General features: G+C 44.5%; 1 protein-coding gene across 1 annotated transcript; it reads left to right on the top strand.

Annotated features, from left to right (window-relative positions):
- The first annotated feature begins 23925 nt into the window (after nt 1-23925).
- Nucleotides 23926-53778, top strand: t (C45 family peptidase tan). Its single transcript, XM_053779005.2, has 7 exons — nt 23926-25311; nt 39660-39857; nt 41254-41358; nt 41807-42041; nt 48648-48885; nt 50415-50611; nt 51464-53778. Exons 1-7 carry the CDS (start codon nt 25225-25227, stop codon nt 51565-51567), a joined length of 1164 nt encoding a protein of 387 aa, XP_053634980.1. The 5' UTR covers nt 23926-25224; the 3' UTR covers nt 51568-53778.
- Nucleotides 53779-65000: the final 11222 nt, after the last annotated feature.

Below are 65000 nucleotides of genomic sequence, written 5' to 3'. Positions count from 1 at the left end.
CTGAAGCTGTTTGAGAATTTTCTCCTACCACCTCCTATATTTAAAGTATGTTTTATTTAAAGACAAAATACATTGGCCAAACATTCACAAAAAATCAACAGAAAGTAAAACAACATAGGTAACTCAGAGCTACATCTCGAATACTTCGTCCAGCTCCCCGGCAGTGGGCCGCGTGCCCAGAATGCTGCAGGCATTTCCTCGCTGGATCGCAACACTGAGTCTCTGAAAGAGGAAGCTGCTCGCCCTGTGGTCCTTGGTTTCTATGATGAGCTTTTCACCCAGCTCTTTAAGGAACTTTAGAGCACACTTGCCCCATGCTCCAAGGGTCTCTGACCCTATTGGAATGAAGTTATAGCAAGGGGGAAGATCTTCATATTTTCGGATCTTCTGGGTCTCCCTGTGGCTGGCAGCTCCACCCCCTTCCACTACGGAGTTTGGCAAGTAGGTGTCTGCCAATGTGGCAGCACAGGTGTAGTCCCAGGCAATCTGCTTTCCATCCTTCCAGGGTAGCATAGTGGCTCTATCAGGATGCTTTTGACTTCCATCAGACCTCTGTACTTGGAGTTCCCATTGAGCTGAGCAACGGGCTGTGGCGAGGCTTCTCTTTATGATGTCATTGACCTCCTTCATGTCTGGCATACTTCCCTTCTGCTGTGTGACACACGATACCATGAAGTCTGAATTGATCAGCTGTCGCCCTGCCGCAAATACACCTATGTTCGGTGAAGATGGGGGCGGCTAGGCGAAGAGCAACACCAATCCGAATGGCCTGTGGGTCGAGACGGGTACCCAGGGAGGAATTGGGAATAGCTAACAGGAAATCTTCCGAGTGTGGTGCCTTCACTGCCAGGAGACGAGCTTTGTCCTTTCCTGAAGCATTGGAGAGCATTGTGTTGGCGATTTTTTCCATGATCGGTTTGTCCCAGTGGGACTGTTTGTGCTCTTTGGGAGGAACTGGTCTACTGGAGGAGTCTGTAAGGGTGTCCCACCGAATCGCTGCTTCAGTAAACCTGGGGTCTTGAGCTCCTACCACGTCTCTCAAGCGTCCAGGAACTATCTTCTTGACTAATGCACTGGAAGCTAAACACGAAGACAGAAAAACAGGTAAAGCAACATGCGTTGCTTTACGCACCCATATACCTCCCAGTCGCACTGGGAGGGTTGCCTGATCCAATTGCTCATCCTCTAGTGACAGGTTCTGTGCCTTCTTAAAAGTTGATCTCAGGTGTGCGTCATATTCATCGAGTGTTGGGTTGTCAAAAGAGGGTGCACACCTCAAGAAGTAAGCGAGTCTTGGCATAGTAAGACACCTTGTGAGGAGATACAGAGCATCATGGGCATCAAGATTGCTTATTCTCTCCTCCATTCTCATCAGGTCATTCAATTTGTCCCTGAGGACAGTGTCGATGGCGTGGTGACCCAGCGGTGCCCCCAAGAGGGTACTGTTGGACGGAGTGGTAGTTGAGACTTCCTGGAAGATTCATTGCACAGCATTGATTATTTCCTGGTTCGCTGTGATGATTTCACACTTGGAGGGATTGAAGATGAGTCCCAAGTCTTTTCCCAGTGTTTTCACCAGTTGTAGGTCCCTCACCAGGGACTCTTCAGTACCTGCCAGAGTGCCATCATCCAGGTACCAGATATTGAGCTCACTGCGTAGGCTGGAAGTTAGTTCTCTTACTGCCAAGCAGAAGAGAAGTGGAGCGAGTGGGTCACCCTGCTGAACACCCTCTAATGATTGAATTTCATGTTCTCCAAACAAGAATTGAGGGTTTGCTGTAGCCAGCTGAAATGAAGGGAAAAAGACTGGGGAACCGATCCCGAACAGCTGGCAAAACAGCATCTCTCTTCACCATATTAATGGCAATTCTAAAATCAAGTTTGACTATGGCCTTGTCTTCCGGTAGGTCCCTGATGTAGGCCCTTGTGGCATGAGCTGCAGCTTCACTGCCTTGAGAGACCCCAAAGCCCAGTTGGTGTGGCTGGAGTAAAGTGGCAGCTTCTAGGCAAATGTTTCCCACTGGTGCTTTGGCAACGAGACGGCGAAGAGTGTTTCCAACTGCAATGGGTCTGATTCCCCCATCCCTCTTCTTCAAAGCACATAGTGAGGCTCCAAAAAAGAAAGGTTTAATTTCTTCTGGGATTCTCCCAGCCACGCAATTGTTGACAAAAGTTGTTAACTCTGTGAGAAGATTCACCGAGTACTGGATTTACCATCTCTTTGAGGTGCTGAGGTCGATTTCCAGTGTAACCTCCTGCAGATCCTGCTGGAAATGACACGATCGCCTTATAGACTTCCGATTCTGGCAAAATTAATTGTTCAGTGATGGGGTCTTCCTCAGGGTTGTCGTTGATGGCTATGGTGTCCCTGGTTAGATGCTTGTTCTTTAGTGATTGGGCCATGGTCTCATCCTTGGGGGCTACAGTGTCGTCACTTGTAATTATTCTTATTGCTCCCACTGTGTTACCTTCTTCGATTTTTTTGCTAACCTGTGCGCAAATTTTCTCGTTTTCAGTGGGACTTTTCTGGGGTATACCTCTTTGATTCCTGCGATGATGGGGCAGAGGGACACAGTTATTCATTCTTGGGTAGTTGCGCACTGCCTTGATAACTGACGTGGTTAGCAGCTTGCCTCATCTTTCAGGAACTGCAAGACAAGCATTGCCGAACAAGAGTAGGTTGCGGCATGCTTGGATGGTGCCTCGGGTTCTAAGTTGGTGGAACCTCCATTCACCCACTTAAAAAGGTCTGTGAATTTCCCTGCTACATATGGGCGAGCCGCTTTAGGGATGTGGGATAGTGTACTGCTAGCAGTGGATTTGAATGCCAACAGAAGGTTATCGCAAGTGACGAGGTTGCCATTGGAATTGCCGTCTGCCTGTGGAGGCTGTGGGCTGCTCTCTGCTGGGAACATATGTGATCCTGCACACCCATTGTGTGCACGAATCTGGCCATCCCTGCTGCGTGCTCCAAACTCTCCACTCTCCTCACATGTGCCTCTTCTTTCATTGTTGGGTGCATTGTTTCCCTGGCTTAGTGGCTGGCTGGCTTCATCATCTGCCATACCTCAAACTGTGTGGTAAGCCCAGGCTGAAGGGAAAATAGTTAGTTAGTTTAATATGTTTATTATGCACCCATTACCCATCCTGTGGGCGGTAGTCAAAAGATTACAGAGGTACATAATTGGTCCAGGGCCTGGACTCCAAAGTTTTGATAGCTGAGCAAGTTACAGAGGTAATGAACTCACAATTTACAAAGGTAATGAACTCACAATTTACAAAGGTAATGAACTCCAGGTAGGTCTAGTCACAATCATGACAAGTTACAAAGGTATTTACAGATTACAGAGGTATGTAATGGGTCCAGGGACTGGGCCCCCAAAGTTTTGATAGCTGAACTAGGTACAAATGTAATGAACTCACAAGTTACAAAGGTAATGAATCCTGTAAGAATGGTTACTTACGTTTATACATGGGTACTGTGGAAAATATTTTAATTTTCCGAAGCTATAGTGCCTAATAGGTGTTTAATGTGTCGATATGAGTCAAAAATGTATTTGACAATAGGATAGAACCAAGAGTTCCCTTGGCGCATGCGCGGATGTGCGGGAGAGAGGTCGACTCGGGGCATGGGGAAGGCGGGAGTGTTTTAAATGTAGTGAGGAGGCTGGGAAAGCATGGAACCAAGAAATTGGCGTTCACGGCGGCCTAAGGATTAATATAGACCTCATTTCATAATAGGAAGTGTCGTAACTGTTCCTGGTGGAGAGTGAGGGAACGTGATTTATGGGACCACCGTAATAGAGTGGTAAAATGAGTGAAGAAGGGTAGGGCCGGGTGACTGGCGTGTCGCCATGGACTGTGTCCCGGGGAAAATTACCCTTGGTTTAATCATCACTCATCGGTCTCAGATCTTAATGGAGTGATCTCTAATGTGTATAATAATTATGAGACATTAAATCGTCTTGTGAATTGTAATGTAATTAATGATAATAATGCTAAGTTAAGAGAATGCGTGAAGTGAAATAAGCCGCCTTGCTCCGAGTGAACACGCTAGACCACGTTGTTCCCGTCACGAGGAAAGTGAAGTTCATTGAGTCACGACTTCTAAACCGGGACAAACCGACGGATACCTCGTCCTGCTGGAATGAGAACCGTGTTGGTGTAGCAGGACATCGAAATGAGATGGTGAATGGAGGAAATAAGGAGTATCAATCACCCACGGTTAAGTAACCCTTCTAGTTATAGCAGACTGATACTGGCCAGTTAGGTATGTTGTAATTGGATAGGTTATGAGTGATCCAGCTACATCAAGTGACCCCCAGAGAATATCTGGTAAGTGGTGGGATTATATACAAATGTTTTTCTTTGATGGATATATCCATGTGTAACCTACCCCCCCCCTTCATTCAGTTACACTAATATAATCTATACAGTCCACAATTAATTAGTAGTGCCGTACTTGTGGGTGCTATCCAATCTATACTGGTCTCGTATAGGTATGGATAAGATTGTGAGGACGAAGGCCCACCTCCAGCGACCAGAGGTGGTGAAGTTTTCTCACATATCTACACGGGGTGACTATGGTAAACGATATATGGTTGTCTCCCAATGAGATTATTTGTATGTATATAATGTTGAGGTACATAAAGGTAATCACCCCTATAAAATTTTCCACATCTGCCCGCTGGTCCTTCCTGAACCGGATGCAATCAGTGAAAAATTAATTGAATTAATTACTTGATAATTAAGTGACTGATTGAAGGAAGTGGGCATAGGGTACACAAGTTTAATCGATCGTGTGGTGGATGATAATTAGCCCAATTAATTGCTAGCACATGTGTGGCTAGGATTTATACAAGAGCAAAGTACAAGAATTACTCTTATAAGGCGCCTACTTAAGTTGTATAATCAGTGATTAATAATTCTCTAACCATGACTGGATCTGATGGAGTTAATGCGGCTGACAAGTCCGTGAATTTTAGAGTAATGAAAGCATCATTACAGGCTATTAAAAGCCATGTGACGAAGGCATTTGATTTAATGAATCAAAGAACCGTGAACCCTAATGAATTAAAGTTATATTTAGATGCTTTAGAGAGTAGATTTGATTGGTTCAAATTGTGGTTTAAAGACTGTGAAAGAGATCTGCTGGAGAATTGTGCAGATGGAATGGAAATGAATGTTTTAATTAATCAACATTACGAATTGGAAGAAAAACTGTCTTGTAAAAGTAAGGCTTTGAATAAATTAAAGGGTGTAAGCCAGGCAGTTGATCAACCTATTGATGCAAAGGGTGGGTTTGCCAAAACCTCCAGAGTACGGTCTGGAGGAAATCAGACTAGGTCGGCAAGAATTAATTGTTCAATTGCAGACCAGTCAGCCAAACAGTTCTAAGGATATAACACATAATGACTCTGAAGTATCTGTCAAGTCTCAAAAGGGAAAAATAATCCCAGTGGTAATAATCATAGTTAAGAGTTAAATAGGCACATATCAAGTCAGGAATCAGTAATAGTGGTTCCTCACATCAAGGTAAGAGGAATAAGTACCTCAGTAAGGGTAACCCAGTTAATAAGAGGTCAGGCAAGGAAAAGAGAGACTGCCTCTTCTGCCAGGGTACTCATTTCACTAAAAATTGTAATTCCTATAATTCATGGGATATTAAAGTGGAGAGGATGAAAGAACTTGACAGATTTATCAGATGTCTAGACAATCATAATGTAAAGGATTGTCATACCAAATTGAACATTTGCTATCAATGCAACAAGGGAAGGCACCATACAGTTATGTGCAGGGTTGTATGCGATTCTTATAATAATGGTGACAATAATGATAATGTTAATAACCCTGACACTACAGTGACTGATGTAAAGGTTGCAGCTAATGGCAATAATGATGGCCTAGCTGAGGTAGCCTTGCCGGTGTTGGATGTAATAATTCAGGATAAAAGGAATAAATCCAAAACCATGCGGTGTCTCCTCAACACTGGTACGGGCCATGTAATATATGGCAGACTACCGCCTAGTAATAATGACTAGAGGAAGTAGTGAATACAGTCACGGTGTCTTACTCATAAAAGGTCAACCCAGTACAAGTATTCTTCTATCGAGAATGATGTTGAACCAGTCTAATTTGTGGGAGCTGGACAGCATAGGGATTAATATAAATGAGAAAAGTCCAAATGATTCCATTACTCAGGAACAATACCTGAAAGATGTTAAATTTGAATCTGGACATTACTGGGTGCGACTTCCGTGGAAGCTCAACCGTCCAGAATTACCTACTAATTATAGGATGGCGTATGGACAGTTAAACGGCCCAGCTCTGCGAACTGAGCAAGACACCAAAATTGTTGACTGCTTATAATGATATAATTAGTAAACAGCTAAATAATAAATTGTTCTTACTTCAGGCGACCATAAATGCACACCTTAAGTGCACAGGTGGTCCACTGAGCGAAGTAATTGGGTAAATAATCTTATGTGGACAATTTCCGGGTGTGACGTCAACTGAAGAGGAACTAATGAGGATATGTGAGGGGGTTAATGAAATAATGCAGTAATGTGCTGGGGCTGACTTGGGATACTGAGAAAGACTTGTTATTGTTAAAGTCTCATAATTCCAGTATGCCCAATAAATTAATCCAGGGAGCATAGGCTTATGCCCCTGAGAGAATGGAACAGTAATTCGTCCATTTTGAGGAATCAATAAATATGGATGGCCATGGAGTTGAAGTGCCTATATGCAGTAATGTGCTGGGGCTGACTTGGGATACTGAGAGAGACTTGTTATTGTTAAAGTCTCATAATTCCAGTATGCCCAACAAATTAACCCCGAGAGAATAGACTTAGTGTCACACCTTACAATAAGAGGGAAATTGTTAATACCAGAAGCATGGAGGCTTGAGTGTGCTTTGGATGGAGCCCTACCTGAGGAGTTAACAGGTGGAAAGGTTAATGGGTGATTATGTAAATACCAATGTTGGAGTTCCCAAGCCAGGTGGCCAGTGAAGATGGGAAAATTGTACTCCACATTATGTAAGTCGTCTAGCAACGACCTCCGCCCGGCCGCAGTGTGGAAAATATTTTAATTTTCCGAAGCTATAGTGCCTAATAGGTGTTTAATGTGTCGATATGAGTCAAAAATGTATTTGACAATAGGATAGAACCAAGAGTTCCCTTGGCGCATGCGCGGATGTGCGGGAGAGAGGTCGACTCGGGGCATGGGGGAGGCGGGAGTGTTTTGAATGTAGTGAGGAAGCTGGGAAAGCATGGAACCGGGAAATTGGCGTTCACGGCGGCCTAAGGATTAATATAGGCCTCATTTCATAATAGGAAGTGTAACTGTTCCTGGTGGAGAGTGAGGGATCGTGATTTACGGGACCACCGTAATAGAGTGGTAAAATGAGTGAATAAGGGTAGGACTGGGTGACTGGCGCGTCGCCATGGACTGTGTCCCGGGGAAAATTACCCTTGGTTTAATCATCACTCATCGGTCTCAGATCTTAATGGAGTGATCTCTAATGTGTATAATAATTATGAGACATTAAATCGTCTTGTGAATTGTAATGTAATTAATGATAATAACACTAAGTTAAGAGAATGCGTGAAGTGAAATAAGCTGCCTTGCTCCGAGTGAACACGCTAGACCACGTTGTTTCCGTCACGAGGAAAGTGAAGTTCATTGAGTCACGACTTCTAAACCGGGACAAACCGACGGATACCTCCTCCTGCTGGAATGAGAACCGTGTTGGTGTAGCAGGACATCGAAATGAGATGGTGAATGGAGGAAATAAGGAGCATCAATCACCCACAGTTAAGTAACCCTTCTAGTTATAGCAGACTGATACTGGCCAGTTAGGTATGTTGTAATTGGATAGGTTATGAGTGATCCAGCTACATCAAGTGACCCCCAGAGAATATCTGGTAAGTGGTGGGATTATATACAAATGTTTTTCTTTGATAAGATAAGATAAGATAAGATAAGATTTCGTTCGGATTTTTAACCCCGGAGGGTTAGCCACCCAGGATAACCCAAGAAAGTCAGTGCGTCATCGAGGACTGTCTAACTTATTTCCATTGGGGTCCTTAATCTTGTCCCCCAGGATGCGACCCACACCAGTCGACTAACACCCAGGTACCTATTTGCTGCTAGGTGAACAGGACAACAGGTGTAAGGAAACGTGTCGAAATGTTTCCTACCCCTCCCCCTTCATTCAGTTCCACTAATATAATCTATACAGTCCACAATTAATTAGTAGTGCCGTACTTGAGGGTGCTATCCAATCTATACTGGTCTCGTATAGATATGGATAAGATTGTGAGGTCGAAGGCCCACCTCCAGCGACCAGAGGTGGTGAAGTTTTCTCACATATCTACACGGGGTGACTACGGTAAACAATATATGGTTGTCTCCCAATGAGATTACTTGTATGTATATAATGTTGAGGTACATAAAGGTAATCACCCCTATAAAATTTTCCACAGGTACAATAATGAACAAATTATAGAGTAATGAGCAATTCACACTTCCACACACGGTCACAACTGTAATGAGTTATTGGTGCAAATATTGATTGAGTCACACACACACACACACACACACACACACACACACACACACACACACACACACACACACACACACACACACACACACACACACACACACACACACACACACAAACTCATATGCACACACCCACACACACACACACACACACACACACACACACACACACACACACACACACACACACACACACACACTCATACACACACACACACAAACACACACACACACAAACACACACACACACAAACACACACATGGTGCATGGCACATACCGCGTGTAGTTCATGGTGGTGGTGGGGAGGGAGGAGAGGGATCTCCCGTCCTTGTTGTGGGCGGTGGAAGAAAGGGAGTTAGTTGTTAGTTTAATATGTTTATTATGCACCCCATACCCATCCTGTGGGCGGTAGTCAAAAGATTACAGAGGTACATAATTGGTCCTGGAGTTTACCTGGAGAGAGTTCCGGGGGTCAACGCCCCCGCGGCCCGGTCTGTGACCAGGCCTCCTGGTGGATCAGAGCCTGATCAACCAGGCTGTTGCTGCTGGCTGCACGCAAACCAACGTACGAGCCACAGCCCGGCTGGTCAGAAACCGACTTTAGGTGCTTGTCCAGTGCCAGCTTGAAGACTGCCAGGGGTCTGTTGGTAATCCCCCTTATGTATGCTGGGAGGCAGTTGAACAGTCTCGGGCCCCTGACATTTATTGTATGGTCTCTTAACGTGCTAGTGACACCCCTGCTTTTCATTGGGGGGATGTTGCATCGTCTGCCAAGTCTTTTGTTTTCGTAGTGAGTGATTTTCGTGTGCAAGTTCGGTACTAGTCCCTCTAGGATTTTCCAGGTGTATATAATCATGTATCTCTCCCGCCTGCGTTCCAGGGAATACAGGTTCAGGAACCTCAAGCGCTCCCAGTAATTGCGGTGTTTTATCTCCGTTATGCGTGCCGTGAAGGTTCTCTGTACATTTTCTAGGTCAGCAATTTCACCTGCCTTGAAAGGTGCTGTTAGTGTGCAGCAATATTCCAGCCTAGATAGAACAAGTGACCTGAAGAGTGTCATCATGGGCTTGGCCTCCCTAGTTTTGAAGGTTCTCATTATCCATCCTGTCATTTTTCTAGCAGATGCGATTGATACAATGTTATGGTCCTTGAAGGTGAGATCCTCCGACATGATCACTCCCAGGTCTTTGACGTTGGTGTTTCGCTCTATTTTGTGGCCAGAATTTGTTTTGTACTCTGATGAAGATTTAATTTCCTCGTGTTTACCATATCTGAGTAATTGAAATTTCTCATCGTTGAACTTCATATTGTTTTCTGCAGCCCACTGAAAGATTCGGTTGATGTCCGCCTGGAGCCTTGCAATGTCTGCAATGGAAGACACTGTCATGCAGATTCGGGTGTCATCTGCAAAGGAAGACACGGTGCTGTGGCTGACATCCCTGTCTATGTCGGATATGAGGATGAGGAACAAGATGGGAGCGAGTACTGTGCCTTGTGGAACAGAGCTTTTCACCATAGCTGCCTCGGACTTTACTCTGTTGACGACTACTCTCTGTGTTCTGTTAGTGAGGAAATTATAGATCCATCGACCGAGTTTTCCTGTTATTCCTTTAGCACGCATTTTGTGCGCTATTACGCCATGGTCACACTTGTCGAAGGCTTTTGCAAAGTCTGTATATATTACATCTGCATTCTTTTTATCTTCAAGTGCATTTAGGACCTTGTTGTAGTGATCCAATAGTTGAGACAGACAGGAGCGACCTGTTCTAAACCCATGTTGCCCTGGGTTGTGTAACTGATGGGTTTCTAGATGGGTGGTGATCTTGCTTCTTAGGACCCTTTCAAAGATTTTTATGATATGGGATGTTAGTGCTATCGGTCTGTAGTTCTTTGCTGTTGCTTTACTGCCCCCTTTGTGGAGTGGGGCTATGTCTGTTGCTTTTAGTAACTGTGGGACGACCCCCGTGTCCATGCTCCCTCTCCATAGGATGGAAAAGGCTCGTGATAGGGGCTTCTTGCAGTTCTTGATGAACACAGAGTTCCATGAGTCTGGCCCTGGGGCAGAGTGCATGGGCATGTCATTTATCGCTTGTTCGAAGTCATTTGGCATCAGGATAACATCGGATAGGCTTGTGTTAACCAAATTTTGTGGCTCTCTCTTAAAAAATTCATTTTGATCTTCGACTCTCAGCCTGGTTAGCGGCTTGCTAAAAACTTAGTCATATTGGGACTTGAGTAGCTCACTCATTTCCTTGCTGTCATCTGTGTAGGACCCATCTTGTTTAAGTAGGGGCCCAATACTGGATGTTGTTCTCGACTTTGATTTGGCATAGGAGAAGAAATACTTTGGGTTTCTTTCGATTTCATTTATGGCTTTTAGTTCTTCCCGCGATTCCTGACTCCTATAAGATTCCTTTAGCTTGAGTTCAATGCTTGCTATTTCTCTGACCAGTGTCTCCCTACGCATTTCAGATATATTGACCTCTTTTAGCCGCTCTGTTATTCTTTTCCGTCGCCTGTAAAGGGAGCGCCTGTCTCTTTCTATTTTACATCTACTCCTTTTTCTTAGAGGAATAAGCCTTGTGCATACATCGGGTGCCACCAAGTTAATCTGTTCTAGGCATACGTTGGGGTCTGTGTTGCTTAGTATATCTTCCCAGCTTATATCGGTTAGGACTTGGTTTACTTGGTCCCACTTTGTGTTTTTGTTATTGAAGTTGAATTTGGTGAATGCTCCCTCGTGACAAGTCTCATTATGTCGGTCTGGGGCTCCACGCATACATGTCCGAACCTCAATTATGTTGTGATCTGAGTATATTGCTTTTGATATGGTGACATTTCTTATCAGATCATCATTGTTAGTGAAGATGAGGTCTAGTGTATTCTCCAGTCTAGTAGGCTCAATTATTTGAAGTCCAGGAGCTGGACTCCAAAGTTTAGATAGCTGAGCAAGTTACAGAGGTAATGAACTCACAATTTACAAAGGTAATGAACTCACAATTTACAAAGGTAATGAACTCACAATTTACAAAGGTAATGAACTCACAATTTACAAAGGTAATGAACTCCAGGTAGGTCTAGTCACAATCATGACAAGTTACAAAAGTATTTACAGATTACAGAGGTACGTAAAGGGTCCAGGGACTGGGCCCCCGAAGTTTTGATAGCTGAACTAGGTACAAAGGTAATGAACTCACAAGTTACAAAGATAATGAACTCACAAGTTGCAAAGGTAATGAATCCTGTAAGAATGGTTACTTACGTTTATACATGGGTACAATCATGAACAAATTATAGAGTAATGAGCAATTCACACTTCCACACCCGGTCACAACTGTAATGAGTTATGGGTGCAAATATTGATTGTTGAGTCACACACACACACACACACACACACACACACACACACACACACACACACACACACACACACACACACACACACACACACACACACACACACACACACACACACACACACACACACACACACACATAGTATGCAAAATCATGGAGAAGATTATCAGGAGAAGAGTGGTGGAACACCTAGAAAGGAACGATCTCATCAACAGCAGCCAACATGGTTTCAGGGACGGGAAATCCTGTGTCACAAACCTACTGGAGTTCTATGACATGGTGACAGCAGTAAGACAAGAGAGAGAGGGGTGGGTGGATTGCATTTTCTTGGACTGTAAGAAGGCGTTTGACACAGTTCCACACAAGAGATTGGTGCAAAAACTGGAGGACCAAGCAGGGATAACAGGGAAGGCACTACAATGGATCAGGGAATACTTGTCAGGAAGACAGCAGCGAGTCATGGTACGTGGCGAGGTGTCAGAGTGGGCACCTGTGACCAGCGGGGTCCCGCAGGGGTCAGTCCTAGGACCAGTGCTGTTTCTGGTATTTGTGAACGACATGACGGAAGGAATAGACTCTGAGGTGTCCCTGTTTGCAGATGACGTGAAGTTGATGAGAAGAATTCACTCGATCGAAGACCAGGCAGAACTACAAAGGGATCTGGACAGGCTGCAGACCTGGTCCAGCAATTGGCTCCTGGAGTTCAATCCCACCAAGTGCAAAGTCATGAAGATTGGGGAAGGGCAAAGAAGACCGCAGACGGAGTACAGTCTAGGGGGCCAGAGACTACAAACCTCACTCAAGGAAAAAGATCTTGGGGTTAGTATAACACCATGCACATCTCCTGAAGAGCACATCAACCAAATAACTGCTGCAGCATATGGGCGCCTGGCAAACCTCAGAACAGCATTCCGACATCTTAATAAGGAATCATTCAGGACCCTGTACACCGTGTACGTTAGGCCCATATTGGAGTATGCGGCACCAGTTTGGAACCCACACCTAGCCAAGCACGTGAAGAAACTAGAGAAAGTGCAAAGGTTTTCAACAAGACTAGTCCCAGAGCTAAGAGGTATGTCCTACGAGGAGAGGTTAAGGGAAATCAACCTGACGACACTGGAGGACAGGAGAGATAGGGGGACATGATAACGACATACAAAATACTGAGAGGAATTGACAAGGTGGACAAAGACAGGATGTTCCAGAGATTGGACACAGTAACAAGGGGACACAGTTGGAAGCTGAAGACACAGATGAATCACAGCGATGTTAGGAAGTATTTCTTCAGCCACAGAGTAGTCAGTAAGTGGAATAGTTTGGGAAGCGATGTAGTGGAGGCAGGATCCATACATAGCTTTAAGCAGAGGTATGATAAAGCTCACGGCTCAGGGAGAGTGACCTAGTAGCGATCAGTGAAGAGGCGGGGCCAGGAGCTCGGACTCGACCCCCGCAACCTCAACTAGGTGAGTACAACTAGGTGAGTACACACACACACACACACACACACACACACACACACATACACACACACACACACACACACACACACACACACACACACACACACACGGTGGAAGAAAGGAAGGAGTGGAAGATGTGTGATGAGGCGGAGTAGGGCACTCACACCCAGGACATGTCACTATACACCACAATGCTCTGTGCACATGTTACTATACACCACTATGCTCTGTGCACCTGTTACTATACACCACTATGCTCTGTGCACAGCCCCCACTATCAACAACACACCGCTATACTCTACACATGCTATGCGCATACCATGCACATATTATACACTGTACACTATAGACTATATACACTACACACACGGTAAACAAACACTCCATTGTTGTAACACGAGCACACGGTGTATGCGCTCCTGTTTGGGGAAGGGGGGCGGCAGTTTTACCCCTCAACCTCCGCCTCCTCCTCCTCCATGAGGCCTCCCCTCACCGACCACTCCTACCCATGGTGACCGTTATGTTCCCTCACTGAACTCACATACACAGAACTTTTCTTGATTCTGAAGGAAGGTGTATATATATATATATATATATATATATATATATATATATATATATATATATATATATATATATATATATATATATATATATATATATATATATATATATATATATATATATATATATATATATATATATATATATATATATATATATATATATATATATATATATATGCAATAAGATCACAGTAAACAGGTGATTTCAGAATATGCAAAACAACCACTCTGAAAGAATAGAGAAATTCCAAGCGCTTTCGTGACTACTCACATTATCAAGGAACTATGAAAGTGTAATAAAGTTGGTAGAATTACCGACAATATGTAAAGTAAAAGGACACAAGTGCAACTAATGTGACATTTATTGTGGCAACGTTTCGCTCTCCAGGAGCTTTATCAAGCCATTACAAACAATACATGGACACAGAGGGTATATAAAGGCTCAGAGTGAGGTGAATACTAGTGAGGTACCATTTCGAAATGGTACCTCACTAGTATTCACCTCACTCTGAGCCTTTATATACCCTCTGTGTCCATGTATTGTTTGTAATGGCTTGATAAAGCTCCTGGAGAGCGAAACGTTGCCACAATAAATGTCACATTAGTTGCACTTGTGTCCTTTTACTTTACAACTATGAAAGTAAAGCATCCAAGGAAGCTATATAAGGGGTCTGGCCAGCACCTCACTATCAGATCCCACAACGGTTAAACACCTGACGCGCGCCGACCCAACTTGGATAGGTCCTTTGCACAACTCACCCCACAAACTATTCTACCCAAGAAAATTTAAAAATTATTTGTCAAGTGTATTATTAAATTCTTCCCAAATTCTATTAATTATAAATGGATCTAATTTATATAAACCAAAGGAAATATTCATATTATTGTCAAAACTGCTTTTTATGAAACAAGATTCAATTATATTCCTGTCGACCATGGACTTGCTTGATACTACTTTCTCATCTTCTTGAAAATCAATTGGATGGTTAAAATCTCTTACATGAATAAATAGAGCATTGGAATCTTGTCCAGTTCTAATGCTATATTTATGTTGTTTTAATCTTAGTTCGAGATTTTTACCAGTTTGACCGTAATAAACTTTATCGCAAATTTTACAAGGAATCTTATAGACACATCCATCAGCATTTTGGGGGGAATTCTTTATCAAAAGTTTTTTTACTGTATCAAGATTTTTGAATACAACTTTAATATTAAAAGTCTTAAGAAGAGAAGGCATATCAACCAAGTTTTCATGGTAAGGGAGAACCAACATATTTTTAGTTGAATAAGGCTGGTTGTCCCTTTTTGGATTGTAAAAAGTATTTCTAGCAACTTTAAAAGCTTTATAAATTACATTTCTTGGGTATTTTAAATCATTACCTATTTCATAAATTTTGGATATTTCCTCATCTATGAACTCAGGACTACAAATTCGTAAAGCTCTCAGAAACATTGATGAGAAAACAGAAAACAGAGTCAAACTGTCTGTTTTCTCATCAATGTTTCTGAGAGCTTTACGAATTTGTAGTCCTGAGTTCATAGATGAGGAAATATCCAAAATTTATGAAATAGGTAATGATTTAAAATACCCAAGAAATGTAATTGATAAATCTTTTAAAGTTGCTAGAAATACTTTTTACAATCCAAAAAGGGACAACAAGCCTTATTCAACTAAAAATATGTTGGTTCTCCCTTACCATGAAAACTTGGTTGATATGCCTTCTCTTCTTAAGACTTTTAATATTAAAGTTGTATTCAAAAATCTTGATACAGTAAAAAAACTTTTGATAAAGAATTCCCCCCAAAATGCTGATGGATGTGTCTATAAGATTCCTTGTAAAATTTGCGATAAAGTTTATTACGGTCAAACTGGTAAAAATCTCGAACTAAGATTAAAACAACATAAATATAGCATTAGAACTGGACAAGATTCCAATGCTCTATTTATTCATGTAAGAGATTTTAACCATCCAATTGATTTTCAAGAAGTTGAGCAAGTAGTATCAAGCAAGTCCATGGTCGACAGGAATATAATTGAATCTTGTTTCATAAAAAGCAGTTTTGACAATAATATGAATATTTCCTTTGGTTTATATAAATTAGATCCATTTATAATTAGTAGAATTTGGGAAGAATTTAATAATACACTGGACAAATAATTTTTAAATTTTCTTGGGTAGAATAGTTTGTGGGGTGAGTTGTGCAAAGGACCTATCCAAGTTGGGTCGGCGCGCGTCAGGTGTTTAACCGTTGTGGGATCTGATAGTGAGGTGCTGGCCAGATCCCTTATATAGCTTCCTTGGATGCTTTACTTTCATAGTTCCTTGATAATGTGAGTAGTCACGAAAGCGCTTGGAATTTCTCTATTCTTTCAGAGTGGTTGTTTTGCATATATGTATATATATATATATATATATATATATATATATATATATATATATATATATATATGTATGTATATATATATATATATATATATATATATATATATATATATATATATATATATATATATATATATATATATATATATATATATATATATATATATATACATACATATATATATATATATATATATATATATATATATATATATATATATATATATATATATATATATATATATATATATATATATATATATATATATATGTCGTGCCGAATAGGCAGAACTTGCCTTCTTGGCTTAAATAGCAACGCTCATCTTGCCATATAGGACAAGTGAAAATTTGTGTATGCAATAATTTCGTCAAAATCATTCTGAACTTAACGAAAAAAATTATATTTGATTGTGTTTGTTTAGTACTAAATTATTGTAAACGTATTTAAAATATATTTAGTTGGGTTAGGCTAAAATAAATTGCTCTTGTTATAATAAGGTTAGGCAAGTTTTATAAGATTCTTTTGGTGCAAAATTAAAAATTTTTACATTAACATTAATGAAAAAAATATATCTTTAAAAGCATAAGAGAAAATTTTAGAAAGGACTTAATTTTAAATGAGTTATCGCTAATTGACGAGTTTTACATATTCGGCACGACATATATATATATATATATATATATATATATATATATATATATATATATATATATATATATATATATATATATAATATATATATATATACATATAACCTTGAGTTTTCTCTGAGGTACGTTTATTGTCTTCTCTGAGGATGAGGGTCCCCATTCCAGCTATAGAGGTGGTACTTCCCTATATAATATATAATATATATATATATATATATATATATATATATATATATATATATATATATATATATATAATATATATATATATATATATATATATATATATATATATATATATATATATATATGATGAAGATAGGGAAGCTGTGATTTTCGTGTATAGGGCAAGGAGGAATAACATCTTGTAGGAGTGAGGAAGAGCCAGTTGTGAGTGTGGGGGAAGTTCGTGAGGCAGTAGGTAAAATGAAAGGGGATAAGGCAGCCGGGATTGATGGGATAAAGATAGAAATGTTAAAAGCAGGTGGGAATATAGTTTTGGAGTGGTTGGTGCAATTATTTAATAAATGTATGGAAGAGGGTAAGGTACCTAGGGATTGGCAGAGAGCATACATAGTTCCTTTGTATAAAGGCAAAGGGGACAAAAGAGAGTGCAAATATTATAGGGGGATAAGTCTGTTGAGTATACCTGGTAAAGTGTATGGTAGAGTTATTATTGAAAGAATTAAGAGTAAGACGGAGAATAAGATAGCAGATGAACTAGGAGGCTTTAGGAAAGGTAGGGGGTGTGTGGACCAGGTGTTTACAGTGAAACATATAAGTGAACAGTATTTAGATAAGGCTAAAGAGGTTTTTGTGGCATTTATGGATTTGGAAAAGGCGTATGACAGAGTGGATAGGGGGCCAATGTGGCAGATGTTGCAGGTGTATGGTGTAGGAGGTAGGTTACTGAAAGCAGTGAAGAGTTTTTACGAGGATAGTGAGGCTCAAGTTAGAGTATGTAGGAAAGGGAAATTATTTCCCAGTAAAAGTAGGCCTTAGACAAGGATGTGTGATGTCACCGTGGTTGTTTAATATATTTATAGATGGGGTTGTATGAGAAGTAAATGCGAGGGTCTTGGCAAGAGGCATGGAGTTAAAAGATAAAGAATCACACATAAAGTGGGAGTTGTCACAGTTACTCTTTGCTGATGACACTGTGCTCTTGGGAGATTCTGAAGAGAAGTTGCAGAGATTGGTGGATGAATTTGGTAGGGTGTGCAAAAGAAGAAAATTAAAAGTGAATACAGGAAAGAGTAAGGTTATGAGGATAACAAAAAGATTAGGTGATGAAAGATTGGATATCAGATTGGAAGGAGAGAGTATGGAGGAGGTGAATGTGTTCACATATTTGGGAGTGGACGTGTCAGCGGATGGGTCTATGAAAGATGAGGTGAAACATAGAATTGATGAGGGGAAAAGGGTGAGTGGTGCACTTAGGAGTCTGTGGAGACAAAGAACTTTGTCCTTGGAGGCAAAGAGGGGAATGTATGAGAGAATAGTTTTACCAACGCTCTTATATGGGTGTGAAGCATGGGTGATGAATGTTGCAGCGAGGAGAAGGCTAGAGGTAGTGGAGATGTCATGTCTGAGGGCAATGTGTGGTGTGAATATAATGCAGAGAATTCGTAGTTTGGAAGTTAGGAGGAGGTGCGGGATTACCAAAACTGTTGTCCAGAGGGCTGAGGAAGGGTTGTTGAGGTGGTTCGGACATGTAGAGAGAATGGAGCGAAACAGAGTGACTTCAAGAGTGTATCAGTCTGTAGTGGAAGGAAGGCGGGGTAGGGGTCGGCCTAGGAAAGGTTGGAGGGTGGGGGTAAAGGAGGTTTTGTGTGCGAGGGGCTTGGACTTCCAGCAGGCATGCGTGAGCGTGTTTGATAGGAGTGAATGGAGACAAATGGTTTTTAATACTTGATGTGCTGTTGGAGTGTGAACAAAGTAACATTTATGAAGGGGTTCAGGGAAACCGGCAGACCGGACTTGAGTCCTGGAGATGGGAAGTACAGTGCCTGCACTCTGAAGGAGGGGTGTTAATGTTGCAGTTTAAACTGTAGTGTAAAGCACCCTTCTGGCAAGACAGTGATGGAGTGAATGATGGTGAAAGTTTTTCTTTTTCGGGCCACCCTGCCTTGGTGGGAATCGGCCAGTGTGATAATAAAAAATAATAAAATAATATGTATATATATATATATATATATATATATATATATGTCGTGCCGAATAGGCAGAACTTGCGATCTTGGCTTAAATAGCAACGCTCATCTTGCCATATAGGACAAGCGAAAATTTGTTTATGGAATAATTTCGCCAAAATCATTCTTAACCTAACGAAAAAAATATATTTCACTGTGTTTGTTTAGTATTAAATTATTGTGAACAAATCTAAAATATATTTAGTTGGGTTAGGCTAAAATAAATTACTCTTGTTATAATAATGTTAGGTAAGTTTTCAAAGATTCTTTTGGTGCAAAATTATAAATTTTTACATTAACATTAAGGAAAAAACATATCTTTAAACGTATAAGAGAAAATTTTAGAAAGGACTTAATTTTAAATGAGTTCTTGCTAATTGACCAGTTTTACATATTCGGCACGACACACACACACACACACACACACACACACACACACACACATATATATATATATATATATATATATATATATATATATATATATATATATATATATATATATATATATATATATATATATATGTATATATATACGCAAACAACGCAGACGGGCGATTTTAACTATGCAAGACAAGCCATGGGGGGTGGAAATCTGTAGCTCAAGTACTTTCACACTTCTCAGTGCATCACCAGGAGCTGTGTAACATTGCAAGAGAGCAATTAAAGCAGGGAGAGTTCTCAGGGTAGCGTAGTGCGGATGTGTCCCCGTCCACGGTTTCCCTTAGAATGTGGTCAGTAGTCAGTGCCAACCTCACCCTACTTCCATCCCCCTATTGCCCCATATGGGGTAAGAGGTTTCTGAGATGTCAAGTATGAAATTATAAGAATTAATAGCCAGCCCCTAGCTTTTTCTAGTCGTTTATAACAGGTCATATGGTTTGAGAAAATGCATTTCTCGTTGGATACTATACACATGGATTGCTACATTCTGTGTAACCTTTTTAAATAACAAAAAGGAATGGAATGTGCTCTTTGTCTGTTTAAATTTCTTCCTTTGGGGTACTCGAATGTTCTACTGAGGTACTCAGAAGTATCTCTTCCTAAGTATTGTCTACTATTCTTCTCAGTGTCGGTTAATATGCCTTACTTGGGAATCTTCTCTGCTTTTCTGATAATATTTCTGTGATCTAAATTTCTAATTTCTACTAATACACTTTAACCTCTCCTTATGTTATCTCGTAATCTTGTGCGCGCTTGTCACTGTATGGTACTCTAACAGCTAAACAGGTTATATAACCATTCACAACTGACGTGGTATGAAGTTTTGGTGCGTAGACACTGGTCGGGCATCGCCAATCCATCAAGCCACCTGGCATAATGAGCAATCCTGTGATTTTGTATAGCATTGTTGTTTAAGATTGCGTACAATGGACTCTACGAAATAGCTATCGAGCTTGTATAACCCATAATTTGAGTTATATACTGTATTCCTTTCATTATTTCAAGAGGGAAGATTCAATTATGTTTCTTTCCATGACAGAACTATTTGGTACTTTAATATGGGCAGCATCCCAGTCCGGTGGGTGATTACATGAACTAACGTGGTTAAAGATAGCATTCGACTCCTACCCTGTCCTGACTGAGTATTTATTTTAGCCTATTCTGGTTTCCAGAAATTTACCTGTTTGACCAATATATGAGAAAGGACACTAAGTACATGGGACCTTGTAAACCCCACCAACAGGTAAAGGTCCCATGTACTCAGTGTCCTTTTTCATATATTGGTCAAACAGATAAATTTCTGGAAACAGAATAGGCTAACATAAATAGTCAGGACAAGGCAGGAGTCATGTAATCATCCAACGGAATGGGATGCTGCCCCATTATAGTACCAAACAGTTCTGCCATGGAAAGAAACATAATTCAAATCAATTCAAGTTTATTCTCTATAAAAATTACAGTGTTGGGTTTACATATTATAGGATACTGTGTGGTTTACATAATATATAAAACTAATTATAGAGAGGGCCACTATCACACCTAACATGACTAGGCATTTCGGGCAGACTAAGATTAATTCAATACAGATTAAGGAGCATATTGGTATTAATGCTAAATAACTGCATTACAGTTCATAAATTTAGCAATGTGAATGGTTTTGTTTCGGTACAATATATAGTTTCTATTGAAGCTCCTATATTGGAGAATCACAGGCAGACTTATGACTAGTTAAAATTCGTTAGGTTATAGTTGTATTATGTATTTCTATGTTTATAGTCAATTGGGTGAGTGTAGGTGCGAATTGTGGGGAATCACAGATATCGAGGGAAGGTCTAGGTTGTTTTGTGTGTGCGTGTGATATAAGAGAACAAGCGGTTTTCATGTAGTTAGCTGACGGTGGGGTGTGTCAGGGAGATAAGATGTTTTCTAATGGTAGTTTTGAAAGTGCTGAATGTGTCTGCACTTCTAGAGTTTTCAGAAAAGGTGTTCCAGATTTTAGGCCCTTTTATGTACATTGAATTTTTGTATAGGTTTAGCCGGACACAGGGAATGTCATAGAGATGTTTTTGTCTGGTGTTATGCCTGTAGATCCTGTCACAACTATCAAGAAAGTGTTTTAGGTCAGGGTTAATGTTGGAATTTAAGGTTCTGTAAATGTAGGTTGCACAGTAGTAAGTGTGGATGTTCTGAACAGTGAGTAGGCTTAGATCTATGAAGAGTGGAGGGGGGGTGTTGCCTGGGATTAGATTGCATGATTATTCTTACTGCGGCTTTTTGTTGGGTTATTATTGGCTTTAGGTGTGTTGCTGCAGTTGATCCCCATGCACAAATAGCATAGATGAGGTAGGGATAAATGAGTGAATGGTATAGTGTGAAAAGGGCAGATTGTGGCACATATTAACGTATCTTGGAGAGGATCCCAACTGTTTTGGATACTTTTTTTGGTATGTGTTGAATATAGGTGCTGAAATTCAGGTTGCTGTCGAGGTGCAGGACTAGGAATTTGCCCTCATTATGTCTGGCAATAAGAGTGTTGTCAATCTTAATGTAAAGTTGTGCAACACCTGCTCTGTTACCAAACATATTATAAAAGGTTTTGTCGGTGTTAAGTGTAAGTTTATTGGCTGTGATCCAAGTAGATAGTTTGAGTAGCTCATCGTTAACAACGGTGTTGAGGGTGGCAAGATTTCGGTGGGAGATGACATAAGTCGTGTCGTCAGCAAAGATAATGGGTTTCAGGTGTTATGATATGTTGGGAAGATCATCGATGTACCAAGGGGACCAATGACACTTCCCTGTGGTACTCCAGCATCAAGTGGCCGTGTTGATGAGGTTGTGTCTTTAATGGTGACATACTAATATCTATTAGTAAGGTAGGATTTGAAATATGCAAGTGCATAATGGTCAAGTTTGTGGAGTAGGATGCCGTGGTCGACTGTGTCAAAAGCTTTTCAGAGGCCAATAAAAAGTACTAATGGATATTCCTTATTTTCCAGTGCTGTGTAAAGGAGATCTAGCATTTTTACAATTGCATCATTAGTCCTTTTATTTTTTTCTGAAGCCGAAGTGGCAGGGGTTGAAATTCCCTCTTGAAACATGAAAGGAATACTGTATATAGCTCAAATTTTGGGATATACAAGCTTGATAGCTATTTAGTAGTGTCCATTGTACACAATCTTAAACAACAATGATACACACACACACACACACACACACACACACACACACACACACACACACACACACACACACACACACAAACACACATATATATATATATATATATATATATATATATATATATATATATATATATATATATATATATATGACATTATGATATGTTATGTGATAAGTAAATGGTATATTCAACTCTTGGTTTTCCTGGAACAGGTCATCTAGGGTTAACGTTAAGTGAGCTGACAGCAGGATCCACCTCCAGTACCACCGCAGCTATCACCACCACCGCAGCTATCACCACCACCGCAGCTATCACCGCCACCGCAGCTACCACGATTACCACAGCTACCACCACTACTGCAGCTATCACCACCACCACAACTATCACCACTACCACAGCTACCACCACTACTGCAGCTGTCACCGCCAGCTCAGCTATCACCACCACAGCAGCTATCACCACCACCGCAGCTATCACCACCACCGCAGCTGTCACTACCACGGCAGCTCTCACCACCACAGCTGTCACCATCACTGCTATCACCACCTTCACTACACATTTACAGTTCTCCCTCCCACCCTCCCACTACCAGAACAGCTGTGTGCTTGGCTCTGTTTCCTCTCTCACTGCCACAGGCTCCTGTGTCTTCGTTTCTCTTGATTCATCTCTTATTTTCTGTCCCAAACTGGTTTAGTCTGCCTCCAGCTGGTTTAGTCTGCCTCCAGCTGGTTTAGTCTGCCTCCAGCTAGTTTAGTCTGCCTCCAGCTGGTTTAGTCTGCCTCCAGCTAGTTTAGTCTGCCTCCAGCTGGTTTAGTCTGCCTCCAGCTAGTTTAGTCTGCCTCCAGCTGGTTTAGTCTGCCTCCAGCTGGTTTAGCCTGCCTCCAGCTGGTTTAGTCTGCCTCCAGCTGGTTTAGCCTGCCTCCAGCTGGTTTAGTCTGCCTCCAGATGGTTTAGCCTACCTCCAGCTGGTTTAGTCTGCCTCCAGTTGGTTTAGTCTGTCTCCAGCTGGTTTAGTCTGTCTCCAGCTGGTTTAGTCTGCCTCTATCTGGTTTAGTCTGCCTCCAGCTGGTTTAGTTTGCCTCCAGCTGGTTTAGTCTGTCTTCAGTTGGTTTAGTCTGTCTCCAGCTGGTTTAGTCTGTCTCCAGTTGGTTTAGTCTGTCTCCAGCTGGTTTAGTCTGTCTCCAGCTGGTTTAGTCTGCCTCTATCTGGTTTAGTCTGTCTCCAGCTGGTTTAGTCTGTCTCCAGCTGGTTTAGTCTGTCTCCAGTTGGTTTAGTCTGTCTCCAGCTGGTTTAGTCTGTCTCCAGTTGGTTTAGTCTGTCTCCAGCTGGTTTAGTCTGTCTCCAGCTGGTTTAGTCTGCCTCTATCTGGTTTAGTCTGTCTCCAGCTGGTTTAGTCTGTCTCCAGCTGGTTTAGTCTGCCTCTAGCTGGTTTAGTCTGTCTCCAGCTGGTTTAGTCTGCCTCTATCTGGTTTAGTCTGTCTCCAGCTGGTTTAGTCTGTCTCCAGCTGGTTTAGTCTGTCTCCAGCTGGTTTAGTCTGTCTCCAGCTGGTTTAGTCTGTCTCCAGTTGGTTTAGTCTGTCTCCAGCTGGTTTAGTCTGTCTCCAGTTGGTTTAGTCTGTCTCCAGCTGGTTTAGTCTGTCTCCAGCTGGTTTAGTCTGCCTCTATCTGGTTTAGCCTGCCTCCAGCTGGTTTAGTCTGTCTCCAGCTGGTTTAGTCTGCCTCTAGCTGGTTTAGTCTGTCTCCAGCTGGTTTAGTCTGCCTCTATCTGGTTTAGTTTGTCTCCAGCTGGTTTAGTCTGTCTCCAGCTGGTTTAGTCTGTCTCCAGCTGGTTTAGTCTGTCTCCAACTGGTTTAGTCTACCTCCAGCTGGTTTAGTCTGCCTCCAGCTGGTTTAGTCTGTCTCCAGCTGGTTTAGTCTACCTCCAGCTGGTTTAGTCTACCTCCAGCTGGTTTAGTCTACCTCCAGCTGGTTTAGTCTACCTCCAGCTGGTTTAGTCTACCTCCAGCTGGTTTAGTCTACCTCCAGCTGGTTTAGTCTACCTCCAGCTGGTTTAGTCTGTCTTCAGCTAATTAGCATACTCTCAGCTGAACATATTTGTACAATTACATTCGTCTATCCTCACCTGCTTTAAAATTCTATTTCCAGATGTTCTAGTTGAATCCCAGATATCCCATTTACCTAACGGTGCCTGCGAGGGCTGAGCTGCATCTCCCGGTCCTTGCTAACGATCAACTACTTGCCATTCCTGCCTTTGTTCAACTCTGCTACATCCCACTCCAATACTAACTGGTCTAGTGTGATACCAGCTGGCTTAGCATAGTACCAGCTGGCTTAGTGTAGTACCAGCTGGCCGATTGTATCCCCAGTAGACTTAAAATAATCACAGTAGACACAAGAGTCATCACATTCTGGAGAAGATGCCTGCCCCAGCCGACATGGGTCGACGGAATGCCCTTCCCATCCTGTATACCAGTGGGAGCTACTACGATGTGGGGTACGACGTGGTGAGTACTCTCTCTCTCTCTCTCTCTCTTTTTTTTTTTTTACACAGGGTTTGACAAGGTTAAGGATCCCTAGCTTTATTGACAGCTATATTACAGGTTAAGGATTCCTAACTTTATTGGCAAGCTAAGAGCTGTTACCTACATCAGCTCATTTGAAAACATTTTTATTGTTATGAGACATACAAGTAGGGAACAGGATGAAGTTGGAGCCATCTGTGGGCCAGCATTTTCATTTGATCAACTGACTTTATCTCGTTGACATCATTATGCTGTACGAATGTGTTCCATACTCGAGTCATCCTGGGTATGTATGATCTCAGATGGAGTGATGTTCTGGAGAAGGGTACAGCCAGAGTGAAGTTGCTGCTTTCTGCCCGTCTTGTGGCATAAAAGCTTGTTTCACGCTGTCCTCGAAGTGGATCCAAGTGTGGTATTTTGACAATATTGGCCTTGTACATAACAGTAAGGCCACCCACATCCCTCCTATGTTGAAGGCTCTGCTGAAATGACAGATCTATCCAGGATGGGTCCAGGCGAGAGATGAGACGTCTTGCTCTGTTCTCTACTCTGTCAAGCAGTCGCAGATGAGAGGGGGGGCAGGCAAACCTAGAAAGTGGAGCATACTCAAGGTGTGAGCGTACTTGTGCCTCGTACAGAATCTTGCAACCCCTACTGTCAAGCAGATGCGAGATACGGCGAAGTGCTGTAAGCTTCCTGGCTGCCTTGTTTGCAAGATTTACAACATGGTTCTTCATGGTTAGTTTGGAGTCAAATTTCACCCCAAGGATATCAACTTCTTCTCCAGGTGCCAACATCCTCCCATTCATCCTTACTACTGCACCAGCATTACCATCATGGTGCCTAGAGACGATCATCATTTGCGTTTTCTCAGGTGCAAATGTAACTTGCCATCTATTTCCCCAAGCTGATATAGCTCTCAGCTGGTGATTGATGTAGCTTAGAGCAGCTGGCATTTCTTCTCTTGGATAAGTGAATGTCAGTGTACAGTCGTCTGCATATGCATGTGATTCTGGGATGAGATGAAGAAGGTCGTTGAAGTAGACATTCCATAACAATGGACCCAGCACGCTTCCTTGTGGAACGCTTGGCCCAATAGGATGCCTTGCTGATTCCGTTCCATTGAGGACTACACTTAGAGATCTACCATGAAGGTAATCACTGAGGAGACATAGCGTAGAGCCTGCAATTCCCAGTGCTTGAAGTTTTGCTAAGAGGCCCTGGTGCCACACCCGGTCGAAAGCGCCAGCAATGTCCAGTGCTACCACACTCTTGTCGCATCCTCAACATACTGACAAATAACGTCTTGCCTTTTCTCTGTTAACTCACCCAGTTACTGGTCCCCCATATGTCTCCCAGTTCTCCCAGTTACTGGTCCCCCATGTGTCTCTCAGTTACTGGTCACCCATGTGTCTCTCAGTTACTGGTCCCCCGTGTGCCTCCCAGTTACTGGTCCCCCATGTGTCTCCCAGTTACTGGTCCCCCATGTGTCTCCCAGTTACTGGTCCCCATGTGTCTCCCAGTTACTGGTCCCCCATGTGTCTCAGTTACTGGTTCCCCATGTGTCTCCCAGTTACTGGTCCCCATGTGTCTCCCAGTTACTGGTCCCCATGTGTCTCCCAGTTACTGGTCCCCCATGTGTCTCCCAGTTACTGGTTCCCCATGTGTCTCCCAGTTACTAGTCCCCATGTGTCTCCCAATTACTGGTCCCCAATGTGTCTCCTAGTTACTGGTCCCCCATGTGTCTCCCAGTTACTGGTCCCCCATGTGTCTCCCAGTTACTGGTCCCCCATGTGTCTCCCAGTTACTGGTCCCACATGTGTCTCCCAGTTACTGGTCCCCCATGTGTCTCCCAGTTACTGGTCCCCATGTGTCTCCCAGTTACTGGTCCCGATGTGTTTCCCAGTTACTGGTCCCCATGTGTCTCCTAGTTACTGGTCCCCATGTGTCTCCCAGTTACTGTTCCCCATGTGTCTCCCAGTTACTGGTCCCCATGTGTCTCCTAGTTACTGGTCCCCAGGTGTCTCCCAGTTACTGGTCCCTCATGTGTCTCCCAGTTACTGATCCCCCATATGTCTCCCAGTTACTGGTCCCCATGTGTATCCCAGTTACAGGTCCCCATGTGTCTCCCAGTTACTGGTCCCCATGTGTCTCCCAGTTACTGGTCCCCATGTATCTCCCAATTACTAGTCCCCCATGTGTCTCCCAGTTACTGGTTCCCCAGGTGTCTCCCAGTTACTGGTCCCCATGTGTCTCCCAGTTAATGGCCCCCCATGTGTCTCCCAGTTACTGGTCCCCATGTGTCTCCCAGTTAACGGTCCCCATGTGTCTCCCAGTTACTGGTCCCCATGTGTCTCCCAGTTACTGGTCCCCATGTATCTCCCAGTTACTGGTCCCCCATGTGTCTCCCAGTTACTGGTCCCCCATGTGTCTCCCAGTTACTGGTCCCCATGTGTCTCCTAGTTACTGGTCCCCATGTGTCTCCCAGTTACTGGTCCCCCATGTGTCTCCCAGTTCCTGGTCCCCCATGTGTCTCCCAGTTACTGGTCCCCATGTGTCTCCTAGTTACTGGTCCCCATGTGTCTCCCAGTTACTGTTCCCCATGTGTCTCCCAGTTACTGGTCCCAATGTATCTCCTAGTTACTGGTCCCCATGTGTCTCCCAGTTACTGGTCCCTCATGTGTCTCTCACTTACTGATCCCCCAAATGTCTCCCAGTTACTGGTCCCCATGTGTATCCCAGTTACTGGTCCCCATGTGTCTCCCAGTTACTGGTCCCCATGTATCTCCCAATTACTGGTCCCCCATGTGTCTCCCAGTTACTAGTTCCCCATGTGTCTCCCAGTTACTGGTCCCCATGTGTCTCCCAGTTAATGGCCCCCATGTGTCTCCCAGTTACTGGTCCCCATGTGTCTCCCAGTTAATGGTCGCCATGTGTCTCCCAGTTACTGGTCCCCATGTGTCTCCCAGTTACTGGTCCCCATGTATCTCCCAGTTACTGGTCCCCCATGTGTCTCCCAGTTACTGGTTCCCCATGTGTCTCCCAGTTACTGGTCCCCATGTGTCTCCCAGTTACTGGTTCCCCATGTGTCTCCCAGTTACTGTTCCCCATGTGTCTCTCAGTTACTGGTCCCCCATGTGTCTCCCAGTTACTGGTCCCCATGTGTCTCCCAGTTACTGGTCCACCATGTGTCTCCCAGTTACTGGTCCCCCATGTGTCTCCCAGTTACTGGTCCCTATGTGTCTCCCAGTTACTGGTCCCCCTTTTGTCTCCCAATTACTGGTCCCCCACGTGTCTCCCAGTTATTGGTCCCCCATGTGTCTCCCAGTTACTGGTCCCCCATGTGTCTCCCAGTTACTGTTCCCCATGTGTCTCCCAGTTACTGGTCCCCCATGTGTATCCCAGTTACTGGTCCCGATGTGTCTCCCAGTTACTGGTCCCCATGCGTCTCCCAGTTACTGGTCCCCATGTGTCTCCTAGTTACTGGTTCCCCATGTGTCTCCCAGTTACTAGTCCCCCATGTGTCTCCCAGTTACTGGTCCTCCATGTGTCTCCCAGTTACTGGTTCCCCATGTGTCTCCCAGTTACTGGTCCCCCATGTGTCTCCCAGTTACTGGTTACCCATGTGTCTCCCAGTTTCTGGTCCCCCATGTTTCTCCCAGTTACTGGTCCCCATTTATCTCCCAGTTACTGGTCCCCCATGTGTCTCCCAGTTACTGGTCCCCCATGTGTCTCTCAGTTACTGGTCCCCCATGTGTCTCCCAGTTACTGGTTCCCCATGTGTCTCCCAGTTACTGGTCCCCCATGTGTCTCCCAGTTACTGGTTCCCCATGTGTCTCCCAGTTACTGGTCCCCCATGTGTCTCTCAGTTACTGGTTCCCCATGTGTCTCCCAGTTACTGGTCCCCATGTGTCTCCCAGTTACTGGTCCCCCATGTGTCTCCCAGTTACTGGTTCCCAATGTGTCTCCCAGTTACTGGTCCCCCATGTGTCTCCCAGTTACTGGTCCCCATGTGTCTCCCAGTTACTGGTCTCCCATGTGTGTCAGAGTTACTGGTCCCCATGTGTCTCCCCGTTACTGGTCCCCATGTGTCTTCCAGTTACTGTTCTCCATGTGTCTCCCAGTTACTGGTTCCCCATGTGTCTCCCAGTTACTGGTCCCCCATGTGTCTCCCAGTTACTGGTCCCCCATGTGTCTTCCAGTTACTGGTCCCCCATGTGTCTCCCAGTTACTGGTCTCCCATGTGTCTCCCAGTTACTGGTTCCCCATGTATCTCCCAGTTTCTGGTCCCCATGTGTCTCCCAGTTACTGGTCCCCATGTGTCTTCCAGTTACTGGTCCCCCATGTGTCTTCCAGTTTCTGGTTCCCCATGTGTCTCCCAGTTACTGGTCCCCCATGTGTCTCCCAGTTACTGGTCCCCCATGTGTCTCCCAGTTACTGGTTCCCCATGTGTCTCCCAGTTACTGGTCCCCATGTGTCTCTCAGTTACTGGTTCCCCATGTGTCTCCCAGTTACTGGTCCCCCATGTGTCTCCCAGTTACTGGTCCCCCATGTGTCTCCCAGTTACTGGTTCCCAATGTGTCTCCCAGTTACTGGTCCCCCATGTGTCTCCCAGTTACTGGTCCCCATGTGTCTCCCAGTTACTGGTCTCCCATGTGTGTCAGAGTTACTGGTCCCCATGTGTCTCCCCGTTACTGGTCCCCATGTGTCTTCCAGTTAATGGCCCCCACTGTTCCCATGTGTCTCCCAGTTACTGGTTCCCCATGTGTCTCCCAGTTACTGGTCCCCCATGTGTCTCCCAGTTACTGGTCCCCCATGTGTCTTCCAGTTACTGGTCCCCCATGTGTCTCCCAGTTACTGGTCTCCCATGTGTCTCCCAGTTACTGGTTCCCCATGTATCTCCCAGTTTCTGGTCCCCATGTGTCTCCCAGTTACTGGTCCCCATGTGTCTTCCAGTTACTGGTCCCCCATGTGTCTTCCAGTTTCTGGTTCCCCATGTGTCTCCCAGTTACTGGTCCCCCATGTGTCTCCCAGTTACTGGTCCCCATGTGTCTCACAGTTACTGGTCCCCATGTGTCTCCCAGTTACTGGTCCCCCATGTGTCTCCCAGTTACTGGTCCCCCATGTGTCACCCAGTTACTGGTCCCCATGTGTTTCCCAGTTACTGGTTCCCCATGTGTCTCCCAGTTACTGGTCCCCATGTGTCTCCCAGTTACTGTTCCCCATGTGTCTCCCAGTTACTGGTCCCCATGTGTCTCCTAGTTACTGGTCCCCAGGTGTCTCCCAGTTACTGGTCCCTCATGTGTCTCCCAGTTACTGATCCCCCATATGTCTCCCAGTTACTGGTCCCCATGTGTATCCCAGTTACAGGTCCCCATGTGTCTCCCAGTTACTGGTCCCCATGTGTCTCCCAGTTACTGGTCCCCATGTATCTCCCAGTTACTGGTCCCCCATGTGTCTCCCAGTTACTGGTTCCCCATGTGTCTCCCAGTTACTGGTCCCCCATGTGTCTCCCAGTTACTGGTTCCCCATGTGTCTCCCAGTTACTGGTCCCCATGTGTCTCCCAGTTACTGGTCCCCCATGTGTCTCCCAGTTACTGGTCCCCATGTGTCTCCCAGTTACTGGTCCCCATGTATCTCCCAGTTACTGGTCCCCCATGTGTCTCCCAGTTACTGGTCCCCCATGTGTCTCCCAGTTACTGGTCCCCCATGTGTCTCCCAGTTACTGGTCCCCCATGTGTCTCCCAGTTACTGGTCCCCCATGTGTCTCCCAGTTACTGGTCCCCCATGTGTCTCCCAGTTACTGGTCCCCATGTGTCTCCTAGTTACTGGTCCCCATGTGTCTCCCAGTTACTGGTCCCCATGTGTCTCCCAGTTACTGGTCCCCCATGTATCTCCTAGTTACTGGTCCCCATGTTTCTCCCAGTTACTGGTTCATGTGTCCAATGATGTCTCCCAGTTACTGGTCCCCCATGTGTATCCCAGTTACTGGTCCCCATGTGTCTCCCAGTTACTGGTCCCCATGTATCTCCCAATTACTGTGTGTCAGACTAGTTATGTGTCTCCCAGGTCCCCATGTGTCTCCCCGTTACTGGTCCCCATGTGTCTTCCAGTTACTGGTCCCATGTGTCTCCCAGTTACTGTGTTCCCCATGTGTCTCCCAGTTACTGGTCCCCATGTATCTCCCAGTTACTGGTCCCCCATGTGTCTCCCAGTTACTGGTCCCCCATGTGTCTCCCAGTTACTGTTCCCCCATGTGTCTCCCAGTTACTGGTCCCCCATGTGTCTCCCAGTTACTGTTCCCCCATGTGTCTCTCAGTTAATGGTCTCCCATGTGTCTGCCAGTTACTGGTCCCCATGTGTCTCCCAGTTACTGGTCCACCATGTGTCTCCCAGTTACTGGTCCCCCATGTGTCTCCCAGTTACTGGTCCCTATGTGTCTCCCAGTTACTGGTCCCCCATGTGTCTCCCAGTTACTGGTCCCCCTTGTGTCTCCCAATTACTGGTCCCCCACGTGTCTCCCAGTTATTGGTCCCCCATGTGTCTCCCAGTTACTGGTCCCCCATGTGTCTCCCAGTTACTGGTCCCCCATGTGTCTCCCAGTTACTGGTTCCCAATGTGTCTCCTAGTTACTGGTCCCCCATGTGTCTCCCAGTTACTGGTCCCCATGTGTCTCCCAGTTACTGGTCTCCCATGTGTGTCCCAGTTACTGGTCCCCATGTGTCTCCCCGTTACTGGTCCCCATGTGTCTTCCAGTTACTGTTCCCCATGTGTCTCCCAGTTACTGGTTCCCCATGTGTCTCCCAGTTACTGGTCCCCCATGTGTCTCCCAGTTACTGGTTCCCCATGTGTCTTCCAGTTACTGGTCCCCCATGTGTCTCCCTGTTACTGGTCTCCCATGTGTCTCCCAGTGACTGGTTCCCCATGTATCTCCCAGTTACTGGTCCCCATGTGTCTCCCAGTTACTGGTCCCCATGTGTCTTCCAGTTACTGGTCCCCCATGTGTCTTCCAGTTTCTGGTTCCCCATGTGTCTCCCAGTTACTGGTCCCCCATGTGTCTCCAAGTTACTGGTCCCCATGTGTCTCACAGTTACTGGTCCCCATGTGTCTCCCAGTTACTGGTCCCCCATGTGTCTCCCAGTTACTGGTCCCCCATGTGTCACCCAGTTACTGGTCCCCATGTGTTTCCCAGTTACTGGTTCCCCATGTGTCTCTCAGTTACTGGTCCCCAATGTGTCTCCCAGTTACTGGTCCCATATGTGTCTCCCAGTTACTCGTCCCCCATGTGTCACCCAGTTACTGGTCCCCCATGTGTCTCCCAGTTACTGTTCCGCATGTGTCTCCCAGTTACTGGTCCCCCATGTGTCTCCCAGTTACTGTTCCCCATGTGTCTCCCAGTTACTGGTCCCCCATGTGTCTCCCAGTTACTGGTCCCCATGTGTCTCCCAGTTACTGGTCCCCATGTGTCTCCCAGTTACTGGTCCCCCATATGTCTCCCAGTTACTGGTCCCCCATGTGTCTCCCAGTTACTGGCCCCTCATGTGTCTCCCAGTTACTGGTTCCCCATGTGTCTCCCAGTTACTGGTTCCCCATGTGTCTCCCAGTTACTGGTCCCCCATGTATCTCCCAGTTACTGTTCCCCATGTGTCTCCCAGTTACTGGTCCCCCATATGTCTCCCAGTTACTGGTCCCCCATGTGTCTCCCAGTTACTGGTTCCCCATGTGTCTCCCAGTTACTGGTCCCCATGTGTCTCCCAGTTACTGGTCCCCCATGTGTCTCCCAGTTACTGGTCCCCCATGTGTCTCCCAGTTACTGGTCCCCTATGTGTCTCCCAGTTACTGGTCCCCCATGTGTCTCCCAGTTACTGGTTCCCCATGTGTCTCCCAGTTACTGGTCCCGCATGTGTCTCCCAGTTACTGGTACCCCATGTGTCTCCCAGTTACTGGTCCCCCATGTGTCTCCCAGTTACTGATCCCCAATGTGTCTCCCAGTTACTGGTCCCCATGTGTCTCCCAGTTACTGGTCCCCATGTGTCTCCCAGTTACTGGTACCCCATGTGTCTCCCAGTTACTGGTCCCCCATGTGTCTCCCAGTTCTCCCAGTCTGTTTCTGTGTTTCAACACACCATGATAAGCTCTGCCTGAGTCATACATACACTTCTAGTTACTTCTGTTATAATGTCAACCAATTCTGACTTGTTGTCTTTATGTTCCTGACTCGGTCAAAAAAATGTGTTATAACGTTATTTTATTGCAAATTTCAACAATTTAGGAAACTTTGAACATTTACTGACATCAGCTTTTTAGATAAAATATGTAAATTATCACATTTTAATTAAAACTAATGAAACAGTGGTAATTTATGTTGTTAGATGACAGGCTGTGTGTGTGTGTGTGTGTGTATGTGTGTGTGTGTGTGTGTGTGTGTGTGTGTGTGTGTGTGTGTGTGTGTGTGTGTGTGTGTGTGTGTGTGTGTGTGTTTGTGTGTTTGTGTGTGTGTGTGTGTGTGTGTGTGTGTGTGTGTGTGCGTGTGTGTGTGTGTGTGTGTGTGTGTTTGTGTGTGTGTGTGTGTGTGTGTGTGTGTGTGTGTGTGTGTGTGTGTGTGTGTGTGTGTGTGTGTGTGTGTTTGTGTGTTTGTGTGTGTGTGTGTGTGTACTCACCTATTTGTACTCACCTATTTGTGGTTGCAGGGGTCGAGTCCTAGCTCCTGGCCCCGCCTCTTCACCGGTTGCTACTAGGCCCTCTCTCTCCCCGCTCCATGAGCTTTATCAAACCTCGTCTTAAAACTGTGTATGGTTCCTGCCTCCACTACGTCATTTTCTAGGCTATTCCACTGCCTTACAACTCTATGACTGAAGAAATACTTCCTACTATCTCTCTGACTCATTTGTGTCTTCAACTTCCAATTGTGGCCTCTTGTTTCTGTGTCCCATCCCTGGAACATCCTGTCTTTGTCCACCTTGTCTATTCCACGCAGTATTTTATATGTCGTTATCATGTCTCCCCTGACCCTCCTGTCCTCCAGTGTCGTCAGGCCGATTTCCCTTAATCTTTCTTCATAGGACATTCCCCTTAGCTCTGGAACTAACCTTGTCGCAAACCTTTGTACTTTCTCTAGTTTCTTGACGTGCTTTATCAAGTGCGGGTTCCAAACAGGTGCTGCATACTCCAGTATGGGCCTGACATACACGGTGTACAGTGCCTTGAATGATTCCTTACTAAGGTATCGGAATGCTGTTCTCAGGTTTGCCAGGCGCCCATATGCTGCAGCAGTTATCTGATTGATGTGTGCTTCCGGAGACATGCTCGGTGTTATACTCACCCCAAGATCTTTCTCCTTGAGTGAGGTTTGCAGTCTTTGGCCACCTAGCCTATACTCTGTCTGTGGTCTTCTGTGCCCTTCCCCTATCTTCATGACTTTGCATTTGGCAGGATTAAATTCGAGAAGCCATTTGCTGGACCAGGTGTCCAGTCTGTCCAGGTCTCTTTGAAGTCCTGCCTGGTCCTCATCAGATTTAATTCTCCTCATTAACTTCACATCATCTGCAAACAGGGACACTTCTGAGTCTAACCCTTCCGTCATGTCGTTCACATATACCAAAAATAGCACTGGTCCTAGGACCGACCCCTGTGGGACCCCGCTCGTCACAGGTGCCCACTGTGATACATCATTACGTACCATGACTCGTTGTTGCCTCCCTGTCAGGTATTCTCTGATCCATTGCAGTGCCCTTCCTGTTATATGCGCCTGATGCTCTAGCTTCTGCACTAATCTCTTGTGAGGAACTGTGTCAAAGGCCTTCTTGCAGTCCAAGAAGATGCAATCAACCCACCCCTCTCTCTCTTGTCTTACTTCTGTTATTTTATCATAAAACTCCAGAAGGTTTGTGACACAGGATTTGCCTTCCGTGAATCCGTGCTGGTTGGCATTTATACTCCTGTTCCGTTCCAGGTGCTCCACCACTCTCCTCCTGATAATCTTCTCCATAATTTTGCATACTATACACGTCAATGACACAGGTCTATAGTTTAGTGCCTCTTTTCTGTCTCCTTTTTTAAAAATGGGAACTACATTTGCCGTCTTCCATACCTCAGGTAGTTGCCCAGTTTCCAGGGATGTGTTGAAGATTGTGGTAAGTGGCACGCACAACATATCTGCTCCCTCTCTAAGGACCCATGGGGAGATGTTGTCCGGTCCCATTGCCTTTGAGGTATCGATGTCCCTAAGCAGTTTCTTCACCTCCTCCTCATCTGTATGTATGTCGTCCAACACTTGTTGGTGTATTCCTTGCTGGTGTCCCCATCTGGTCTGTCCCCCCAGAGTCCTTCCTGTCTCTACTGTAAATACTTCCTTAAATCTCGTGTTGAGCTCCTCACATACCTCTTGATCGTTTCTTGTGAGTTCTCCGCCTTCTTTTCTCAGCCTTATCACCTGGTCCTTGACTGTTGACTTCCTCCTAATGTGGCTATACAGCAGTTTCGGGTCAGATTTGACTTTCGATGCTATGTCGTTTTCATACTGTCGCTGGGCCTCCCTCCTTATCTGTGCATACTCGTTTCTGGCTCTTCTACTAATCTCCTTGTTTTCCTGGGTCCTATGCCTCCTGTACCTTTTCCATTCTCTGTTGCACTTAGTTTTTGCCTCCCTACACCTTCGGGTAAACCAAGGACTCGTTTTGGTCTTCCTATTATTTCTGTTTCCCTTGGGAACAAAACTTTCCTCTGCCTCCTTGCACTTTGTTGCCACATATTCCATCATCTCGTTTACTGATTTTCCTACCATTTCTCTGTCCCACTGAACCTCCTGCAGGAAGTTTCTCATACCTGTGTAGTCCCCCCTTTTATAGTTTGGCCTGTCCCCTTCAGCTCCTGTTACCTTCTCCACTTGTAACTCTACTATATAGTCAAAACTCAGAACCACATGATCGCTAGCTCCAAGGGGCCTCTCGTAAGTGATATCCTCAATGTCTGAACTGCTCAGGGTGAACACAAGATCCAGTCTTGCTGGCTCATCCTCCCCTCTCTCTCTGGTTGTGTCCCTGACATGTTGATGCATGAGGTTTTCAAGTACCACATCCATCATCTTGGCTCTCCATGTTTCGGGACCCCCATGTGGCTCCTGGTTTTCCCAGTCGATCTCCCTGTGGTTGAAATCGCCCATTACCAGTAACTTTGCTCTGCTCGAGTGAGCTCTTCTTGCCACCTCAGCCAGTGTGTCCACCATCACCCTGTTGTTTTCTTCGTACTCCTCTCTTGGCCTCCTGCAGTTCTGTGGTGGGTTATACATCACTCCAATGACTACTTTATGTTCTCCGGACTGAATTGTACCTACAATGTAGTCTCTTTCTCCAATCATGTCCATGCCTTCCATTTCCTCAAATCCCCATCGGTGTTTTATGAGCAGTGCAACCCCTCCTCCCCCTCTACTCCTTCTATCTTTCCTCAGGATCTGGTATCCTGTTGGGAAGATTGTGTCTGTTATTGTCTCAGCGAGTTTTGTTTCTGTGACTGCTATGATGTCTGGGGATTTTTCACTGATTCTTTCATTCCACTCCTCATGTTTATTCGTTATTCCATCCGCGTTTGTGTACCAAACCTTTAGTTTCTTTTCTATCATTGTGGTCATGCAAGAATATTGGGGTTGGCGGAGCGAGAGCCTTGGTGGGGGCCTATATGGGGCTGTGGTGTAGGTGGGGTTTGTGTTGATGGGGGTGGGGTCAGATTGCCCATAAGGGACAGCTGTTGGGGTGAGGTTTGTGATATGGGGGTTGGTGGCAGAGGGAACAGTGAGTGGGTTGTAGTATAGGTTGCTCAGTTGCGTTGGGAATGTCGCGGGTGGAGTCTTTTGGTGGGAGATTCTGTGGGGTGTGTTTGCCCTTCCTCCTGTGTCTGGGTCCTGCTCATTTTCATTGCTTCTCGTTCCTCCTTGCGTCTCTGTACCCTCTCTTTCAGTGTAGTCCTTTCTTCTTGTGTTCTGTCGCGGTCGAGGTATACTCTCTGGTACCCCTCTTTGTCCCTCAGTGTGCGCGTTTGTGTGTGTGTGTGTGTGTGTGTGTGTGTGTGTGTGTGTGTGTGTGTGTGTGTGTGTGTGTGTGTGTGTGTGTGTGTGTGTGTGTGTGTGTGTGTGTGTGTGTGTGTGTGTGTGTACTCACCTAGTACTCACCTAGTTGAGGTTGCGGGGGTCGAGTCCGAGCTCCTGTGTGTGTTAATTAGTTAGTTACCATGTACTCACCTATTTGTACTCACCTATTTGTGGTTGCAGGGGTCGATTCATAGCTCCTGGCCCCGCCTCTTCACTGATTGCTACTAGGTCCTCTCTCTCCCTGCTCCATGAGCTTTATCATACCTCGCCTTAAAACTATGTATGGTTCCCGCCTCCACTACTTCACTTTCTAGGCTATTCCACAGCTTGACTACTCTATGACTGAAGAAATACTTCCTAACATCCCTTTGATTCATCTGAGTCTTCAACTTCCAATTGTGACCTCTTGTGTCTGTGTCCCATCTCTGGAACATCCTGTCTTTGTCCACCTTGTCTATTCCGTGCAGTATTTTGTATGTCGTTATCATGTCTCCCCTGACCCTCCTGGCCTCCAGTGTCGTCAGGCCAATTTCCCTCAACCTTTCTTCGTAGGACAATCCCCGTAGCTCTGGGACTAGTCTTGTTGCAAACCTTTGCACTTTCTCTAATTTCTTGACGTGCTTGACTAGGTGTGGATTCCAAACTGGTGCTGCATACTCCAGTATGGGCCTGACGTAAATGGTATACAGAGTCTTGAACGACTCCTTACTGAGGTATCGGAACGCTATCCGTAGGTTTGCCAGGCGCCCGTATGCTGCAGCAGTTATCTGGTTGATGTTGCTGCCTCCCAAGACATGCTCGGTGTTATAGTCACCCCAAGATCTTTCTCCTTGAGCGAGGTTTGCAGTCCTTGGCCACCTAATCTATACTCTGTCTGCGGTCTTCTTTGCCCTTCTCCGATCTTCATGACTTTGCACTTGGCAGGGCTGAATTAGAGAAGCCAGTTGCTGGACCACGTGTCCAGCCTGTCCAGGTCTCTTTGAAGTCCTGCCTGATCCTCCTCTGAGTTAATTCTCCTCATTAACTTCACATCATCTGCGAACAGGGACACCTCTCTCTGAGTCTATCCCTTCCATCACGTCATTCACATATACCAGTAATAAAATGGTCCTAGGACCGACCCCTGTGGGACCCCGCTCGTCACAGGTGCCCACTGTGTGTGTGTGTGTGTGTGTGCTCACCTATTTATGGTTGCAGGAGTCGATTCACAGCTACTAGCTCCATGAGCATTATCGTACATCTTCTTGAAGCTATGCATGGATCCTGCCTCCACTACGTCACTCTCCTGATTGTTCCACGTACTGACAACTCTATGACTCAAGAAATACTTTCTAATATCCCTGTGACTCATCTGAGTCTTCAGCTTCCAGTTGTGACCCTTTGTTGTTGTGTCACATCTCTAAAACAGCCTATCCCTATTCACCTTGTCAATTCCTCTCGGTATTTTATAAGTCGTTATCATGTCCCCCTTATCCTTCCTGTCATCCAGTGTCGTCAGGTCGATTTCCTTAAACCTCTCCTCGTAGGATATACCCCTTAGCTCCGGGACTAGTATTGTTGCGAACTTTTGCACTTTCTATACTTCTTAGACGCTCTTGACCAGGTCCCCTCAAAGAAGGTTCCTTGATGTTGGTGAGGAGCTCTTGATTTAGGGAATTGGATTTGTGCTCCAGTTCCCCGAATTAAGCCTGAATGCCTTCCACATCCCCTCCCCTAGACACTGTATAATCCTCTGGGTTTAGCGCTTCCTCCGTGATTATAATAATAATAATAATAATCTTGACCAGGTATAAGTTCCACACTGGTGCTGCATATTCCAGTATAGGCCTGACATACACGGTTTTGAACGATTCCTTACTGAGGTGTCGAAATGCTATTCTTAGGTTTGCCAGGCGCCCATATGCTGCAGCAATTATTTGGTTGACGTGGGCCTCAGGAGATGTGCTCGGTATCATTCTCAACCCAAGATCTTTTCCCTTGAGTCAGGTTTGCAGTCTTTGTCCGCCTAGCCTTAACTGTGTCTGCGGTCTTCACTGCCCTTCCCCGATCTTCATGACTTTGCATTTGGTGGGGTTAAATTCCAGGAGCCAGTTTCTGGACCAGGCTTGAAGCCTGTCCGGCAACTGGACAGGCTAGAAACCTCCTTTTCCTCAGCTCAAACTTAATTACTTCGGTTTTCCAAGGTATTGTTTGACCTTCAAGAGTTTAATGTATCCCATGAATAATAATAATAATAATGGGCCTGCAGGGTCGTACCTTCCGGGGAATCATCGAGGACTTCCTGGGATCCTTCAAAGAGCTGCATGAGGTGCTGCTACCTGCCTTCGATACTGCTGAGGGTCGTGCCTCCTACGACCTGACCCTGGCCTCCCTACAGCAGAACTACCCTCACTACCTCAGGGAACTGCAGGGCACTGCTGATGGTGCCCATGTTCCTTTCCATCATGTGAGTCTACACTGATACCACTGTAGTGTATGTTATATCTTGTGAGTCTACTACTACTACTACTACTACTACTACTACTAGTACTACTACTACTACTACTACTACTATTACTACTACTACTACTACTACTACTAATAATAATAATAATAATAATAATAATAATTATTATTACTATTATTATTATTACTATATACAATTTCAAAATGCTAAATACAAAAAAATAATACATAAACTACTTAAAGAAATACTGTTTTTCAGTGGTAATACATCAAGGCTGACTGTGCTGGGTTATTCTAGATTCAATATTCACAAACTTTGTAGTATAATATTACTGTATGGATAAAACAACTCTGAGCCCATAGAATAATTGTATAAATTTAGGCTAATATGTGCATTTCTATGATCATGATTCTTCCACATTAGCTCCGGACCTCCCTAATCTAAGTTTTCCCAGGGAATTCATTTACTACAGCGGGACACCACCTTCAAAGAAGCTAACGTATCAAGTAATTCTTTACGAACTGTCCAGACAATTACCGCCTTGTCTTGTCGTTTAAATATTCGTTATGCAATTGAAAAAAAAAGCAATTGCAACTTGTATATCTACTACCAATAATTCAGAGTCATGTACCTATATATCTGTTATATCTATGTGACTCTGATGGGTTAGTATTATACCCCTTCAAGAATATTCTATTATTACACATATACTTTTTAAATTGCACCAAAGTGGTTGTGTCACTTACCTTTTATATCCTACCTCTCTCCCCCCTCCCACCCTTTTATATCCTACTTCACTCCCCCCTCCCACCCTTTTATATCCTACTTCACTCCCCCCTCCCACCCTTTTATATCCTACTTCACTCCCCCCTCCCACCCTTTTATATCCTACTTCACTCCCCCCTCCCACCCTTTTATATCCTACTTCACTCCCCCCTCCCACCCTTTTATATCCTACTTCACTCCCCCCTCCCACCCTTTTATATCCTACTTCACTCCCCCCTCCCACCCTTTTATATCCTACCTCACTTTTATATCCCCCCCCCCCTCCCACCCTTTTATATCCAATATTTCTATCCTTACCCATCCTTCTTCCTTACCCATCTTACCAAAGCTCTGGTCATAAGAAGAAGAAGGCTAATATGTGTAAAATATTATCTTAATACAAGGTTATATACAGCGGGAGGTGTATGTCTGTCAGTGTATATACACCCGAGAGTTTACTGAAATCCCGGTTTTAGGGAATTAAATATATCTGACTTGTGGGAAAGATGTGACCTGGAGTATACCTGGAGAGGGTTTCGGGGGTCACCGCCCCCGCGGTCCGGTCTGTGACCAGCCTTAATGACCATCGTGTTGTACATAGCCTCTAAACTCACTTAATTTTTTTTTTCAGTTAATGTTGCTGCACATGGACAGGATTGTGCCCATGAACAGCGGGAAGACGCTCTCTGCTGACTCCAATGGCTGCTCCTCTGTGTGTGTCAACTACGATGGTCAGGTGAGTGTCAGCAGACAATGCTCACACACAAATGGTGTGTATTTGGAGGCAAATGGTCTTTAGGACTTGACGTGCTGTTGGAGTGTGAGCAAAGTAACATTTATAGAGCAATTCAGGGAAACTGGTTAGCCGGACTTGAGTCCTGGAGGTGGGAAGTACAGTGCCTGCACTCTGAAGGAGGGGTGGAGGTATTTTGCAGTTTTTGAACTGTAGTGTTGGCACGACCCTCACTAGACAGTGATAGAGTGAGTGATGATGAAAGTGTTTCTTCTTTTTCGGATCACTTGCCTTGGTGAGAAACGGCTGATGTGTTAATAAAAAATAAAATAATAATAATAATAATAATAATAATAATAATAATAATAATAATAATAATAATAATAATAATAATAAAAGTAACAACAAGAGCAACAACAATAACAGTTTGTTGTTACCTGGACTGGTACAGGTATTGTTGGGCCACACAGAGGATGCCTTGCCAGAGTTTCTGAACCATGTGTACCTGGTATCAGCACACATCACTGAGGCCGAGCCACAAGGCAAGTGGGGTACCCGCTGTGAGGGCTTCACTGCCCTCTGCTACGCTGGCTACCTGCCTGGTTTCTGCATGGGTTACAACCACCATGGTCTCGTCTACTCTATCAACGTCATCCAACCACAGAGGGTCATCAGTGGAAAGACGCGTGAGTTATATTAACCATGTGTTGACTCTATGAGTTATCTCAGTTAAACTATGACTGTGAGTTGTCTGTAATTCATGGTAACAGCCAAAGACTTAACCTATACAGGTTTAGTCTTTCGTGAATACAGTGGGAAGTACAGTGTCTGCACTCTGAAAGATGGGTGAGGACAATACAGTGCCTGCCTTCTGAAGGAGGGGTGGGGATGTTGCAGTTCTAGAAGTGGGGAGTACAGTGCTTGAATTCTGAGGGAGTAGGGATGTTACAGTCCTGGAGGTGGAAAGTACAGTGACTGAACTCTGAAGGGAGGGTGGGGTTGTTACAGTCCTGGAGGTGGGAAGTACAGTGCCTGAACTCTGAAGCAGGGGTGGGGATGTTACGGTCCTGAAGGTAGGATGTACAGTGACTGAACTCTGAATGACGGGTGAAGATGTTTCAGTACTGGGAGTGGAAGTACAATGCCTGCACTGTGAAGGATGGGTCTACCTGGAGTCTACCTGGAGGGTATTCCGGGGATCAACGCCCCCGTGGCCCGGTCCATGACCATGCCTCCCGGTGGATCAGGGCCTGATCAACGAGGCTGTTACTACTGACCGCACGCAATCCAGTGTACGAACCACATCCCGGCTGATCCGGCACCGACTTTAGGTATCTGAGGATGTTGCAGTCCTAGAGGTGGGGAGTACAGTGCCTTCACTCTGAAGGTGGGGTGGGAGTGTTGCAGTCCTAGAGGTGGGGAGTACAGTGCCTTCACTCTGAAGGTGGGGTGGGAGTGTTGCAGTTCTAGAGGTGGGGAGTATCCTTAATAGACAAGCCCATTCAACCTGAAGCCAATCAGAAGTGCGTTATCACGTAATGATCATGGAAGGCTTGAAACTAATCAGATGCGACACTCAGAAATTATAACATGAAGAGTAGTATTTCATTTTTTCCAATATCTTCCAAAAAAAAACAACTTGGACCTAGACAGGCTAAATTATTCCAAACTTTTCAATATATAAGTAAGCAAATATAAAGTATTCGTTAGTTATTGAATAAAGAATATCACTATTCAATAAAATTGACAAATTTGGACTTATGTCATCCAATGGCAGTGTGAACCTTGTGTTCAGGACACCACACTCCTGGTGAAAATTTGAAGCCGATCAGATGAGTCATTCTCCAGTTATGGCACGGAGTCCATTGATTCCAAGTATATTTTACCACATCAACAAATTTGCCTGCATTCAAACGAAACTTAATAGATAATATCCTGGCTCTAAGATGCTAAATTTTGATGCCGTTCAGAAGATATAAACTGAGATTTATTTATCGTGATTTAACGGGGGATGAAGTGTGATGTACATCATGTGAGGACGCACTTTGTGAGCTCACTGTGAAACACAACCATTGATGCTTTCTATCAAGCAACTTTACCATCAGGTTAAGGAGATGCTGGAGGAGGCCAGGCAAGAAAGAGATATGACAGCTGATTAAGAATAATAAGAGGATTGGTAGTAATCAGCCTGGTGTGAATCCTCAGATCAACAAAGGAAGCTGGGCAGAATGGAATGAAGCTGAAGATCAAAAGGATGGATGATGAGGTGGAAACAGTGAAGATTCTGTGGCAACCTCCAATTCGTTCTTTGTGCTGCCCGTTGAATGTGAGTCGACTACAGTGAAACACACGACGAACTACACCAAGGAGGGTATGAACATTGTACTTGTTGGGGACAGATTAGGTTCATGGAGAGGGGTTTTTGCTTTAAGGATAGGAGCAAGAGATAGAGGGTTTGCTTTCCTGGGGTTTGGATGGAGGACATAGCCATCTTGACTGCATTATGAACAGTAATGGGATCAATCTCATTATCTGCTCAGTGCTGGAGGCAATGATGTCGTGAAGTACAGAAGGGAGGATTTGGCTAGTGGTATGGGACGACAACTGACTTAATTAGGAAGGGAGGGCACTCTGTAATATGTGGCATTTTGTCTAGGAGAGGAATTGGAAAGGTACTGTTCTCCAGGGCAATTGGTGTTAATTGCTGGCTGGACAAACACTGCAAGGACATTGCAGAACCATTTATAGACAACTGGGATCTCTTTATTTTTGGCATAAATTATATGTATGACAGAGATGGGGGTTCACTTATCTAGGGCAGGTGTGGGGGCTCTGGCCAGTTCAGTTAAGGAAGCTGTGAAGGCTTTAATTAAACTAGAAATAGTAAGCAGTATGGTCTTATCTGGTGGAGAAAATGGGGAGAAAAGGCTAAACAGTATCATGGATCCCAGCCTCAGGAAAACAAACCTTTTGCCTCTTCTTCCTGTCTCTAAGACAAAATACCCTGTCCATGAATTTAACCTTACTGTCCCCAACTAAAACAATGTACTTACCTTTTCTGGCAGTGTTCGTCATTTTGTTGTCAACAGTTTTCGTTGGGATAACCTAGAACATTGAGTCACACTTATCTATTATCACAGAGAAGGAATTGCTGGTCACCACAGCAGTCTCCTGCGCCTTCCTTAGTTTCAGCTTCGTCCCACTCATTCTAACCAGCATCCAGTTGTTGGTCCGATTATCTACGCAGCTGTTCTTGACAACCTTGTTCCGGGGACAATCCTTGCACACCCCTTTCAGCCGTTGAATCTCTCTTCTAGCTTCCTCTAACTCTGCCATAAGTTGGAGATACCGCTGCTGATAGTCGAGGGAAGTCATCAGCACAATCACAGTTAGCTAAGAGCAAAGTGCTCAGAGGAATTGATAGGTGCATCAAAAGGGAAGAGGGTAACAGTATTTACCATTACTGTCATATTAAAAGTGAGGTAAGGAAGGGGATTAGAAAGACAAAATGCACCTATGAAATTAAAATAGCTAGATAATCAAAAATAAATCCAAAAAGGTTCTTTCAAGTGTATAAGACAAATATCAAGGATAAAATAGGACCTCTGAAAACTGATACTGAACAGGAAATGTGTTCTTATTAGTTATTTTTTTGTCAGTCTTTACACAAGAATACATAAATGATACCCAGCAATTAATAGTTCTTCAGGTCTTGAAGAAATCAAATTAAGTAATATTATTGTCATGAGGGACATGGTTATCAAATAAGTAGATCAACTAAAACAAAATAAGTCCCTGGGCCCTGATGAACTGTTTTCAGTGGTACTTAAGAAGTGTAAGTGGGAACTTAGCTGCTAACAGTCCTGTTTAATGCGTCTAAACCGAGTGTTGTGCCAAAGGTGTGGAAGGTGGCTAATGTAATTCCTATATTTAAATCAGGGGATAAGTCAAATCCATCAAATTACTGTCCAGTAAACCTGACATCTGACATCAGTTAAAGCTGATGTTATTAGAGGCCACATTAATGAGCATAATTTAATTAATGTGTCTTAGCATAGATTCACAAGATTCAGGAGGTTCTACCTGCCTGACAAATTTACTGGCATTCTTTAATAAAGCATCTGAGGCAGTGAACAACGATAAAAATATAATGCTCTTTATTTGGATTTTAAAAGACACGTGAGTAAACACTAGGGTATATTTATCAGATAACGTTTCGATCCTGGGACCTTGGTCATTTCTAACACACATATGTTAAAATAACAGTTTATATAAGCGGAGAGTGAAGTGTGAGTGACACATGGTGACCCAAAAAACAGACATATTTGAGATGATAGAAGGTAGACAATGAGGTCATGTGATTCCTGTGTTGTTAGGTGGTGCTTTGCCTGGTTGAGTATCATGCATGCTATTTTTTTTTCAATTTGTAGCTTCCAGTATTATGGTCTATGATGTCGGTGACGGCGATTAACGAGCCTTCCAGCTGTCGTCGGAGTCTGAGATCTTGCTCAGCGAGTAGTAGTGCCTCATTCCAGTTCATTAAATCTCCCTTGGAATGCCTGTGTTCTCCACAGGGACATCATAAGTCGTCTCTGTTGCTGGCCTTTCAGTGTTCGTTTAGGCAAACCAAAAGATTCTGCCTGTTTGCCCTACATTTTTCTTGGAACAGTATCTACCCACTAATATACTTCAGTAATATCTTTCCTTCTACATCTCTCAAGAGAGTAAATATTCAAGGCTCTAAGTGTATCTTCATATGGAAGATTCCTTATGCAGTGGATCAACTTTGTCATCCTTTTCTGTATGTTTTCCAATGAATTTATATCCACTCCGTAGTAAGGAGACCAAAACTGAGCAGCACAGCAAAAGGCTTTACTACTGATGTACAGAGATGTAAAATAGCTTTTGGATTCCTGTTATTTATATTTCTAGATATAAATCCAAATAATCTGTTAGCCTAATTACTCACATTTAGGCACTGTTGCTTTGGCTTCAGAGTTCTGCTTACCATGAATCCCAAGTTTTCTTCACATTCTGTATGATCAAGCTCTACATTACCTAGTTTATAACTATGAGGATTATTTTCATTCCCAATGATTATTACTTTACATTTGTCTACATTAAACTGCATCTGCCACTTCTTAGACTATGACATTAATTTGTCTAAATCCTGCTGAAGTTCATTGGTGCCCTCCCCAGAATCTTTTATTCGTACTAGTTTTGTATCATCAGCGAATTTACTCATATCACTCGTTATTCCTTCTTCAAGGTCATTAATGTAAATTATGAACAACATTACACGCAAAACTGATCCTTGCGGAAAGCCACTCGTGATCGGTCCCCACTTACACTTGATCCCATTAATGCAAACTCTTTGCTTTCTATTGGTAAGCCATGCCTCGATCCATGTTAGAACTTTACTACTGTACCAAGAGCTGCTACTTTTCATAAGTCTTTTGTGAGGTGGTCTAACGAAGGCTTTACTGAAATTCAAATAAACACCATCATATTCTTTATCGCTGTCTACTGTCTCAAATGTTTTATTGAAGAATATCAGTAAATTTGTCAGGCAGGAACCACCTCTCGTGGACCCTTGCTGAGACTCATTGATCAAATTATGCTCATTAAGGTGACTAATAATAATATCAGCTATAATTGATTCTAATCATTTGCCTACTATAGACGTCAAGCGGAATGGACTTATTCCCTGATTTAAATATAGGAATTGCATTAGCTATCTTCCACAATTTTGGCGCAATACTCATTTTAAATAGACGCATTGAACAGGCTCTTTAGCGGCTAAGTTCCCACTTGCACTCTTTAAGTACCATTGAAAGCAGTTCATCAGGTCCCGGGGACTTATTTTGTTTTAGGTTATCTACTTGTTTGATAACTATGTCCCTCATAACAATAATGTTACTTAATTTGTTTTCTTCTGTGCCTGAATAATTGTTAATTAGTGGGATATCATTTATGTTTTCTTGTGTGAAAACTGACAAGAAATAACTATTAAAAGTAGTTATTAAAAATAGTTCATTATCAGTAAGTTGTCCAGACCTAGTTTTTAGAGGTCCTATTTTTTCCTTGAGCTTTGTCCTCTACACTTAAAAGAACCCTTTGTCTTTGATTCTCTAGCTACTTTAATTTCATAAATTTTCAAAGGTGTGAAAATTTGTCTGGATTGCCTCTGTGTGAGTTGCCTACCCTAGCAAGCTCTGTTGACACCGAGCTCTGAGGTTGGTACCTCAGCCTCACAAGTGGCTTACAGGACAGATTTCCATAAATGACTGATGTTGCAATAAATCTCGCCTGTATGCACGAATGAAGGACTAACTTACTTGGTGTTGGAGAATATATCCCGGTCTTCAACCTCCCCTAAGCTTTAGCCCCTCTGGACTTCCCCTCAGAACCACGTGCAACCAGGAGCCTTAATTCCTGCAATATTAAGTCGGTATTAGTGACCTGCCTGCACCTCAGAAATCCCTGTTTACAAGGGGGTGTGTATCCCCTAGCATAACTATGCAGGAAGTGACACTAGCTTCTAAGCTTAACCACGAGGAGACGTCAGCACGTACTGATCATTGGCCGTCCGCTTGCACAAAGACTCAAAGTTCAACTCACTCGCAATTTCCCCCAGAAACCGGCCAGAATACTGAGAAAGAAAGGGAGGTCTTGTCTTACTGTATGAGCCTGACGGAGGAGGTCATCTACGGTACTTCGAGGCGCCTCCACCAGATTTCCCCAGTTCTAGTATGTGAAGACACGTGGGGGCGCCGCCCTGCTGTTAACGGCACTTGTTATTCTGATGGTGTCTGATCTTAGAAGGAAGTACTGCAGTTTCAAAACCCCGTGCCCCAGCATTCAAACTTGGGCTGCCAGTTCTCCCTGGCTATAACCTAGCGTTTGCCTACATTACCGGCCTATTACTACCTACGTTAAGGTCTTAGGTCTACATTATTATTATCTACAGTTGCCTCAATAGTCCTAATATTAATTCACTAACAGTATAAACTACCTACCTCTTCCTCAAAGGGTAAATCTATCAATTAAATGTACCTTCCAACCACCTTCGCCAACCCGGGTGTGTGTGTGTGTGTGTTTTGGGTGGGTGTAAGGGCCACCCAATCCAGCTGTTCCATCCGTGACATGTTGGGATCTTCGTACGACGTATCTGTCCTGTGGAACTTTTTTAGGACCGAATAAATTTCCACAAAAGGTTTTCATTTTTCATGAACGATTCATTGCACTTTGTGAGTTTACAGAGGTTAACTGTAAAGTTGATGTTTGGGCAGCACGTCACTTTGTGTGTCGGGCGCTGCTGTCGGCCAAGACGATGGAGACGGCTCAGCAGATCTTGCGAGACCGAGGTACTGGTGTTGCTGACGGCTTCAGTGTCAATATGAGCTTCACCATGCAAGAGGGAGACCATCTCTTCCACAACGCTGAGGTGGGACCTGCGGACAATGCTGACGAAAGTCAACTGTCCATCCTCACTCTTAGTCCTGGCGAGCACCTACTTCATACTAACAAGTAAGTGCTGTGTGTTCACTGATTTGTGTTTGTGGGGGGTTGATACTCAACTCCTGACCCCCCATCTTCTAAACAAATAAAGTTCATCTCACAAGATTTTCTTGTTGCTGCTGGGGTTTATAGGGCCACTGACAGCTTTTGCCGTATCAAGCTTGCTTCCTGGTGCAAGATTGTGTTCCAGTTATTAATAGTGTGTTGTCAAGTATACGTATTTACCTACATGTTGCAGGAGTCAAACCTCATCACTGCCGAGCAAGGGTTGTAGAAGCCCTTGACTGGAAAGTCCACCTTGCCCGTTCTGTAGAATAGCTAGTTAGGTAGCTGACTTGTTTGACGGCAGAGCAAGGTAGAGGCAAAGACACAGCTGACTGCACGAGGTTTGTTTGTTATGGGTAACACCATTACTGCATCAACACGTGCCTTACTGCATCAACACGCGCCTTACTGCATCAACACATACCTCACTACATGAACACTCACCTTACAACCCGGTGGCCTGGTGGCTAAAGCTCCCGCTTCACACACGGAGGGCCCGGGTTCGATTCCCGGCGGGTGGAAACATTCGACACGTTTCCTTACACCTGTTGTCCTGTTCACCTAGCAGCAAATAGGTACCTGGGTGTTAGTCGACTGGTGTGGGTCGCATCCTGGGGCACAAGATTAAGGACCCCAATGGAAATAAGTTAGACAGTCCTCGATGACGCACTGACTTTCTTGGGTTATCCTGGGTGGCTAACCCTCCGGGGTTAAAAATCTGAACGAAAATCTTAACATTAGCGCACAGCTCACAGCAGCAACACACACCTTGCTGAATCAACACACACCTCACTGCATCAACACACACATCTCACAGCATCAACACACCTCACAGCATCGACACACACCTCACTACATCAACACACACCTCACTAGACCAGAGTGCACCTTAACCTTCCAAGTGAAGCATCAACTGTAACTATCAGCGGACATTCTCTTGTAAATTCAAATAACAGAAGAATTCAGTATTTTTTGTTACTCCCTGAACGGCCATGGAAGATCATTTAAAGCTAATTCCTGTTTGTTTCATCAAGTCATGTAGAAATTTTGGATTTGCAATAGTAAGTAACCATTCCAAGATGTTACTGAATATGCCCGCCCCCCCTCCCGACTCATGAGTTGGCAGTTTGAGAAGTGCCTCTACTTTCTTAAGCAAAGATTCTGTGATTTACCCTGATATAATGTCCCAGATGCTCAATAGAGTTAGTTTTCAACACTGATTTATACTTAGATCCTACAAAATCTGTAATAACTTTCTAAGTCTCAAATCCAGCCTCATTAACTCACAAATAGCGACTGTCACATTAACAAATAATTCTGAGATATATCTCGGGACACCTCCCAGGCGGTGGGAAGCTGCGGAGGAAGCTGCAGAGAAAGCTGCAGAAGAAGTCTCTTATACGTTAAGAGTCATTTATGAACATTAATTAACGAAAACTTTTGATTGTTTTTAACTACAGGGAACTTTAAACATGAATTTCCCTTAATTGCAGGTACTTGCGTCTGGCAGTGGCTGAGGACGATGGACTGTGTTCAGTCAGCAGTAACCACCGTCACGCCCGCGCCAGCGCCTGCTGTGTGCCTGACACCCGCGCCGCTCTCCTGGCTCTCCTCTCGGACACCCATGACCCACTCTACCCTTTCTTCAGGGAAGGTGGCAACCCAGACTTCATCAAGACGGTGACCTTGGGTGAGTGTGACGCCGAGCTGGCCTGTAAGAGAAGACGGGGGAACAAGAGATGACAGGGAATGAGTGACAGACAAGCATCATACGTAGAATTAAGGATTATGTGTTGGAATGTACATATGGAACACATTAATAAATAAGGAGGGATACATATATAAAATGTGCTGAAAAAATCCAACCAAGACAGAAATTTACATTGAGAAGGATAAAGGAAAGTACTGGTTCAGTGACAGAGTTGTAGATGGGTGGAACAAACTTCCAAGTAGAGTCACTAAACCGAGAATCTTGGACATCCTTTTTTTTCTTTTTATTAACAAGGGGGAAGCGCTAAACCCATAGGATTATACAGCGCCTGGGGATGGGGGATGTGGAAGGCATTCAGGCTTAATTCGGGGAACTGGAGCACAGATCCAATTCCCTAAATCAACAGCCCCTCACCAACATCAAGGAACCTTCCCTGAGGGGTGGACATCCTTAAAACAAGGTTGAACAGGGGTATGAGAGTGTGTGATCTGTACCAACCTAGTATAGTCCAGTAGCCCTACAGCAATATTCCTCCATTCTTGTCCTTATATATTCTTGTGATATTGAAAAGACAGTCAGACCAAGAAAGACAGAATTTAGGAATTTATTTTTATGAGGAAAAAAGAGTGGAAGAAACAGCATTAGCTTCCCTTACTTTACAAAAACACAATGCGTTGTCGAAATGAATTACAAGTATATTAAATTAATTTCATGCTCTGACTTCTCTAGTTTTAAATATTTCGTCCAAAAGTAATCAGACTATTTCTATGCGCAGGAAACTCTAGTTCTCACTCAGCAACACATAACTAAGACATAGGTACCTGCCCGCAGGTATCTTCGATCTAGTGGAGAAGACCTGGAGCATTTGGATGAGGAACCCACGAACTAGTGACCCACTGCTTACTCTACCTCTGCTCTTCACCTGGCAGGACTGAAGCCCCTCTTCCCCACCTCCACTGAGGCCAACACTAGCATCAACACCACTGAAGAGGATTATATTCAGAATATTAACTCCGTAGGATATCCAAGAAAGCCCATTTCCAAGTGGTTGTCAGGTCCTCCCTCGGGATGCTGGCCACAACAACTAACAGGCTTCCAGACTCAAGTTTGTCATGGCTGGCATACACACAAGTTACTAACATATAACATGAAAACGTGGCGGCGTTTCGGTTCGTCCAAGACTATTGTAAAGAAACGAGTGACTTGATAGTTCACGACGGTCGAAACGTCGGCCAAGTTTCATGAAACAAGAATAAAAACACAAAAGCAGCAACTTTAATTTTACAGTAAATAAAAATAACTTTCTGCCTGCCCATTAGACGTAATCTGATAAAATAAGAAATTTCGGTAACTGCTTTGTATCTTAAATAACTACAACCTGTCAGTGTTACTATTCCACATATTGTTACTAATGATAACTGCTATATCTATTGTTAAACTTAATGACTGCTCCATCTGATAATACCTGCTCCCACTACTGTTATTAATGATAATTCCTGCTCCATCTACTGTTACATATAACACCTGCTCCATCTATTGTTACATATGATAACACCGGCTCCATCTGTCATATGGGGGTTCGAAACATGGATTGGATAATAAACACTCACGTCGGATGTTCTAGTAAGTATATTAGATGGAATATATGGGGACGCCAGGCCTGATCTGTTTACTCTCCTATGACTCAACTTGAACTGTCCTGCTGAGTGCCTGGAGGACGAGAGGCATTCAAATCATACTAGGTTAGCAGTAACGGTCAGTGATATAACAGTCAGTGATTACAGCCAGGGGTCTATTGGTAATCCCCCTTATGTATCCTGGGAGGCAGTTGAACAGTCTTGGGCCCCTGACACTTACTGTGTTTTCTCTTAGCGTACTCATGGAACCCCTGCTTTTCATTGGGAGGATGTTGCACCGCCTGCCGAGTGTTTTCCTTATGATTTCGGTGTGTAGATTTGGGACTAGTCCCTCTATGATTTTTCAGGTGTATATTATCATGTATTTTTCTCTCCTGCTTTCCAAGGCGTACATGGCAAGGGCCTTCAACCGTTCCTAATAATTTTGAAGATTTATGGTACTTATACGTGCAGTAAAGGTTCTCTGTATATTCTCCAGGTCTGCCTTGCAAGGGGCCGTTAATGTACCGCAGTATTCAAGCCTAGAGAGAACAAGCGATTTGAAGAGAATCATCATTGGCTTGGCATCCCTAGTTTTGAATGTTCTCATTACCCATCCTATCCATTTTTGTTGTGATTTTTGAAAATGAAATTCTCTGACATTTCCAATCCCAAGTCCTTCACATTAGTTTTCCGCTCTATCGTATGATTGGAATTTCCTTTATACTCCGATACAGTCTTTATTTCCTCGAGTTTTCCATAGCGGAGTAATTTAAATTTGTCTTCATTGAACTTCATGTTGTTTTCTGACGCCCATTTAAAGACTTGGTTAATGTCCGCTTGGAGATTTGTAGTGTCTTCAATGAATGACACTGTCAAACAAATTTTGGTATCGTCAGCAAACGACACTGTGCTGTGGTTTACATTTCTATGTCAGGTATGAGGATGAGGAACATGATGGGAGCGAGTTCTGTACCTTGTGTATCAGAGTTTTTCACTGTTGCCTCCTGTGACCATACTCTGTTTACTATTACTCATTGTGTTTTATTTGTTACGAAGTTATAGATCCATCTACCTACTTTTCTTGTTATTCCTTTATCACCCATTTTGTGTGCTATTACTCCATTATCGCACTTGTCGAAGGCTTTCGCAAAGTTTGTGTACACTACATCTGCATTCTGATCGTTCTCCAGTGCATCCAAGATCATGTCATAGTGATCCAGTAGCTATGAGAGGCAGGAGCGACCTGCTCTAAACCCGTGTTTAGAGCAAGTTGTTGTCATACAGAGTGATGGCTCTCTTAAAGAAATTAGAGCACGCATCAATAACTGGGGCTCTACTCTTCAGTCAGAACTGTTTGCCATACTCCTTGCACTCAAATGCGTCCATGTATCTAAGGTTGATACTTTAATTGTAACTGATTCTCTGTCATCCATAAATGCTCTCAACTCATTAAGTATAAACTGTGGCATGCTTGTGTCAGAAGCCAGACACAGGTAAGGTAGGAGTGTGGACAGTGGAGTCAGAGTCCACATACTGTGGATTCCATCTCACATTGACCTTCAAATGCATGATAGACCTGATAAATTGGCTAAGTTGTATGCTTTCAAAGAGCGAGTAGATTACAATCTTGGGTTGTCAGTTAGCAGTTTGAGAACAATAATACGAAAAGAACTTCAACTGAACTTTATTGACTTAAGACTCAGGGAGACTGACACCAGCCAGTCCATCTATCATCATTCTATCTATCATCATTCTATCAAGCAGGAGGAGCCACATGTCTATGGTGCATCCAACTATTGTCACACCTTGCGTCATTATGTACTGGAGTGCGATAAAATTAATGAATTTAGAGACAACTCACTCAGAAATGTTCAAAATATGTCAAAGTATTTTATCCACAGTGGTATATTACAAACCATTCTGGAAAAATACCCTGACTTTGCTAGTTGTAAATAAAGCATAACCACGTCTACTCACCTAGTTGTATTCACCTAGTTGTGGTTGCGGGGGTCGATTCACAGCTCTTGGTCCCGCCTCTTCACCTGGCCGCTACCCGGCCACTCTTCCCGCTCCGTGAGCTTAATCACACCTCTTCTTAAAGCTATGTATGGATCCTGCCTCCACTACATCACTACGCAGGGTATTCCACTTCCTGACAACTCTGTGACTGAAGAAATACTTCCTAACATCCCTGTGATTCATCTGAGTCTTCAGCTTCCAACTGTGACCCCTCGTTGCTGTGTCCCATCTCTGGAACATTCTGTCTCTGTCAACCTTGTCTATACCTCTCAGTATTTTATGTCGTTATCATATACCCCTAACTCTCCTGTCTTCCAGTGTCATCAGGTCCATTTCCCTTAACCTCTCCTCGTAGGACATACCCCTTAGCTCCGGGACTAAACTTGTTGCAAACCTTTGCACTTTCTCTAGTTTCCTTACATGCTTGGCTAGGTGAGGGTTCCAAACTGGCGCTGCATACTCCAATATGGGCCTAACATACACAGTGTACAGGGTCCTGAATTACTCCTTATTTAGATGTCTGAATGGTGTTCTTAGGTTTGCCAGGTGCTCGTATGCTGCAGTAGTTATTTGACTGATGTGCCTCAGGCGATGTTTCCGGTGTTATAATCACACAAAAATCCTTTTCCTTGAGTGAGGTTTGTAGGCTCTGGCCCCCCTAGACTGTACTCCGCCTGTGATCTTCTTTGCTCTTTCCCGATCTTCATGACTTTGCACTTGGTGGGGTTGAACTCCAGGAGCCAGTTTCTGGACCAGGCCTGCAGTCTGTCCAGATCCCTCTGTAGGTCTGCCTGGTCTTCGTCCGATTGAATTCTTCTCATCAACTTCACATCATCTGCAAACAGGGACACATCGGAGTCTATTTCTCCCGTCATGTCGTTCACAAATACCAGGAATAGCACCGGTCCTAGGACTGATTCCTGCGGCACTCCGCTCGTTACAGGCGCCCACTTTGACACCTCGCCACGCACCATGACACGTTGTTGTCTTCCTGACAGGTGTGTGTGTGTGTGTGTGTGTGTGTGTGTACTCACCTAGTTACTCACCTAGTTGAGGTTGCAGGGGTCGAGTCCAAGCTCCTGGCCCCGCCTCTTCACTGGTCGCCACTAGGTCACTCTCCCTGAAATATGAGCTTTATCGTACCTCTGCTTAAAGCTATGTATGGATCCTGCCTCCACTACATCTCTTCCCAAACTATTCCACTTCCTGACTACTCTGTGGCTGAAGAAATACTTCCTAACATCCCTGTGATTCATCTGTGTCTTCAGCTTCCAACTGTGTCCCCTTGTTGCTGTGTCCAGTCTCTGGAACATCCTGTCTTTGTCCACCTTGTCAATTTCTCTCAGTATTTTGTAAGTCGTTATCATGTCCCCCCTATCTCTCCTGTCCTCCAGTGTCGTCAGGTTGATTTCCCTTAACCTCTCCTCGTAGGACATACCTCTTAGCTCTGGGACTAGTCTTGTGGCAAACCTTTGCACTTTCTCTAGTTTCTTTACATGCTTGGCTAGGTGTGGGTTCCAAACTGGTGCCGCATACTCCAATATGGGCCTAACGTACACGGTGTACAGGGTCCTGTGTGTGTGTATGTACTCACCTAGTTGTACTCACCTAGTTGAGGTTGCGGGGGTCGAGTCCGAGCTCCTGGCCCCGCCTCTTCACTGATCGCTACTAGGTCACTCTCTCTGAACCGTGAGCTTTATCATACCTCTGCTTAAAGCTATGTATGGATCCTGCCTCCACTACATCGCTTCCCAAACTATTCCACTTACTGACTACTCTGTGGCTGAAGAAATACTTCCTAACATCCCTGTGATTCATCTGTGTCTTCAACTTCCAACTGTGTCCCCTTGTTACTGTGTCCAATCTCTGGAACATCCTGTCTTTGTCCACCTTGTCAATTCCTCTCAGTATTTTGTATGTCGTTATCATGTCCCCCCTATCTCTCCTGTCCTCCAGTGTCGTCAGGTTGATTTCCCTTAACCTCTCCTCGTAGGACATACCTCTTAGCTCTGGGACTAGTCTTGTTGCAAACTATAATGGAGTTATTTTGGTAGGTGCTGTACGCGGTGGATAAATGATACGTCTTCTTCGGAGGCTTCTTTGTTTATTGATAACTAGTGTTGGGTTACACAGGCTTGTGTGTTTGTGCCCATGGCCCGGGCAGGGCCATGCCCACGAGAGAGAGCTGGGAGTACTTGTGTGTTGATGCCAGGCCGCTGTGTGAGTGAGGGTGAGGCAAGTCTGGGCATACTGAAGTGGCAAGGCCTATAGATGGCAGCACCAGCATAGCGCGAAATATGAACTAAGCTGGCAGACAGCATGGGCTGTCTGTGCACACAGTACAGGCTGTCTACATACGCTCGGCCACCTACCGCGCGTCGTCCCGACGCGACAATACTGGTAGTAAAAGAAACTCGGTCTCTCTCTCTCGTAGGAACAGGGCACAGAACACAAAATAAAAACATATACATATGGACATGGAAAAAAAAACTTCCTACAGGGAGGGAAGAAAAAAACAAGGGGTGTGCTAAACATCGTGGTCAAAGGCAATGAGCGTCGATGGGCATCACTGCACGACTTCCTGCGTCTTGACAGATACTGCAACACGGGAGACATCGCTGCGGCTGAGCTGTGACGTAACAGGGTACGGTCTCCTCTGGAACGGTGAAGCAGACATCGTAGGAGTCGCTGCAGGTTTTCACTCAACCTGGGGCACGACATGCTGGTGCCCTAGAGTGAGGCGTCGACAAAACTCGGCAACTGGGCAGGACTCCTGGCAAGCGACTCAGGAGGACACTTCTCGACTGGTACTGTCGCTGGGCTGGAGTCCTGCCCAGTTGCCGAGTGAGGTTTGTAGTCTATGGCCCCCTAGACTGTACTCCGTCTGCGGTCTTCTTTGCCCTTCCCCAATCTTCATGACTTTGCACTTGGTGGGATTGAACTCCAGGAGCCAATTGCTGGACCAGGTCTGCAGCCTGTCCAGATCCCTTTGTAGTTCTGCCTGGTCTTCGATCGAGTGAATTCTTCTCATCAACTTCACGTCATCTGCAAACAGGGACACCTCAGAGTCTATTCCTTCCATCATTTCGTTCACAAATACCAGAAACAGCACTGGTCCTAGGACTGACCACTGTGGGACCCCGCTGGTCACAGGTGCCCACTCTGACACCTCGCCACGTACCATGACTCGCTGCTGTCTTCCTGACAAGTATTCCCTGATCCATTGTAGTGCCTTGTTATCCCTGCTTGGTCCTCCAGCTTTTGCACCAATCTCTTGTGTGGAACTGTGTCAAACGCCTTCTTGCAGTCCAAGAATATGCAATCCACCCACCCCTCTCTCTCTTGTCTTACTGCTGTCACCATGCCATAGAACTCCAGTAGGTTTGTGACAAAGGATTTCCCATCCCTGAAACCATGTTGGCTGCTGTTGATGAGATCATTCCTTTCTAGGTGTTCCACCACTCTTCTCCTGATAATCTTCTCCATGATTTTGCATACTATATATGTCAGTGACACTGGTCTGTAGTTTAATGCTTCATGTCTGTCTCCTTTTTTAAAGATTGGAACTACATTTGCTGTCTTCCATGCCTCAGGCAATCTCCCTGTTTCGATAGATGTATTGAATATTATTGTTAGGGGTACACATAGCGCCTCTGCTCCCTCTCTCAATACCCATGGGGAGATGTTATCTGGCCCCATTGCCTTTGAGGTATCTAGCTCACTCAGAAGCCTCTTCACTTCTTCCTCGGTTGTGTGCACTGTGTCCAGCACATGGTGGTGTGCCCCACCTCTCCGTCTTTCTGGAGCCCCTTCTGTCTCCTCTGTGAACACTTTTTTGAATCTCTTGTTGAGTCCTCACATACTTCACGGTCATTTCTTGTTGTCTCTCCTCCTTCCTTCCTTAGCCTGATTACCTGGTCCTTGACTGTTGTTTTCCTCCTGATGTGGCTGTACAACAGTTTCGGGTCAAATTTGGCTTTCGCTGCTATGTCATTTTCATATTGTCTTTGGGCCTCCTTTCTTATCTGTGCATATTCGTTTCAGGTTCTATGACTGCTCTCCTTATTCTCATGGGTCCTTTGCCTTCTATATTTCTTCCATTCCCTAGCACACTTGGTTTTTGCCTCCCTGCACCTTTGGGTAAACCATGGGCTCATCCTGGCTTTTTCATTATTCCTGTTACCCTTGGGTACAAACCTCTCCTCAGCCTCCTTGCATTTTGTTGCTACATATTCCATCATCTCATTAACTGGCTTCCCTGCCAGTTCTCTGTCCCACTGAACCCCATTCAGGAAGTTCCTCATACCTGTGTAGTCCCCTTTCTTGTAGTTTGGCTTCATTCGTCCTGGCCTTCCTGCTTCTCCCTCCACTTGTAGCTCTACTCTGTATTCGAAGCTTAAAACCACATGGTCACTGGCCCCAAGGGGTCTTTCATATGTGATGTCCTCGATATCTGCACTACTCAAGGTGAATACTAAGTCTAGCCTTGCTGGTTCATCCTCTCCTCTCTCTCTTGTAGTGTCCCTTACGTGTTGGTACATGAAGTTTTCCAGTACCACCTCCATCATCTTAGCCCTCCATGTATCTTGGCCCCCATGCGGGTCCAAGTTCTCCCAATCGATCTCCTTGTGGTTAAAGTCACCCATGATCAGGAGCTTTGCCCTGCATGCATGAGCTCTTCTGGCCACTCTAGCCAGTGTGTCAATCATCGCTCTATTGCTCTCGTCGTACTCTTGCCTTGGCCTCCTGCTGTTCTGTGGTGGGTTATACATCACTGCTATTACCACCTTGGGACCTCCAGAGTGAAGCATTCCCGCTATGTAATCACTTTCTTCTCCGCTGTCTCCTCTCTCCAGCTCATCAAAATTCCAGCGATTTTTGATCAGCAATGCCACTCCTCCACCCCCCCTGTTCCCTCTGTCTTTCCTCAGGATTTAGTATCCCATTGGAAAGATGGCATCTGTTATCATACCTGTAAGCTTGGTTTCTGTGAGAGCTATGATGTCCGGTGATGCCTCTTTGACTCTTTCATGCCACTCCTCCCACTTATTTGTTATACCATCAGCGTTTGTGTACCATACCTTCAGTTTCCTTTCCAACACTGTGGTATGTGGGGCCTGTGAGGGTGGGAGACCTGGTGGCATACTGTGGGATTCTATAGCTCGGTGTTGGGTGGAGGCTGTGGGTATGGATTGTAGTGTGTGTTGGGATGGTGTGATAGGTTGTATGGTTCTGAGAATAGTTATGTGTGTGCTTGCCCTTGCTGTTCTGTTCTGCTCTGACTGACCTCTGCTGGTTCCATCCTTGTCTCTTTTCCTAGCTCCTTTCGCTTTTTTGTCCTCTCCCTCAGCTGCTGTCGTTCTGATTTTGTTCTGTCTCTGTCTAGGAACACCCTCTTGTACTCTTCCGAGTATTTCAATCGTGGTTTCTCTTGGAGGATCCTGTTCTGCACTGTTTCCGTCCTGAGAATCAGCTTGATTGGTCGGTTTCTCCCCTTCGAGTACCCCCCTATTCTCTGAAAATTTACAATCTCGTCCATCTCTTCACCTATTTCCGTGATGATTTTCTCAATCTCCTTACTTTCTTCCTGCTGCCTTTCAGTGTGTGTCCTTTCCTCTCTCTCCTGAAGCCCATGGATAAACACTGATTTTGCCCTTTCCTCCTCCCATTGCCTCACCCTCTGTGACTCTGGATCCTGCCTGTATGTGGTCAGTTTCTCCCTTGATTTTTCCAGTGGCTCTTGATAGCATGGTTGTGCCTCAGCATTCGACCTATCACCCTCTCCATCTGCAACCAGCTGTTCTTCCCTTCCACTCCTTGGCTCTTTTTGGCAGGTTGATATGACCTTAGCATAATTCATAATTCCTTCCTTCCTGTTCGGCCTCGCAGCTTCATATGCTGTGTCTTCTCTGGTCACTGCCCCTATAACTCGCTTCAGCCTATTTATCTCAACTTCTAGGACCCTTATCTTGTCTACTGCAGTTTCGACTTGTGCCTCCCAATTCTTTGTCTCCTTCTCCAGCCTCTTTTCCAATTTCACAGAGAGTTCTTTCTCCATTTTTTCAGAAAGCTCTCCTAATTTTCTCTCGCACTCTTGTTCCATCCTTTTCCACTGCTCCTCCATCCACTCCTCCCTACCAGAACCATTCTCATCTGATCCTTGGTTCCTGCGAGTCCCCACCATTTTTTTTTTCTTTTTTTTGTGAGAGAAGAGAGAAGGGAAAGGTAGAAGGAGAGAGAGAGGGGAAGAGTGAGAAGGGAAAGGGGGAGAGTGTGAGAGGGGGAAAGAGAGAGAAGGGAAGGGAAGGAGGGGGGGAGAGTGAGAAGGGAAAAATGGGGAAGAGATGGAGAGAGAGAGAGAGAGAGAAGGGAAGGTAGAAAGAGAGAGGGGAATAGTGAGAAAGAAAAAGGGGAAGAGAGAGTGAGAGTGAGAGAGAGAAGCGGGAGAGAGAGTGAAGGGAAGGGTAGGAGAGAGGGAGATTGAGAAGGGAAATTGGGGAAGAGAGAGAGCAAGAGAGAGAGAGAGAGAGAGAGAGAGAGAGAGAGAGAGAGAGAGAGAGAGAGAGAGAGAGAGAGAGAGAGAGAGAGAGAGAGAGAGAGAGAGAGAGAGGGAGGGAGAGAGAGACAGAGAGAGGGAGAGAGAGTGAAGGCAAAGAGAGGGGGAGAGAGAGGGGGGAGAGAGGAGGAAAGAGGGGGGAGATGGAAGAGCGAGAGGGGAGAGAGAAGGCAAAGAGAGGGGGAGAGAGGGGAGAGGGGGGGAAAGAGGGGGGAGATGGAAGAGCGAGAGGGGAGAGAGAGGCTAGGGGGAGAGAGAGGCTAGGGGGAAAGAGAGGGGAGGAGGGGAGAGAGATGGGAAAAGGGAGAGGGGAGAGATAATGGGAGGGGAGAGATGTTAGAGGGGGAGAGATGTTAGAGGGGGGAGGTGTTAGAGGGAAGAGATGTTAGAGGGGAGAGATGGGAGAGGGAAGAGAGAGAGATAGGTAGAGAGAAAGATATAGGTAGAGAGTGAGATAGGTAGAGAGAGAGATTAGGATAGGAAGAGAGGGAGAGAGAGAGAGGAGCAAGGTTCAGATGGTCAGTTCACAGGACGGTGTGAAATCCTGTGTATGTGTGTATGTGTGTATGTGTGTATGTGTGTGTGTGTGTGTGTGTGTGTGTATATGTGTGTGTGTGTGTGTGTGTGTGTGTGTGTGTGTGTGTGTGTGTGTGTGTGTGTGTGTGCCCCCACTTCTAAGTATTCATGCTGCTAATAAATACTGGTAGGTACCAGTAATTCTAAGCTTACCAATACTTGTAACACTTATCGATTCTACTTCTAAAATTCAGAAAGTAGCTAGGTTGTAAAATTTAGCTTGTCACAGCTTAAGTGTCTGACGTTATCCCTCACTACCGCTTTACTCCTTGCACTCTCGTCTATGCTATTTCTACTCTAATTCTGGTAATGGCTTGCAGGAGTGAGTGACCAGTATCTAACAGTGATGCAGGACCAGAACTCAATCTTGCAAAATGCAACCTCAGCAGGTGAAATACTTGCACTGACAGCGGTGTGATGACAAGTTGCCAGATGCTGATGACGTAGTCGTCGTACATAGGCCTTCTATCACTATTTTGTAACTCCTTCACCCGTGATGTTTATAACCATATATGCTCATGCATCCCGCGTTCCTCAAGTGATTTCACTTTTCACTTATTACAGAATACACTTCACATTCGGTGTTACACTTTATATGTATAATGGCATACAAACTATTGTGACGTCACTGCTTCAGTAGGCCTACTGCCACCTTCCCTTGTTGTATATTTTATTTTTTCTTTCTCCTTTTGCTTATTAACTTTTTCACTCTCACATTACGGTGCCCCACATTTCACTTGTTACCCAAACGCTGGTAATTCTTGATCACCCGTTTCCACACTCACTTTGATCTTTTTATGTTTGTATCTGTGGCAACAGTGCCTAGTAGATCCACAACGGTTTGGCACTTTTAAAAGAAAACACTGAATTCAGGTTTCCTCTCGAATTTTTTCAACTAATAACTATAGTTATCATTCGTAGGTTTGTTCACTGACTTTGTCACTACCACTGATTACTGCTAGCGGTTATTGCACGCCTCAAAAACACGAAGGTTCTCGGAGCCTTGTGCACCCACGTCTGCACCCACCATGTGTGTGTGTGTGTGTGTGTGTGTGTGTGTGTGTGTGTGTGTGTGTGTGTGTGTGTGTGTGTGTTTACATGCATATTTGCGTACTTATACATGTGTGAGTGCTTGTGCTCGTGTGTGTATGTATACTCGTGTGTGTACTCACCTAATTGTGGTTGCAGGGGTCGATACTCAGCTCCTGGTGTGTGTGTCTACTCACCAAGTTGTACTCACCTATTTGTGGTTGCGGGGGTAAAGTCACACCACCTGGAATCCCTCCCACGCGCGCGCGTGTGTGTGTGTACTGACGTAATTGTGGTTGCAAGGGTCGAGACTCAGCTCCTGACCCCGCCTCTTCACTGAACGCTACTAAGGTGCTCTCTCTCCCTGCTCCATGAGCTTTATCATACCAAGTCTTAAAGCTATGTATTGTTCCTGCCTCCACTACATCACTCGCCAGACTATTCCAGTTCCTGACTACTCTCTGACTGAAGAAATACTTCCTAACATCCCTTTGACTCATCTGGGTCTTCAAGCGTGACCCCTTGTTGCTGTGTCCCCTCTCTGGAACATCCTGTCTCTGTCCACCTTCTCTATTCCATGCAGTATTTTGTATGTCGTTATCATGTCTCCCCTAACCCTCCTGTCCTCCAGTATCGTCAGGCCGATTTCCCTTAACCTTTCTTCGTAGGACATTGCCCTTAGCTCTGGAACTAACCTTGTCGCAAACCTTTGCACTTTCTATAATTTCTTGACGTGCTTGACCTGGTGTGGGTTCCAAACTGGTGCTGCATACTCCAGTATGGACCTGACGTACACGGTGTACAGTGTCTTGAACGATTCCTTACTGAGGTATCGGAACGCTATTCTCAGGTTTTCCAGGCGCCCATATGCTGCAGCAGTTATCTGGTTGATGTGTGCTTCCGGAGACGTGCTCGGTGTTATACTCACCCAAAGATCTTTCTCCTTGAGCGAAGTTTGCAGTCATTGGCCACTTAGCCTATACTCTGTCTGCGGTCTTCTTTGCCCTTCCCCGATCGTCATGACTTTGCATTAGGCGGGGTTAAATTCGAGAAGCCATTTTCTGGACCAGGTGTCCAATCTGTCCAGATCTCTTTGAAGTCCTGCCTGATCCTCGTCTGATTTAATTCTCCTCATTTTGTGTGTGTGTGTGTGTGTGTGTGTGTGTGTGTGTGTGTGTGTGTGTGTGTGTGTGTGTGTGTGTGTGTGTGTGTGTGTGTGACCCAACAATTAATATTTGCACCAATAACTCATTACAGTTGTGACCGGGTGTGGACGTGTGAATTGCTCATTACTCTATAATTTGTTCATGATTGCAGCCATGTATAAATGTAAGTAAATTTACTTACATGATTCATTATCTTTGTAACTTGTGAGTTCATTACCTTTGTACCTTATTCAGCTATCAAAACCTTGGGGCCCAGTCCCTGGACCCATTATGTACCTCTGTAGACTGTAAATACCTTTGTAACTTGCCATGATAGTGACCATATCTACCTGGAGTTCATTACCTTTGTAACTTGCTCAGCTCTCAAAACTTTGGGGTCCAGTCCCTGGACCCATTATGTACCTCTGTAATCTTTTGACTACCACCCACAGGATGGGTATGGGGTGTATAATAAACATATTCAATTCAATTCAAAGTTTATTCTCTATAAGGATTACAATGCTGAGTTTACAGAATTTGGTTATTGTGTGGTTTACATGTAGTAAAATAATAATTACAGAGTGTACCACTAGAACACCTAGCATGGCTAGGCATTTCGGGCAGACTTAGATTAATTCTTAAATTTAAAATATTACAAATTATGAGGTAAGTTGGTATTATGGCTAAGTGACTAAATACTAGTTTGTAAGTTTAGCAATGTGAATGCTTTTGTTTTGGCACAATACATAGTTTCAGTATTGGAGTATCACAGGCCAACTTATGACTAGTTAAGATTCATTATTTTAAGATTGAGATTGATATTTCTGTTTATGGTCAAATGGGTGAGTGAGTGTAAGTGTGAACCACCAGGTGGTATTCGTGTAATTAGTTGACCGGGTATATCAGGTTGTTGCTCTGGGTTGTGAAACTGATGGGTATGCAAGTGGTTGGCGATCTTGCTTTTTAGAACCCTTTCAAAGAGTTATATGTTTTGGGACGTTAGTGCAATCGGTCTGTAATTCTTTGCAATTGCTTTACTGCTACCTTTGTGAAGTGGTGCTATATCTGTTGTTTTTAGTGACTGTGGGATGACTCGTGTCCATGCTCCTTCTCCACAGAATAGTTAATGCACATGGAAGGGTTTTCTTTTGTAGCTCTACCCCTCAAGGAAGGTTCCTTGATGTTGGTGAGGGGCTCTTGATTTAGGGAATTGGATCTGTGCTCCAGTTCCCCAAATTAAGCCTGAATACCTTCCACATCCCCCCCCCCAGGCGCTGTATAATCTTCCGGGTTTAGCGCTTCCCCCTTGATTATAATAATAATAATTTTGTAGCTCTTGATGAACATGGAGTTTCACGAGCCTGGGCCTGGGGCAGAGTGCATGGGCATGTCGTATATTGCTTTCTCAACCTTCTGAGGTGTTA

The sequence above is a fragment of the Cherax quadricarinatus genome, unplaced genomic scaffold (assembly GCF_038502225.1).
Source record: "Cherax quadricarinatus isolate ZL_2023a unplaced genomic scaffold, ASM3850222v1 Contig871, whole genome shotgun sequence".
Taxonomy (NCBI): domain Eukaryota; kingdom Metazoa; phylum Arthropoda; class Malacostraca; order Decapoda; family Parastacidae; genus Cherax; species Cherax quadricarinatus.
The sequence above is the reverse complement of the archived record's forward strand: the minus strand, read 5'-3'. Positions and strand labels throughout refer to the sequence as shown.

Bases quoted from the DNA above. Each gene is read 5' to 3' on its own strand.
- t (XM_053779005.2), top strand. From the start codon at position 25,225: ATGCCTGCCCCAGCCGACATGGGTCGACGGAATGCCCTTCCCATCCTG. The intron at 25,312-39,659 runs GTGAGTACTCTC...ATGGGCCTGCAG, and splicing joins ACGATGTGGGGTACGACGTG to GGTCGTACCTTCCGGGGAAT. The intron at 41,359-41,806 runs GTGAGTGTCAGC...GGACTGGTACAG, and splicing joins GTGTCAACTACGATGGTCAG to GTATTGTTGGGCCACACAGA.